General features: G+C 44.6%; 7 protein-coding genes across 7 annotated transcripts; 6 read left to right on the top strand and 1 right to left on the bottom strand.

The window, feature by feature from the left end:
• The first annotated feature begins 17836 nt into the window (after positions 1–17836).
• On the top strand, positions 17837–28968 carry LOC128710497 (uncharacterized). Its single transcript, XM_053805552.1, has 5 exons — positions 17837–18261; positions 27140–27255; positions 27330–28344; positions 28417–28545; positions 28632–28968. Exons 1-5 carry the CDS (start codon positions 17837–17839, stop codon positions 28966–28968), a joined length of 2022 nt encoding a protein of 673 aa, XP_053661527.1.
• LOC128710496 (uncharacterized) lies at positions 24121–26238 on the top strand. The gene has a single exon (XM_053805551.1). It carries the CDS (start codon positions 24121–24123, stop codon positions 26236–26238), a length of 2118 nt encoding a protein of 705 aa, XP_053661526.1.
• Positions 28969–31683: 2715 nt separating the features above from the next.
• On the top strand, positions 31684–33693 carry LOC128707961 (orexin receptor type 2). Its single transcript, XM_053802919.1, has 3 exons — positions 31684–32064; positions 32143–32716; positions 33161–33693. Exons 1-3 carry the CDS (start codon positions 31684–31686, stop codon positions 33691–33693), a joined length of 1488 nt encoding a protein of 495 aa, XP_053658894.1.
• An 11757-nt stretch (positions 33694–45450) lies between these two features.
• On the top strand, positions 45451–48182 carry LOC128710505 (sphingomyelin phosphodiesterase). Its single transcript, XM_053805561.1, has 5 exons — positions 45451–45526; positions 45607–47240; positions 47301–47485; positions 47555–47737; positions 48065–48182. Exons 1-5 carry the CDS (start codon positions 45463–45465, stop codon positions 48180–48182), a joined length of 2184 nt encoding a protein of 727 aa, XP_053661536.1. The 5' UTR covers positions 45451–45462.
• Positions 48183–49521: 1339 nt separating this feature from the next.
• Positions 49522–51525, top strand: LOC128708128 (maltase A3-like). The gene is made up of 4 exons (XM_053803086.1): positions 49522–50040; positions 50101–50667; positions 50744–51339; positions 51408–51525. Exons 1-4 carry the CDS (start codon positions 49522–49524, stop codon positions 51523–51525), a joined length of 1800 nt encoding a protein of 599 aa, XP_053659061.1.
• An 867-nt stretch (positions 51526–52392) lies between these two features.
• On the top strand, positions 52393–58601 carry LOC128708129 (lamin Dm0). The gene is given in 5 exon segments (XM_053803087.1): positions 52393–52826; positions 56713–57700; positions 57783–58004; positions 58078–58179; positions 58563–58601. Coding segments are annotated over 5 exon segments (1785 nt in total).
• Positions 58602–60817: 2216 nt separating this feature from the next.
• LOC128717952 (chitin deacetylase 1) lies at positions 60818–68261 on the bottom strand. The gene is made up of 5 exons (XM_053811627.1): positions 68198–68261; positions 65115–65250; positions 64426–64556; positions 62062–62211; positions 60818–61971 (listed from the first exon to the last, which is right to left on the bottom strand). Exons 1-5 carry the CDS (start codon positions 68259–68261, stop codon positions 60818–60820), a joined length of 1635 nt encoding a protein of 544 aa, XP_053667602.1.
• Between the last annotated feature and the right edge of the window lie 2597 nt (positions 68262–70858).

Raw genomic sequence — 70858 nt, 5'->3', positions numbered from 1 at the left:
TGGTGGTACGGCCCCGACCCTAAAAGGGCACCACCGGCAGGCATTGGGAATTCTACGTCGAAGGACCCGTTTTTCTTCGCCATTCCCATTACCCCAAAAACCGGGTCTCATATGCCTAAGGGCCGGTTCAGGGGAACCAGCAAAACGGCCGCAGCGGTACGGAGCGACCATAAATCATCGATATTACTGCTTCGGGAGCGCGAGATCACGATCACTGCGCTGACGGGTTTGCTGATGGAGGTATTTTTTTTGTTGTCAATTGTTTGTTTTGATAAGGGCTGTGTGGTAGCTGATGCCAGGAAAAGAACCGGGAATTTCGTGGCAAATGTTTGTGCAAAACCAACTGTAACATTTTTGTATGGTTAAAGCGTTCGGTGGAAGACATTCCAAACGCCATTCAAACAAACCAATAAAACGGAAAGGTGCGAACAGCTGGATAATTGAGTAATTTAAGGGATCACATTCTGAGGGCATGGAAGCATTAATAGCCCCGCAAGACACACGTTAAGCCTGGCCATGATTTATGCGGTTGCGCACACTGATGCTCGCTCGTAAAGCATTTGTGACTGACCGATTTTGGGTGTCCATCAGTAGATCCTCCTAACCAAGCATGAGATCATTATCTGTTCATCTTTCTTACGCTGCTCAGATTTGGACCGGGGAGTTGTTCTTTTTTTCATTCCCTCAGGCTTTAGGTAAGTTTTGCACACGCTAGTTGGGACGCTTCTTGCCGGGCTCTCAACTCATCCCAATCCCAAGGTTTTGTGTGTATCGCTTTCTGCATCCAGTTATAAAGGGTGTCCCAGATCAAATTGCACCACGGTGGAAACGGTAATGTCCGGCATGTTTTTTGACAGATGCCAATTTTTCAAATGACAACGTCGCGAAAAGATTGTGTGCAAAGACTTTTAAAATTGCATCAGTGTCAGATGCTGCCGAAGCCTCAATGTGTCATAATCGATCCGAGGCTACTGCTCTATACCGCCAAGGACAAATTTGATGTCCGGAGGAATTAAGGCAACAGCATTCTACAAAGTTTGTCAAAAAATACATGATTTATCATCTGCTAATGTGCTTAAACAAAGTAGCGCGCATTCGTAAATTTGTTACTACCGGGACTGTAAATGGGGAGATCTACCTCAATTAGTGTCTACAGATGCGTCTGCTTCCTCTGTAGAAACCACACGGGGAGCTATGAGATTCTGGCCTGGTCTAGTTTCGTGGAGTTTCGTAAGGCAAATCGAAAAATCCAGGGCTATTATGAAATAAGCTCTAGGGAAACATTCCATGTAGGTAAAATTTTAAACTAACATGCAGAAAAAAATGAGTCTGCAATACTGACATGCACAGTTTGGGTGCAATTTGATGTGGGACACCCTTTATGTGAGTTTTGTTTCCTATTTTTTGCTTCGCTTTTCTAACTCTCGGTGTGTTTTCCTCCGTACTGTTTATCCGAAAGTGAATTTAATTCATCATCCGCTCGGGCTGGTGAGATCCTTCTTTTGTGCCGTTCTCACTGGCTCTTCGGCGATTGTAAGGATTGCTTAGATGCCGTCGCAAACGGTCCCGCCGGATTCAATTTCTCACACAAAGTTTGCCCGTTTCCACGTCCCTATTTTTTTGCGATCATCTAGTCAACTTCGCCGATGCAGCCCTGCCGCCCTGCAACCTTCTCCCCATCATGCTGATCAATCGAATGCGCCAACATCTTTCCCATGCTGGAACCACACACTTGCTTTGCTGTGCTGCCGGTCTTCCTTTTCCGTCCGGTTCGCTTTTCACAAAACCCAACACGGCGCACACCTGAACCAATGCGCTTCGGTCAGTCTGACCCGAGCACGGGCAGGAACCGTGTTTTGCGAGTTTTTAAATTCCCTCGTACTTTTTTTTGTAGCGCTCTGTCTGTACCGGTGCCGGCTGGACATTGGACGAAGTTTTTGCCGGTTCTGTTTTGCTTCCCGATCGAGAACGGGGAAGCTTGTGCGTGTGTGTGTGTGTGTGTGTGTGATTTTCTGTTTTTGTTTCGCGTTGTTTTTGTTTTGTTCCCATAAGATTGCCGGCGGTCGCTCCATAATGAGCTTGAAGGAAACGGTCACGTTTTCAGCGGCAAGGAAAGACGTGAGAAGAAAATCCCATCCAAGAGGCAGGATGAAGTTGTTGAATGAATTTGTGTGTTTTTTTTTAATATTGTTTTTAGTTAAAGTTTAGATGATAATTATTTATATCCAACGAATCGTGCGACTTTTCTGCACATTTGTTTTACTGTAATTTAAATTATTTTGCTAAACGCCTAAAAGTATGCAATTTGTAAACAATATTCTAGTTTTAGCGGGAAGACACAGTAATATTAAGCTTTATTATTTATTTATTTTAATTCCGGTAACAAATCTATCAGTTATAACCAGTAAACTTTAAAGATGTAATACAATGAACCGTTCGATAAGCACGCCACAACCAACCCCGGTCGGTCGAGCCTGCATAATTTTCGTAATATGTTTATTGGTTACTAATTAGATAATTGTATATATTTACCAGTGATGCCCAAGGTTCCTTTCTTTCACCTCTGATCGGTGAAGGCAGTTCAGGTCCGGGCAGGAGGCCGCACACACCAAACGTATCTGTAATAACAAACCCCGGTGGCTACGGTTATTCCTTCGGGGAATGAATCCTGCTCGATCGATCGGCTAAGAAGGAACCACCGCAGGCACCGAATATGGCAGTTGTACATGAGTGGCGTACCTTGTGGCTTCTACGTTATTACGATCGCTTTGCGAATGCGGCTGACGAGAAGGGAATTCCATTCTAGGGATGGCGATCGTACAGTGTCGATGGAATCCGATTAATGTCATAAACGGTCCATACTTTGTTGCACGTCAGTTCTCGACACATTTCAGTGGTTTCGTCCTCATGATGAGGGAAAAGAAAATAAAACACACTCATCTCACCAATCTCACTCGGTAATGACCATTTTCTACAGTGTGAACATGGTTGTGGCATTTTTTTTTGCGTGCCGTGTATCATCCCCAGCAACGCATTTTTTTATGTGTCGCTTTCACTGCTTGGTTTTCGTTTCGTTTTTGGATTTTTTAATACAATTGTGCCACAAGCTAACTTGAAAAGAACATAAAAAATTATATGGCCGTAATTTTACGATCTTGTTGGGGTCAACAAGTGAAAGTAGATAAAACAAATGCAAATTAGAGTTGATTTGCTCTAGCAGTGTACTCTTGTTGCGTGTGGTTAGTCCCTGGAAGGAGATGCTTCTCCGGAAACAAAACAGAAGGAAATGTACTGATTGCACAGGAATGGCATGGCAGGAATCGATTCGTAGTATTCGTAACAGCAGCAAGGAAGCATTGGTATAAATCATACAGTGTCACGAGGCGTTTGTCGGCGACTGTTGGTTCGAGACAACGGGGGAAGTCTCCTTTTTCAGTGTGTTACAATGTAAGCTGCCGAAGAATAATAGACAAATTTCCCGCTAAGTTTATCACTTTTCAGAATTTCTTTTGCCTCGGAGAAATGAAAAAATTTATTCATACTTGGCGAATGAATATGGTTAACTTTCATGCTTAACCAATCTCCTTTAAAAATGATCACTTGAATAAATAAGCTAAATCTAACAGTAAGTTAGTGGAAAAAAAATCATACTTCTTTTTAGAACTGAATTTCAGACACAAAGTATAGTAACATTTTGATAATAAACTGGCAGTGTGAAGTGTTTGAAGAATTGTTACTGCAGATTTTGAGCGCAAAATGGATAAATTAGCTAAAACTATGTAATAAACATCAAAGGAAATCATTGAATGAACGAAAATAATATAGCAAAATCTTATGCAGTTGTCCGAAATCAAAAATAAACTTGAAAAACAAAACAAACGAACACAAAAACGTTTTAAATAATCAAGAATTATTGAAAAATAAACGAAATGAAATAGTTATAGTTCAAAAGCATTTCGAATTACTTGAAGCGCCATCTGTCAGAAAATAGTGGACTTCGCTTTAGCCACTAAATTGTGACAGGAGAATTAAATAAGTTGATTATTCGTAATTATATCCCATTTTTCAAATTTAATCCACTTAAAATGGTTTTAAATATGTCAAAACTTAGCAACTGCCAGGAAAAAGTTTGGATAGTCTCAGCGGCTCATGGGTGATTGGAATGTCGCGTTCTTAAAGCATAAAGGGCAAGAGGAAGAACCTCAACCCTCTCATAAACCACAACTGCAAAGATGGAATCATACCGCATAACGGCATTTTTAGTGCAAAGTGTCATGCTGCTAGACATGGCCCCATCCGTTCCACCCTTTTCACCCCATCCTTCCCTTCAAGCCCTAGCGCCATTGGCCTCAGATGAATGTGCCATAAATGCAGATAACAATAAAACTTTCCCTCTCTCAGACGCGCACACACACCCACACATGCACACCATACACACGACATGCCTTCAGGAGCATTTCCTGCTCCCCTTCATTCTCCTGACCCTTCCCGTTTTCCCTTTCCTCGCATCCTTCATAGAATACAGCACGGAGTAGGAAAAGGACTTTCGCCTTTTTCCGCACCGTTGGACGGGAGAAAGTTACACCCGGGAAAGCGAAACCACGGTGTTCCTCTTCCTTTTCCGAGCTTCCAAGAAAAGAAAAAAAACTCCATAGTCGCAGTAATCGTCCTTGTCGCTGTCGCAGTCGGCAGCCACATCGCATACGAGTTTCACCCTGTTCCACCATTGCCATGCCAGTTCTGTGCCACGGTTGCTGCATTTACTTTTGTCGGGTCGAGTTAATCATTGCAAATGGTGCAGATGGATAGTAATTGATCCATCTGCCTTGGTGGTGCTTGCACTGTTTGACCTTCGGTCATTCGGGTTGGGGGGGCAAGCGAACGGGGCAGATTCATCAGACGAAAGGCATAAATCGGCACAAAGAAAAGGGAATAGATGCGTAGTCCTTTATAGAAGAGCATCTGGATTAGAGTTAGGAAAATCATTCGTGTTGATGAGACTGCAGCGAGCTGATTCGTTCGTTGTGAAGAACTGAACGAAAAGGGCCATTATTTCGTTCAAATAGTTCGCTCAACCTACCGTTCGCTTACCAACTATTCCTACATTCGACGGGCAGTTCGCTCAACTTGCCGTCTAAGTTCGCTCCGCCTACGTTACATTCCGTTCAATCTGGCCGTTACCAGTCGTTCCACCTGCGTTACAAAAAAATCAATATGCGTTACATTCCTTTCAACCTGCGTTACGGGCAGTTCAGTCTACAGTCGTTCAACGTGCATCATTCTGCCAGTACAGTTCGCTTGATTGCTTTTACATTGACAGCATGATTCAACCGTTTCACCTATAGACATAGTTCATCCTGGGAACTTTTTTGTGAACATTATTGGACGGCCGAAGTTCATTCGTTCACTTCAAAGAACTGATCGAACTGCACGCAACCAAACTCTAATCAGGATCACCAGGCAGATACATTTCCTCATTGCCTCAATCACTTGTGATTCGACGAAGATGGAGAGGCAGTGATGCAATTTCATTCAATATTGGATCAACTAATGAACGCAACTGTGCTCATAGCTTTAAACCGAAAGCTCCATTCACAATCCTACGAGTCGAATCTACTCTCTAATTTGCTTTTGAAACCATTTTAACGATTTTTTTGCTCAAGCAAACTCAAGCGTAGTTTTGATCTGTTTGCTTCCTCAATCCATTCATTCCACGATGCGCGAGCGATATCCTGACACGGAACGAACGGACGCAAGCGATCGAGAATTAGATCGATTCTCACGATGAAGATCGTCTGTGGTCTTGCCGCCCAGCAGTCGTCCTTCTCGCTCTTGTTAGTGTGTTTATTTGTTTGCTGTGCGTGTGTGTGTGCTTTGTTTTTGTGCGTGCTTTCCATCGATGCGTTCGGTGGTGGGAAACTGAGTTGAATTTCAAAATGAGCTGCATAATGATTTTGTAATGAATCCATGGTTTTTTGACCGAATGTGTTTGTTGCTGTTGTGTCTCAACAACTCCCGACGCTACACATGGCTGAGAACTGATCGCGGTACGATTGACGGATTGACTGACGAACTTCTTCCTGCCTGGTGAAACAAATAAAAAAAATCCCATCCCAAAACGGTACGTCTGTAATGTTGTTTGCCGAGTGTTTCTGATTGCTTTCCGTTTGGTGCAGCCAAAAGCGAACGGTGTGTTGGGAACGGTTTGTATTTCGTACTTGAAGATATTCAATACAACAAAATAAAACGAAGACACAATAAACCGCACACTGCAGCGTTGTTGCAAAGTATTGCATCTTAAAGTTTTGGCCTTCGTAAAGCTTACGATCCTGTTTGCAGGTTCATTGCCCCCGTGGTACCCCTTTTCGGTACGGAAGGAAGTGATCGCAAAGGAAGGAAGTCGGACCGGTATGGCATTGATCACACACTGTCACTGCGAAGCCGATCGGTAGCCCAAGTAATGCCACCGAGGGATAGGGCAGGAACCGTATGCATCGGCACCATTAATCATCTTCCATCACCTTTTACCGCCTATCGGATCCTGGCAGGTCGGTTTCAACCCTCTGTTTCCAGGGACTCGGGCCGATCCCCACGTACCCTGGTTGGAGAAATAAAAACCAAACCAACCCCATCGGAACACATTGAGGCGTTGCAAACAGAAGCAACTTCATTGCCTTGCCATGCATGATTCGATAAACGGTGTAATTTCGCATGCAAATTGTCACCACAAACGACAGCAACGGTGACACGCAGCACAGGGGCGATGGTGAGAGCGACGGAATCTATGCTGCACTAGAGAGAAAGAGGGCCTTGTTTTATGCGCGCCCAACAAACATAGACAAACGGCGCCCCGTAACATTGCAACAGGCCGCACGGGAGAGGCAATCAATTTACAATTTTATTGGATTATGAGAGCAGCACACCCCTTTGCGCGCGGCCCTTCGTAGCCCGGCTCCCGTTACGGTGTTGTTTGCAACCAATCGAGCTCCTTGCGAAGAAGCCCTTTTTCGCATGTTCAGCATGCTATCGGAATGGCTTCGGAAGGTTTTAAATAGTTCTGCAGAAAAAGAAGGATTTGTGTTTTTGTGTGTGTATGTGTGTGAACCTACACGACTGATTACTGCGTTAATTTAGCCCTTTAGTTACGGTGATATAACCTTTCCCCCGCTTGGGCGCGGTGAAGGTCATTGGCCACCGATTGTGCGTGTGTGCGCGGCATCGAGTGTTTCGATCGATCGTACGGAGCAGCTATCGGTTCGGTGGCAAGTGACTTATCGCTCCCGGCCACCGGACCGGTGGGTGAGAAAACTACATCCCAACAGCAGATAAATAAACATTGGTCGAGAGTTTTTCCCGCGAATCGTCAAATTTTATGGCGCGCTGGCGGTGCCCTTTAATGGCTGGCAGTTTCCTTCTTTTGTTATGTCCATAATGGTTCCGTAGCATTGTGGATGAGTACGATACTTCAAGAGCAGGATAATGTGTTGGAATAGATGATGTTTTTTGTGTTAAAAAGGATGATAACGCTGTGATATTAGCTTTTACAATTCGATTACATATGAATCGAGTGCAAAAAAAAATATGTTATTTTACACATTTGTTTGTAGGATTTATAAATGCTAGGAGGAGATTTCGTAAAATTAAATTAAATTAAAAATCTTAAATTAAAATTATAACCTCTAAACAACTCAACAGTCGGGCCCAAGCATCGACCATATACTGTAGAATAATAAATAAATACAACGGCTGAACTAATATCCCGGCCTTTCAAGGATCCCTTTCCATCCACGCCTGCTGTTCGTGAGTTCGTCGTACAGCTCATAGAGCTTTCATTTTACTGAAGCCTCAATTGTCCTTCCACACCTGTAGACCAAGAATCCTTCGGAGTATCTTCCTCTCGAACGCGACTATGAGAGTTTCGTCAGATTTGGACAAAAGTCATGTCTCGGAAGCGAATGGAAGTACCGGAATTATAAAATTTCTACTTAGTCTCAGCTCGTCGCGACGGGTGGTTTAAAGTTGAACTCGAACTCTCAGGCTGCAGAAAGTTAGATTTATTTTTGAAGAAAAAACAATTAAAAAAAATAATTTTAAATCATTAATAACCGGGTGGATTCGGCCATAACCCGTAAAATATTTGGTAGAGTCCGGTCTCACACCACAGGACCAAGACAAAATCCCATCCCAACGAACCGTTTCTCGGTAGCAAGGATTCACTATCCGGTTTGGGGGTAAGTGATCGATACGATACGAACAACTATAAATAATGAAGAATCATCTTCGTTAAAATAATTTTTAAAATTTTAGAAAGCAATAATATTGACGTTTTTTCGTAATTTATAGAAGAAATAAAAAAAAGTGTGACCATTTTGTTTCTCATCAGCATATGATTGAATGACTTTTGTTCAAAAAATCGTTTATTTAATTTAGTGTAGTAGTTTAGTAATGCAGGGTGTCATCCCAAACTTATCATTATAATCAGAAGTATTGATTATTTGATTATTGTTTTAACAAGCGACAGCAAAGCTTAATGAAGCTATTATTAACGCGCCCATCATAGTGTATTAAGCTGAACTTTAAGCTTAATATCACATGCCAACGGAAAAATCAGCTCACGAAGCGCCTGAACCTTGCGTGGGATGTGTTTATACTAAACACGTCTTGCAAACCACGAAATGAACCGCGGTAAGCACGGTAAAGATCGGCAAAACTTTACGAGAATTCACGGTTCCATAGTCCCAGTCCCGACCGTCCCATCAACCCACCCCCGTCAAACATTTATGATGGGAAAAATTGAATTTTATGCTCCCATTAAAACTGTCTCCCGCTTGTTGTGTTTTTGGTTCCCCTTTTCATTCGACCATATCTAGCGCCCAAAGGCACCATTATGGTTTTGCGCACAGCACGACTAGCGAGCGCGTACCGCACGGAATGGGAAAGACTAAAAAGACGCACATTATTGAACTTTATTTTCGTCGCTTTCCTTTTCCCCGGGGGGGGGGGGGGGGGGGGGGGGGGGGGGGAGTTTTTGTTGGTACGGGGAAATGGTCCCCTCCGGTTGGGGTTGTGCCGTATACTGTCACCGATCTGACCTCGTTCATTCTAGTGTGCAAATGTGCGGAAACGAATCTGTCTGTCTCATTATGCACAACACTGTCGAACACTGGAAGCGAAGCGATTGGATCCCCCTGACGGCGGTGAAATTTGACCATGGACTTCTAATTTGAATGTGTTCCCCCGCAGGAGCCACATTGCACTAATAAAGGAAAGAAGCAGAAACGGTCTGAGGCAAAAATAATTGAAAATTAAAGTAAAAGAAGCCCACACGTTGGGATATACATAGAACCCGCTTTCAGCGCCCAACACGCTCAATTGTCAAACGATGTCAAATTGGCGTACGCGATCGCGGCCCGTTTAATCTGCATCGACGGAAACGGATTCCGGGAAATTGATTTAAAGTTGCGCGCCTTTAATCACCCCCCCCCCCCCCCCCCCTATCCGCCTACTTACCTTCCTTTCGCCCCGTCCGCAATCGATCAAATGAGCAACCGTCGGGTGGAGTGGTTCCGCCCGCACACGGCCCGAGTTCCCGGTCGTTCAACTGAATTCTGTGGAAATTCAATCCACGGAAGGGTTGATTTTTTCCCCCCCGCCCCGTTACCCCTTCGCGGAGGTTGGCCCGGGAATGGAAGCAGCTTAGCTCGTTGGAAGTTTAGGGCCATCGCCACTAAGATCAACATCGGCGGTTTGTTAAATGTCGCAGTATGATCTCTTTCACACACGAAAACAAAAAATAAATAAAATAAATTCATCAGCAACTTTCTCTGCCAAAGTTGGAGGTGCGCGCGCGCGCTTCCGCGCTGGTGTGATGGTGCCGTCATATTTTGGCGACCTTTTTTTGTCAGCTTTAGATGCCATTCGCTGAGTTTGACCGGTTGCAATTTGATAGCCGGAAAGCGGCTCAAAAACTACCCTCGGTCACACGCATAGGACTCATCATACGATGTCCTTTTTGTCTTTCTTTTCCAAACAGTTTAGAGTTTGCAGTCTTTTGCAGAGCAATGTTAGGACGCTGAATGTTGGCATATCCGAGGCTGGCATGATTTTGGCGTTGTTTGCTCATTTTGGATGTCCTCATTGCGGTAGCGCTTAGATGAATTTTTTGTGCCAGTCTAAACTTTCCATCCGCAAACCGTTGCTGTTTGATGAAAAGTGGAATAATTGAAATAGGCTATGATTGCGGTTTGTCTTTTATTGCTCTGCCGAAAGAAAAAAAAAACAGATTTGGATTTAGATTTAGATAGAGAAAGAATTGATTTAGAGCCTGAATTTAATAGAAATACGCAATTTGAATTCACATCCATACAAAGCGGCAAGCAAATAAAGTGCTCACCTCCTGTTTTGTTCAAACGACTCTCAATTATGTGGATCAAATTGAAGTAAAGAACAAGAACCTATTATATTATGTCTTATTTCTTCTTTTTCTTTTTTGTATTGTTTTAGAAAAAACATTTCTAGCTTCTTAAATTCCAAACCTAATTCTTCCCAGAAGTTCTCGAGGGAAGCAAATAATTGTTTATATAGTCTAAATCATTGTTGTCAACTCTAGTATCAAGGTGGCTCACAAATTCTCGATTGGAATAGATTCAATCACGGCTGTTAGATGTAATACGATCAGAAGAAATCTTTGATCTGCCGGAAAGTATCCTGAGGATCGTTGTTCTGCTGAAATAGGAACTAGTCTTTAAGATCGGTCTAAATAAGCAAAACCTCCAGAGTTTCTGACAGAATATTGATACAGGAACTTACCATTATTATTCTGTCGAATTTTCATAAGGTTTAAAACTCCTCTCTAGAATAACAATAACTAAACTTTAAAGTTTGCTTCTCTATGTTCCAACGTACCTAGCATAGTGCTGCTCCTGAAACTCAACACTCGATTTGTACCAAACACCTTCTCTCCATTTCCATTTACATTACTAAATTTGGATTCAAACGTCCAGACAACCGTTTTCCAACACTCCAGACGCTTATCAGCATGCACCTGAGTAAAGGCCTTTGCTACGAGACGGCGGCCAATATTTAGATCGAAAACAATAGAGTTCTCCCTGGCTTTGGGCATAATCTTCCGTACTCATCCTTTCCGTTATGTTAAAATGTCACAACATAAATAATAAATTTGGTGAATACGTTTAGTTTAGTGTAGTGTTTAGTTTAGCCATCATTTTTTTATTTATTTATTTATTTTTTTTTTTTTTATTTTATATCATCATTTTTAATTGGGCACGGTTATATTTTCGATGGAATTTATTTTCGATTTTATTTTCTATGAGCAACAGGTTTTAGTTATTGTAACTTTGAGAGAATATGATTAAACTAGATATGATACAATATAGCAGAACGGACACTAAAATGAGATCCTCACGAATGACAGGAGTTTGAAAAAAAATAGAGTGGGCGCTTTATTTCGGCTATGACTGTGCGAAAGATATTCAAAATGAGGATTTCAAAGTGTGTTTTGTGAGAATAATTAAAACTTATCGTTTTAACTTCACTGGGCATGTTCACGACTCTCTATTTAACCAGCACACCGCCGTAAACAACTGTAATGATCGGTACAACAAAGTTTCCTTAAATCGAACGAAACATTGTGCTAAAAACCGTATCCGTACCATGCTACCGGTAAACAATTCTACCGAGTAAAATGAGCAATAAATACGATCCGAAACATTATCCCGTGCCACGGTTGACGATTGGAGATGACGGCTCGTACGCCGACCACCCATTACCGGTGCATTTTTAATGAATTTTCGTACCGTAAGCGTAGAAATGCAATTTTCACATTCATTGCCGTTTTGCATATACGACGGGGGAAAAGGTCGGCACAGTCCTCCCGAGGGAAACTGTGTTTATCGGTTCGGCGTGACATCAACCAAGCAAGCAATCGATTCGTCACAAATTTCTGCCGCTTGTCGATAGCAACCATCTTCAAACGGAACCCCGTGTTCTACTGGGAGTTTTTTTTCTGCTGTACACAGCATCTACGAGAGAGAGAGAGAGAGAGAGAAAGAGAGAGAGAGAGAGATGTTGAAATTTCAGCCATACTTGAGATAAAGTATGGTCGCCAATTTGTTCCTCCTTTCTATATTCCAATGTGCGTGACGTACTATTATCTAGCGTGCAATAATAGTTTCAATGTGCTTCTCTCTTTTATTCAGACGAAACTGTATATTTATAGCAAATTGTTATCGTAGTTTCTTTTACTTTTTCATTTATAAAGGATGCCGTATAGATCAAGTAGTATTTAAAATATTAAAGGTAACTGTACTAATAGAGTTTTTTTTAAATCATTACTTTACATACTTCATTACAAAAAATAAGTCAAAGAAAATCTAAAATGGCAACCCTAGGCATCTTGAGCTTATTGTGCCGATAAAGAAGAAACATATTAATAAACAAATACATACAATAATTATAAAATATGATAACACAGCATTACAGGATAGTCTTTCTTTAAAGAAATAAACAAAATGATTGACATAAAAACTTATAATAGACAAAAACACAACTAAATAATATTAAAAAATACGTTAATGAATTATAATTTGACAATGAATAGTAAGTAAACAAAAAGTAATGTAACAGTCAAGCAAAACAATCTACATTATATAAAAAGGATAATAAGCACATAACATGAGATTGTAAATATATAAAAAGAATAGTGCTTTTAATATCAAACTATTATTGGCTTCCTCGAATATATTATTGGGCAATTTATTATTTGAAAATTTATTATATTTTACTTCAAAACGGTGATCTCAAAAATTTTATAATTAACTGAGTATAAAAATATTCATTTATCCGTTGAAAAGAAGATCTAAAATCAACCCGCTTTCCGACACGGATCCTGCCAACAGCCACCACCATCCGGCACGTTCGACGCTCTTGCGCGTAGCATAAGCGATGTTGCGCTCTTCCTTTCGTGCTGCTGAGCACGCGGCGCCCAGCATAACTCGGCCGTCGGCGGCACGGTCCGTACCAGTGCATCGTCAGTCTCCGAGAGCAAAGGACGTACCACAGAGCGGACGTGTCGCGCCCAGGCGAAAAACGGCAGCAACACGAATCGCCGCGTACGGCGGTCGCATCGAAGTGCAAGTGCATCCTTCGGCAAATACGTGTGCGGCACGCGTAACCGGCACGTTTGTCACACCAGCCATCGTCGCCGTCGTCGCGGTCCGTGAAGGACAGTTTGATCGTAAATCACGCGAAAATACATCGGAACTCAGTTGGATTGAAGCAAAGCAAAAAGAAATGGGTGGCATTTAGCAAAAGTGTGATTGCGGGCAGTGTTGTTTTGTTTGGTTTTTCGCTGTTGAAATTTTCCACCGTTTTCGGTGGCTTTGACTTTTCCATTGACGCGTGAATCAGCTGTTTTGGTACATACCGTGCCGCGTTCTTTTATTGTGTTGGAGAATAAATTAGGGGCTCGTTGTAGAGAAGCAAAAACATAATTGTCGAAAAAGAAAAAAAACCCCAATAGAATCACCACAAAACAACAGACAACAATCCTTTTTGCCAGTGGTGTCGTGGAAACACGGGAAAAAGGTTTCGCTCCGTGTGACATCGGGCGAAGGTGCATAATGTCCGATTCATGCGTGTGCAATCGGCCGTCAGCTGTGATCGTGCGTGCGCGTGATTCATCGCGATTCGGTCGTGCGTTCGTGATTCAAAGGCAATTAAAATAGATCGCCCCAAAAGCGGGAGTGCGGCGCGTTGTTCTCGGGGGCTCGGTTCGGGACACATGTAAGTGTAAGATTTTCCCGCCCGGTTTTCCCTCCCCCCTCATCCACCTTCTCCCCTCGGGTCTGGGGTGTTTGTTTTTTTTTTGTTTGGTGAAAAATGCTAAAACGACCATACGGCGATCGGTGACTTCTAGGCAGTTGTTGGGTTCACCGGTTTCGGAACGTTGCGTGATTTATCGCACGGCAGACAATATATTAGCCAAATACGATCGGTCGTCGGTACGTGCGCTGTTTTCCGCAACAACCGGTACGGTCCGAAGATGGTGCACACCGTGCAGACGGTAGTATGGTCACATTCGTACACGGACGATACGGGTTGGGCTGGGCGGTACTGATCACTCAACACACGCCACCGCCCTCTTAACACCACCGTGGCGTGTCCCTCGCCGTGCAGCAGCGTGTAGCTGCAGTGTGGATTAGTGCGTGCGGTAGACGATCGATCGGCTTGCGATTAGCGCGCCCGCGTGTCCGCGACCGAGCGGTGAAGAAACTCGTGTCCTTTTGGACATTTGGATTAGAAAACCGATCCAAAAGTGGTGGCCCTTCGCTGATCACCTGCTAATCGACTGCGGTGTCAAATTAATCGTCCCTCGATTGGCGTTCGAAACGTCACACGGGGCGACAAGGCGGGCGGCCCGCATACCGGGCCAGTGGATCTGTTTTTGGGGTGGCTACATCTTTTCACTCCAACCTCGCACCGGATTATCGCGCCCGCTTGTCGTGTGCTTTTTTTTCTATTTGGTCGCGTACGCCACGGAATGATGACGATGATTTATCGGTGCTGAGGCGTAAAGGTTGTCTTTCACCCCGATTACGGGGCCGGCTTGCTCCTGCCCGCAAAGCACCGCTGCTTGCCTTCTGTTCGGGCGGTTGGTAAGGCAGACGGCCCGAAGGCAAAAACCCTCAACCGGTCCGGTTGAACATCGTTGGACATCTTGGTCAACACGCGGATCGTTTGGAATCGGTTCGCTTCACGAGCAATTAGCCTGTACGTGGTGTTTGCCACCCTCCCCCAACACCAAGGCAGGAGCTTAGAGAAACTGAAGTGTGGGAGTGTGTACCGGTGTGTGTGTGTGTGTGAGTTTACGTGTGTACATTTGTTTATGCTTCTAAGAAATTGCGAGAGTGAGATCGATTTTGATTTGAAGGCCGTGTGGAAACAGACCGATTGGATCGTTGGCACGCGGTACGCCGCTCGGTTGGCGATTTTCCGAGTGACAAACAACGGCGACAACAACGCCCTGCCCAATCAAACCCCCCTGGCTGTATTACAAAAGGGTGGCCGATCGCACGAAACGGTAGGTACGGGCAGGAGGGAAACGCTGGTTATGCGATTATGTACACCGAACCTGTTCGGATACACCCGACGCAATACATATCACCCTGCTCCAATTACGGCAGGGGTCGATGAGGCGATTTTCGCCATTGAACCCTGGGAAGGGATGGGGAAGGGAGTTGGAAAGTTTTTCGAGGCCAAAGGTGGGACGGGATGTTTGTTGATACGCTTTCCCGGAATTGTTTTTATGCCGCATAAGGGTTCAATTGTGAAATCGTCGCACAATCCATTCGCTGAACCGTGCTTCCTCCTTGCCGTGGAGCAGTTCTTTCGAATGTATCCTTTTCCGAGGAAAACGCTATGAAACTAAGGCAGCGTAATGTTAGGGGTGGAATTTTCCAGGAAAAAAAACTTATTCTCTAATCGTAGCGGATTCAATCTGCCACCGAAGCGCCATAATTGTTGCAATTTGTCACACATTGATATGGAAAGTTCAAGATTGTGAGGAAAATGACACTTCAGGGAGCTCTATATATTGCTCACAATGTATCGAACGGAATCATTGACCAGGAAATTTCCCTTGGCCAAATTTTGACAAAAAAGAGCAAAAGCATGTTATCCATGTGGGAATGTTCTTAAATGGCGGGTTAATGCACTGTTTTAAATTGGCCTTATTCGGATGCCGAGATCTCGAAGGAATAAAATTTGATTTTGCCTTTTTTTTACTTTGTCGTTACTTTCGTACAATTTTGTGCAATAACCGACTCTTACGGCTGTCTTTAATCTTTTTAATGTTAATTAGAGCTGTAAATAATTCCTTAAAACTCTAGTTTTTTTCAAATAATTGTTTCTTTTTTAATCATCTCTATTTTACCCGATCTCTTTACATTAAAACACAACAAAAACGACCAAAATTGATCAATTAAATGTTGCTGGTACTAAAGGTACTCTTACAATTCTCTAGCTAGACCCTTTAGTTGTAGAAGTGAGACAGGCTAATTGAATTGGGCTAGAGAATTGGCAAAGAATCTTGTATGCGCCGTACATTAGGCAACCCGTATTACATGAGCATAGTATTACTGCTAGATTCGTGGAAAAATGTAGTTTTACAGCAATAATTGCAATAATTGAATCTCGAGCAAACAGAACAGAAGTATTATACATACAGAAATATTCGAGCTTGAATCTCCAATTTTGCATTAAACATTATTTCGCACTTGAATTTTTACTTGTTTTGCTAAAAAAATAAATAGTCCTTAATGATCACCCTTATTTAGTCCTCTTTCGTTGTCCCTTATTTATCTTTTTTTTGTTCAAATACACTCCCAATGACTGTACTTCGAGCGTCAATCCAAGTGGAAACAAAAAAAGATAACTTTCAGCTACAAATATGCCCCGACAAGCGCATTCTGATTTGCTTCCGATAATAGAACCGTTTGCCGTTTTGTTTGTGGCCTCGAATGCACTTTTCGCAGCATTCGTCACTCGGTGTACTCGGGGCGAAAAATAATGCACATACGAAATTACTTTTTGCGTTACGGTCCCATGAGTCACGCACCCGGTCTAAGCGTACGGTCGCGTATCACTAACGGGTGCGAACATATAATGTGGTGGAAAATATAATGGCAGCTAACATATGTACCCACGGCACCCACAGCGCGATCTTAATAAACAAAACAGCAACGAAACAAAACAAATAAAAAAGCCCTCCTCTCGATAGAGCCGCTTGCGTCGACCTCGAATTCTAAGCGCAAATGTTTAACCAATTCTAGAAAGCAATGCACCCGAAAAGGAACCACTACCGTCTAATCGCCGTTCGCGCTCATTCATAAATAATTTTGTCGCTAATTCATGCTCACCAGCACAAAACGGCACGTCCGCAAACGACACGTACCGTATGTGTTTTCCCATAAAGAAACAAAAAAAAAAACGTTTAAATAATACAACTCCCGTCGGTCAATCCAGTGTCACGATCGGGACCGGGGCTGGAGAAGTCATTCGCGGGGTACGCGTACTGCTTCCTAGGCAACTAACACCCATTAAGCGTTTCAAAATATGAGCTTCTTGTCCGTGAGCGTGTGAGACTGTCTGTGAGACATTTTTCTCGGTAAATGTAAGCGTCGTAGAATCCGCCTCCGTACGCACTTCATGGTTTCGACGTGACTGGTGAGAAGGTCGGCATAGATCGGGACACAGTAAACTAATCTGGAAGAAAACCCCAAACACGGAAATTGTCGCGCTTCCAGGCGCACGGTGTAGAGTTCTTGTTTAGGCGATGGCCCATACACATAAACCAAACGTCAAACGCACGGCGTTGCTGTTCTAGCGCTTAAACCCGTCTACTTGGCCTACTTGTTGTCGTGTCAAAAGATGTTAGCAAATGGCGTTAAGCGAAGATGCGAACTAGATCTTCCCAGGGTCGTATTTCAAAGCGTGTCTTGGTGGGGCGGAGAAATCGGCAAGCAAGCAGACCGAGGGGGTTCCGTCCGGGGACGTTGTTCTAGCATCGAACGCATCGACACGTTACCGGGTTTCGTGATTTCGCTGCCAGACCACTGTCTTTGGGCGTCGTCTATTGCTGCGAGATTCATATTTCACTTCTTGCTTCCATTTTCAGCACAACGGCCGTACGGCGTACCTCCCAGCTTACCAGCTTTTTTTCGGCCATAGTCCGACCAGTCTAGCATTCAGCCAGCCATCAACCAGGAAATAGTCGCAACTAGCGACGAAAAGGCCTAGAGAGCAAACCGGCACGAATATGTCAACCGGTGTCGTCTCGTTGGCCGTCGCCATCGCCGTCAGCATCGTGGTGCACGTGCTTCTGCTGACAGGTGCACTGGTGGGACCGGCGTACGGTGCGGTACGGGGTGCCGATCGGCACAGCTATCCTTCCGCCAGCAAGTCCACCATCGATCGGCAGGGGTTCGCACCGCCGGCATATAACGCTGCCGGCCATCGACGAGGTGCGAAGAATTATGCCTGTCTGCAGGATTTGACGCAGGCCATGGTTCCACCCGGTCCGGAACGGGCCCCGGTACGATCGGGCGACGAAACGGTGGTGCTGATGGAGGACCGCACCGTGGTACTTGGCGAGGATGAGGCCGACGTTGATATTGACGATGACATTGATACTGGGAGCGGTACAAATGTTTCCACTATCGGGTCTAGGTTCAACTTCCGAAGGTTAGTACTGAAGTGTGTTTTAGTTGGAATATGCATTTTAATGCTTTAAATTTCTTTAATTAGAAGTATTTATTTATAATGCTAATAGTGCAATTATGTTTTAAATTACTTCTGATTAAAAATCGCTTCTTAAATATATAATTATTATATTGTTGAATAGATAGTTTATTGGCTTTTATATCGATTACTGTTAGCAGTTGAAGATATATTTTTTCCTTTCCTATTTTACTAATGTGCGAAAATATTTTTTTACTTCTTTTAATATTTTTGATAGTCTTATTTCTAAATCCGATTTAAAATATAACAATTTAATTTATTACTATTTGAAAAAAAAACAAATATTATTAATTAGTGTTGAAAGTCATGATTCTTTTGAGAAGGGTAATTCATATGAACCGCGAGGAGTCATTAAAATCAGAAATCGATTCTCAAAAAAATCATGCACCTCCAGGTGAATTGGTAAAATAACCCTTTGAGGGGAATGGGGAGAATTTTAGGAATAAAGATTCAGATTCATTCATTCAGTGCAAAGATTTATTCTGATTTATGAATCTGAATCACCTTTTTCCTTGTATTTGTGTGTTATAGTAAGTTTACTGTATGTGAATGTCCTTTTTTGTAAAGTTTTCTTGTGTGAACGTTTTACGTAATATTGTGCTTGTTTCGGTGAATAATCTATAATCCCTTCATTTTAACGACCTCGCAACGAGGGTCATGTTTTTCACTTTCATTGAAATTGTTCATACAGACCAATTATATGAAGGCAGTTCGCGGTCATCATTTTCGACCCGTATACCCACCCAACCATCTGAGGGCTTTATTTCACTTCAGCGTGTTGTTTTTGTGAGTTGTCTGCCCCGCGCCAAGTCAAAGGGCACGAACAAGAAATTCGTGTTTGACATGCTAATCGTCCATTAATGCCGAAGGCTCCCGCAAGTCCCGTTGGATGGAGTAAGCGTGGTGGGGGTGGAATGTGGTGCGATGGGGTTTGGATTTAGTTACTTCACATTAAGTTGAAAAAAAAACTCCACCAAACGTACGGTTGGTGCGACGCCGTTAAAGATGGTGGTATCCAATTATAATGCTTCCGGTATTGGGGAGCGTTTCTGTTTTTTTTTTTTTTGCACACTGCCTCCACAGTCAACAGACCGAGCGCCAGTAGTAACACGAGTGAGTGTTATGGTATACATGAAGGGTTCTTGCTTTTTTTGGGATGGGTAACACAAGCCTTCCAGAAATAGAGGTTGGGGTTGCTTTTAGTGCCATACTGTTATTGTGGATATACTGTATGGAGCCACCGACACTAATGATAGGGTCTATAGCGGAAGAAAACGACATTTAAACCTGGCGCTTTCATCGCATTCATACGTGGAGTATCAGGAAAGGATAAAATTTCTTGTGACCAGATATACAAATTTGGAAGAAATGCTATCTTAAAATAAATGTGGAAAGAAAAAAAACATCAAATCAGACACATCAAAAGTGTAACCTTCGCTTGCATGAACGGAGTATTGGGTCGACGCATCTTTTTTTTCGATCTTTGCGATTGATCGTGACCTATTGACGTGATTTCTGGCCGTATGATGTTTGCGATCAAAGAGATTCCGCCCCGAAAGAGGTTCCGTGTTATTACATTTGAATCGGCCTGCAAAACCGCAATAAACAATTCGATCACTGCCAGCACTCCCAATCGATCGTGGTTTTGTGTCTCTTTACCATAACGTTCAATGCGACTGAATGAAGCATCAATTGGAAAATGGATTGCAGTCATTGAAACAATAATTTGTTTTCGTGCAAATCCCCAACCGGTCTCCGTATGAAGTTTAAAATTTAATTCAATACTTTTTAGAACATTTCTGTTTCTTTCCTTGGGCAAATTGATACATTCATTATTTTTTATCATTATTATCTCTTATTTATTTCGTACGTTTGTCTGCAAATAAGCGTTACAAACGAATCCAATACTTAATAAAACTTAACTGAAGATATGAAACAAAGGCTTATAAATTAATTTAATCATAGGCGGCTTTGAAACAGAAAGGAAAATAGGAGAAAGACTTACAGAGAGAAACGATTGCGATAATACGACAAAAAAAAAACAGATGAAAATGGCACGAACCTTGCGAAGAACCTCTGAACATGTTCGATACGATCGATGGTTATTCTTACTCAGCGAGAAAAAATGCGCAAGGGGTCATAAAAACTCGAATGAGGCTTCAACGTCATAAAAGTAAAATCAAAAGGACTTGCTTTTTTAGATAATTCATAAGGATAATGAAGCTGAATTAGACGATTTCGTCAGGATTTTTATCAAATAACTCTGTAATAATAACTCTCTCAAATAATAAATAATTTTTATCAAATAACTATCAAATCAAATAAACTAACATAAAAGCATATAAGGCAGTTTAGGAACGTGGACGGTTATTTAAAAAAAATAAAACAAAAAAAAATTCTATCTTGTTATATTTGTACTTTTTTAATATGTTATAATATTATGTACTCAAAATTCTGCTATTCTATAACTAGAATATTCTAATAATATTTTATAAATAGAAACTCTGCTGAAATTCTATAAATAGAAGAATAATACTAAAGCCAAATGTTTAATTTATATATTTTATTGTTCTAGACCACATAAAAGACATAAGAAATTCTATTGAAGATGTCAAATTCTTAATTACTTTTAATAATAAGTAATAAGCATAGTTAACTTTTTATTTTTTGTAATGAATTTTGATTCTCAGTTCTCACGTATTATGGCGACAGGCTTCTCGCCGGCTGAGACGCATTTTTCCTAAATCAATCTTCTACTCGACCGAAACAAAATTCCACTGCAACGAATCGTCCCACAGACAGCAACATTGCACGGTCTTATTAAAACCAATGTGTCACCTGTGTCTAGTGGTCAACCAAATCGAGCTAGCGTCGTCCACGTCCAGGCGGTCTTTATAAAGTGTCCCGTTTTCCGTAGGTAAACAGACAGTCACAACTGGCAGCAACAGTGTCCTGTAACATAATGCTGGCTGGCGTCAACATGCGAACTTCGGGTAGTGAGCGATGAAAGGGAGCAAAATAAATTATCTCCCTATGATTCTCGGCCCCATGCCTTTGAGCGCCTGTGCGGATGGTGAGGGGAAGCGAGAGTTTTGTTGCAAGGCGACCAGCGTCAAGTTCCGGACAGTAATGATGGACTCCACCTCGAACCGGACCTTTTCGTCGGCCCCTGTCTGAAATAAACAAACATTCCACTGCAAAGTGGCGAAGGCGCCTGGAATCGTCGACAACAAGGTTCGCACGGAAACGACGATGATGCAAGCAAAGTAAGGATTGAAGTGGGACTTCCTCACTATCGCTGTCTTTGCACCAGCTCCATCCCACCGCTAAACAGAGGAAGACGCACCAGCGAAAGTAATCTGATACCTTCCCCTTGTTTACCCCTTCTTCCGTCTCGTGGGTGACGGGAGTGACCCGAATCCGGGCGTTGAAGCGTATCGCCCAAATCGACAAACTGACATACCGCTTACTTGAAAGTAGTTCATTTATCTCCCGGTTTGAAGCATCCTACGCCCTGTACGCCCTTACCCACGTGCCCACAGCACCTTCGCCCCTTCGGGACAGTAATGCAATGTCCACACATCAATGCCCACACAGTTACTTAGAAGCCGGCACCGAGACCGACGACGAAGTTGACATTCTTTTCTGCTGCTGTTCGGAGAGCGGTCATTTTTGCAGAATGAATCGCCATCCGAACGGAGGACACTTCCATCGTTTCCATTAAACGATCATTGTTCAACGGGTGAAAGCAACCGCTGTGACGCATCGGTCATGCCAGCCGGGCGCCATCCAGTGGCAGGATGCGCTTCCTTACTGCACCAGTGAACGGTGGGATAGGAGGCGGTATGGCCGGGGAATGATAAAATACACATCACCCAACACGGGTGCAGAAAGATCCCCCTCCGCTGGTAGGTTGAGTCGAGATGAAATGATGCTTCACTTGACAGCAACGTCAACAGAGACACAAAGTAAATGCACACACAAGTTGCAGTCGGAACGCATCAGAGATCTCTCTGGGGAGGGGGTCGGTAACACCCGGTTGGAGGTACCGGATGGAGGTAGCTGACGCATCTTTAGAATATGCCAAGTAATGTTCCCTGTTCCGTCCGGAAGAGCTGTTCATGGAAAGGACTCGTTCACCCGACCCAATCGATCAACCGACACGAACTGGTTGAATTTAGTTATCCTAGCCTAAAGATAAGTTTTTGTTGAGACATTTGTCGAAGCATTGTAAAGAATGTATGCATAATAATATAAATATTTGATTAGTTAATCTTATTACAGAAAAAAATACACACTACCCGTTTCGAAAACGGTTTGTTTAATTTAAGTTTTATTTTAATTTTGGTGCCGTGACCAGGATCACGATGGTAAACAAACTTTGCCAGCGTATTGTAATTGATTGCAATCAATCCCATCACCCTTCCAACTGTTTTTTTAATTGAAAATAAAATGTTCATTTCATTGTTAATTAACTCAACTGTCAACACAATCCGCATACTGCACCGCCGATGGCTTTATCCGATAGGAGCCGATTGGCATTATTCAACCGTGTTACCGCCTCGGCAGAATCGGACACTTTGACATCTATTAGCGTACCGGGGAGACGAGAAATTATCCGACTTCATTTGCACCGTGGCATGACAGAAATTAATTGCAATTACAATTACACGCCAACTGCTTATACGGTTTTGGGATACGGGATTGGTTTACCTTTTCCGTGGTGCTACAACCCGTCCGTCTGGCCTTCTGGGTACCATCTAAGGGTGGCCAGAGTGGAAAAAAAGTGGCGGCAGCTCGCAGTGCGCCGTCACCAGAAGGGCGACAGCAGGTCTGCCCGGTTCGCGATCCTGCTTTGGAGCAATAATTAATGATCGGAGGATATCGGTACATGATGAAAGCGCATACGCGAAGATGCCATTTGCATCAAAATTTATGATTTGTCAGCGAGTGCGCCGAGATGAATTGCTAGTGGCCGAGTGATTTTAAAAAGTACAGCACGTATACATAGTGGCGCAAAGGCACCTTTTCTTGTATACTTTCAAATTCCCAAACACAGTTCGCAGGGGCTAAAGGGGAAAATCGAAACGACCCTTGTTTAGCTCTCATCGGTACCGTACCGCACAAGCGTTTGCGCAAACGGGTGAGGCATTCCAATTTTGCGTATTATCTGCACCATTTGTGGCCACACTGAACCGATTTGGTGTGATTGGTGAGATGGCTGACGAGGGTATTGGTATCACGACCAACCACGTCTAACATTCCCCTGGGGACACAATGTTTGATCGATTTTGATTGCGGGCTACCATTGGTTCTGATAATGATGACCAAACAGATTTAACATACCTGCGGTAGATTAAACATATTCCCATCAGAAGTTTCCATAACCCGTCTTTAAACCACCGTGGAGGCATTTCAAGCCGATATAATCGTGGATGGACTTAAATTGCACTGCGCGTGATTATAGACATTTTTGTATAATGAAGCTTATTATTTGAAAGCCATACAGCGCGTTGGTTACTATCCTAATTAACTGGGTGCACGAGTGCACTACCCCGACTGCACCATTTCCTTAATAGGGGGGGAGGCTTTTTTTTATCTTCCACGGACCACACCACATTGCCCTAATGCGGCATAATTATCCGAGGATGTGGATCCACCTGCATTCACGCAATCGTATGACGGTGACGTGTCGGGGCGGGTTTTAAGACCGCATCAAACGCGAAGTGCCGCATCGGAACTGCGTTTCGAGCGCGCTCAATCGAGAACGAATAGTTCACCGCGAGTTGCCGTGGATTAAGGATGTTTGTGAAGTTATGTGGTCCACTTTTGGGGATACTGCTGCTTCTCCCCAGCGTCACCGCCATCGTGTACGTGAGGATGAGGAACGAGCGCGGTCCGATGGCGGCACGGGCCGGTGTGCAGTGTATTGAGCTGCTGAGCCATACCTTCTTTCATATGCGCGAATCAACGCAGATTGAAAACATTGTCATATTCTACCTGCGGAACTTGAGCTCCCCAGCAAGGGAGATCCTGCTCGGATACCTTCAGCAGCATCATACCGGGTACGACTCCCATGATGGTGATGAGGAAGTTAATGACACGATGGGTGGCAACGGTTCCGTCGACACGTCCCAATTTCAGCTGAAGCTTATGTCGGACACCGCATCGCCCGAGGACATTCGAAGGACGCAGTTCATGGACCACAAACAGTTCGACTACTACGTCATTGTGGTCGATAGCTTTGATGGACTGCGGCAGGCGCTGGCCCGGATCAGCGCAACAGCCGCCTTCAATCCGCGCGGCAAGTTTGTCGTGCTGTACAACAACCCGAACGATCGTGACTCCGACCGGCGGATGGCGAACCAGGCCCTCATGCTGCTGTTCGTCGGTCATCATTCGGTAAACGTGCTGTTTGCGTTTGCGATCGACGCTGTGAGCTACCACGTGTATACCGGTGACCCATATCACGGTACCACCGACTGTGGACAGATGAAGGCACTCAAGGTGGCAACGATCGTGAACGGTACCTTCGCGAACCGCGTACTCTCGACGGCTATGATCAACATCCCGAAGGTGCCGCCGCAGCTGGAAACGTGTACGTTTCTGCTCTGCACACGTGTCGCACCACCCTTCATCGATCTGGACTGTCGACGGGGTCTCGAGCTGCAGATAATCGATTTGTTGCGCGAGTCGATGAAGTTCAAGGTGAACGTCTCGTGCAGCGAAATGGACCGGGGGGAACTAATGCCCGACGGCAACTGGAGCGACCTGCTCGGGCTGATGCGGGCGGACGAGTGCGACATCATTGCCGGTGGTTTCAATCCGGACTTTGACGTGCACGATGAGTTCGGGTCGACGACGCTTTACCTGCAGGACTATCACACCTGGTTCGTGCCGGTGGCCGGTCCGGACGCCCGCTGGAAGCTGCTGCTGTACATCTTCGAAGTGCGCACCTGGGAGCTGTTCGCGTGCGTGCTGTTCATCTCGGGGCTGGTGTGGCGTACGGTGGCCCACTTCCTGCCGGAGTGCGCCGCCCACCGGGAACTGTCCATGTGTTTCCTCAACACCTGGTGCGTGTTTCTCTGCATCTCGGCACACAATCGACCGGCCTGCAATGCACTGCGGCTGTTTTTCATGGGACTAACGCTGTACGCGCTCAATGTGACCACCATATACACCAGCATCTTGATAACGGTGCTTACCAATCCACCGCTCGCCTATCAGGTGGACACCATCGAGGAGATCCTGGCCGGCGGCGTCCCTATCGGCGGACGACTCGACAGTGAGGACTGGTTCATAAACGACTTCGAAGACGATCAACTTGTGTCCGAGCGCTACAACGCCACGTCCGAGTTTCAGCCATCGCTCGCCAATCTGCAGGCCGTGGTGGATGGCAGGCGGTCCCTGCTGATGAGTCGGCTGTACGTGCGCAACACCAAGTACTACGGGCTGGTTCACGGGCTGTCAAAGGACGTGTTTGTGACGCAGATCGAGATGATCATGGAGAAAGGTTTCCCGCTGTTGCCCAAGTTCAATCGCATCCTCTCCAATCTCATCGATATGGGCATCATGCAGAAGCTGTGGAAAGACTTCCTCTACAACGTCACCATACTGGATCGCATCAGGCGTAATCGGGAACTCAGCGAGGAGGATATTATAGCCGCGTCTCCGGAGGTTGTGCTGACCTTGGATCATCTGCAAAGTGCCTTTGCGCTGTACGGCATAGGGTTGTGTTTGTGTGGGGTGGTGTTTTTGCTGGAGCTGCTCTCAACAACGCGCTGGGTGCGTCAGTTAAGAGACATTGTGGAGAAGAAATGGGACGAGCTATTAGTGCGTTTACAACTGAAAGAACGAACTGCAAGTGAAATGGTTATAAAATCGCGAAAGATGAAAAAATTCAGGAAGACGCTTAAGTAGAAAAATATTAACAGGCGATCTTATAAGGCAAAGTTACCATCAAGTTGAAGTGGATTAGAATATCTTTTGATGACTAATCGGAAGATTTAAAAAGATAAAATTCGATAAAGGTTTTTTACCGAGTAAAGATTCGAGTAAGGTTATTCTATATTAAATACTTGGCAATTTACTGAAGTGTTATACAAAGCTATTGCTGTCGTTGCTGCTATAGTAATTTAATAAGAATTTTTACTGCAATTTTTACATCACTATTATACAAGGCTAGATGGCCCGGCCATTTTGATAGCTAAACAATCATGCTGTAGTTGATGCGTAACTTTTACATATAAATAAAAAATATAAAAAATAAATATATTACAAATCTTGAATTTAAATTTGAGTTTTATATAGTTCTTCTAGAACCTAAAAACAATGACAAGACACCAAAGTAACGTTCATTTACCACCTAGAAAAGGGATAAACAATAACAAGTCGCAAACGGTGGTTGAAACATCTTCACCACAAGAGGAATTGGCGCCAAGCCGGAAACAGGAACCGACGTAAATTTGCTTGTAAATTTACTACCGTTCCTGCGGTTCAAGTGGATCCGTGCGATGGGAAGTAAAAAATAACGGAGCAACGCTAGCTCGTAATCGGAAAGTTTGGAACCGTCAGCTATATAGACAAATAAAGTTGTCTATACGGGCGATTATGGTATGATAAATCGTCTACCGCACGGGTCGTTTCGGTGGCGCACTCAGCCACGCCGCAGAAGGGCGTCCGAAAAGTGCACCATAAAAGTGACAAATCACTGTAATTAAATCTGTATAAATTAAATAAACTACTTCCTTGACATCCGTGCCAGAGTTCACGCGTCTGACGTTCGTCGCTGACCGTTTTTTTTTCGCTACTGCTTTTACAGATACTCGTTTCGTTTGCTGGAGACGAGTCCACTTTCCATCACTGTAACGGCCAGTTGCTCCAGTAAAGAAGATGCATCCCCGGCTGCTAGATGGTGGGTGCAGTACGAAGGACGCTGTAAGTAAAGGCTTTAAATAGGGAACTGACGTTGAACCTCATCTCGGTATGTTTAATGCTGCTTCTTCATGTAGATATTGCAGCCCTAGCCAACGGGACCCAGTTCTTTCGATCGTGCGTCCAGCGCGGTGTGTATCAGGTGATCGTTGAGCTAGCAGACAGTCCTGTTCTCGATGGCTGTACCTATCGTCTCGGCTACAATCGTAAAGGGGCCGAAGATTTTCGCAGCTGGCCCTTTCGTAATCTGAGCGCACCGTCCCGTATAAAAGTGCAGCAGCAGCGTCGTCGGTACGTCGTCATGATCAAGTGGGAAAAGAGCAAGCTGGACATCCATGTGATGAACTATTGTCTCGCGGTTAGCACCGGCAGGCGACAGCGAACCCTGTGCCAGGCATTGGGTAACTCCGTCCATCGGCCATCGTGCGACACAATCATCGTGAACGATTTCCTGCACCGATTGGGACCGCGCGATGAGCGCAAGCTGGATGCGGACGCAGAGACTACGATCGTGTGTACCGGCACCCGTACCAAGCAGCTTATCCGGGGCATGAAACCGAACGTGACGTACTACGTGGACGTGTTTGCGATACACTCCCAGCACAATAACCTATCGTTCCTGTTGGGTTCTGCGCAGGTGCAGCTCAACCGTACCCGCCCGACGCAACTGCTCGAGGGCAAGGTTGCGGTCGGGAAGCTGTCCACGTTGGGTGGGATTTCGCTGTTCAATTTTAAGGTTCCGAAGCGTTCGCCAAACAATTTCTTCAAGCTTCACCTCACGCCGTGCGGCGGTACGGTGAGCTTGGAGGTGTTGAAGAAAAAGCGTCGCATCATAGAGCCGGTACGGGACGTGTATTATCCGCGTACGATTAAGGTGGAAAATGTTCGGCCGGGCGAACGCTATCTGATACGGGTGCATGATGCCGACGATTCGGCACGCCTCAATCGGATACAGGTGGTCGTCAGCTCGAGGGATGACTTCCTCGATCTGCCACGGATGCCACACAACACCACCATACTCGAGGTGTCAGCGCTACGCAAGTGTCACTCTAGTACGATCGCATGGTTCCGATCACCCGACAAAGATGTAAGGTGAGTGTTGGGTGGTGATGATTTGTTATTGTATTGGACTTTGCTAACACTTGGCATGCGTTTACTTTGCAGTTACTGTGTTTACGTCTTCAAGCTTTCAAAAACACAGTACTACATCAATAACGTGAAGATCCCGACGTACTGTGAGTTGGAAAACCGAGACGTCTGCAATCATCCCCAGTTCCACCACAGGCATTGTTTGTGAGTATTCGTTCCGTAGTCTTCGTTCCCTTAATCTTTTGGTTGCTATAAAATTTCCTTCCGGTTTCTATACACACGCGCAGAAGCTACACCAAGGAGTACAATCTACTCTCGCTGGACATTCCCAACCTACTGCCAGAGCATTACTACACCGTGTTTGTGACGGCTAACTCCACACCTAGTCGCAGTCTACCGTACAAATCGGTACGCATCAAGACGGCTAAAAACTGTTTCGACAGCAATCAGATCCTGCCGACGGGACACATCGGCAATGGGAAGGAAGCCATGAAGGCAGCCGGGTACCGGAAGATTGGTGGACAAAAGCGACGCAATACGGCGACCGCCACCAAGAACAGTCTGTCGGAGAGGGGCGCTTTAAAGCGATCCCGCAAGCAGCAGGAACCATCCAGCCGGAATGTCTGAATCTGTGGGAACGGACGATTCCGATGTGTGCTGGAAGTTTGTAAATATATCTTCAATAACAGCGTTTGTCTTACTCAACTCTGTTCGTACCAAACACGAAGCGAGTACAGGGGAGATGAGCAACAGCAACAATACCTTACCGCGCACCGCGTCATATTCGCAACCTAAAATCCTTTATAAGGGTTTACTTCTTTAGGGTAGAGTGATAGGAGACAGACGGATCATACAGCTGAGCTGTGGCACGTTTTACATTCACGTTCTAAGATAGCTTGCAAATTGCATACAGGGAAAGAGAAAGGCAGAACATTTGAAGCTTGCCAACAGCTTGCCCATTAAGGTTAAGAATTTTCTAGTATGGTGAGACATAAGTGCTGCAGTAGTGCGCTCAATGATTAACTTATAAGGTTTTGAAGCTGTATGTAAGGCACCATAAAACAGAACACACTAAAAAACCATAGCTTGATAGTGCATGTCAATCCAATTTGTATTTAAATATTAGCGTTAGCGTTAGTCTAGCAGCAAACATTTTAGCTTTAACCGTCAGCATTAGAGGTTAAGACACGTTGGTTCTGCTGCTACTATTCCACGTGTGTGCTTTGCAAGCCATATTGATCCACACCGTGTCCGTCCGAGGAGGAAAAAAATATACAGTACTGCAAAGCAAAACCATCAATCCAACCGGATATGTTCTGGAAGGAGATGTTTCCTTTTATTTGTGTCTGCGACTGGTGTGCACGACGGACAAACAAAGCTATCCCCACCACAGCAAATCCGCACAGCGCACTAATTGATTACTGATAAGGGCTGCGAGTGTTTGCCGGATTTGTATGCGAAGTGATTTTGCAAATCGGCATGGAAATAGGCAGCGTGGATTTAACCCCACTTTAATAGAGCCACCAAGCGTCTCCATGTACCTTTCGAGTGCATTCGGCGTACGATGCTCTGCTTTGTGCCGATGCAAACGGTGTCGTTGACATGGGGAAAATTATTAATTTACGCCACCTTTACGGTTGGCCCATTCAGGCACGGTGCTGTAACGGTGCTTGTTTTTCTCTCTTGAGCAGCTTTTCCCACGAGTTTCCTTCACCGGCGTGCGACGTGACGATGTGTTATCGCATTTCGTTGTTTGATTACGGAGGAGGAACACGGTCGTTGTACAATAGGATGATGCTAAATTCTTGGTTGTTGTGTGATTGATACCATCGACCCGAGCCGTCTGATAGCAAAGGGCACAGTGATTAAACGTTCAATATGCAAGTGGACACAATAAAACTAATTAAATTAACATTACAATATTTGGATAGCGTTACGTTAATGAAAGAAATAAAGATTTCTACAAAATCAAAAGTAGTGAAATTTGAGATGCAAATTCATATGCTGTTTAGTTGTTGTTTATTGTTTTTCTAGAGACTTTGAGCTGAAAAATGCTGTTTAGTATTGAACGGCTTTATTCCTTCTTGTTGTATAAAGGCATACTGGAGTCCCTGTTACATCGCGGACGAATAGATTCTCCCGCAATTCACGACTCAACAACACGTTCGTTCCAGGTTCAAATCTCGACTTGCCATAGAGTTGCAGGATTAATTTAAGATGCAAATAGGTAGACACAGCTTTTCCATCATTTCAGGTAATTCTTGTACTCCATGTTCTTTTAATATTTCCTTCTTATTCGTGATCCACTTCCCAAGTGTATTTGCCACTTGGAGTTTTGGCTCTTTACACTGATTCAGTAACTTTTATTTTTGATATATCTTTAATCATTCTAAGTACGTCCAATGTCTTATTTGTCTAATCGAGGGTTTTAAAGTTCTAATGCAATGTCCGGGAGCAATATCTCGAATATCAAGATTTTAAAAATGGTTCTTGACATGTAGTTATTATGCTCCATTTTTAAATTTCGGTTGGATTTTGACTCCTCAAAGAAAAATAGATTTCTAGTTTTAATCTTTAAGAAGAAATCATAAATTGTATTTCCAGACTTCTTGCAATGCAAGAATTTTGAGCTTGAAAAAAAACTCTCATTTTTTTATTTATTCAAGTAACGTATTTTTAAGCTTTATGGCTACTTTCTACAATAAAAATGTCATAAAGACCTGAGTGTTCAAATGTTTGTTATGAATATGAAAACACGCGTTACTCCTACTGTTCAGCCTGAAGGTATGTAATTCATTGTTCCCCTGTTTGTTACTCCTTTAGATAGGAAAATTCATTATCAGTCAGTAGCACCACGATTACGAGGTTGTTACAGCGTTAGCATAACCGATATGATAAGCCGAAGCGATACGCATTTTCCATATAAACCGCACGATTCGCAGCACGCCTATATTTTCACACCGTGACAGTGTCTCCAGTCGGGCGCGCTTTGCTGGACCGACAGTTTCCATCTCATTTGTTTTGTGATCACTTTTTTCCCTTCAGTTTTTTGGTTTATTTATGTTTGCTGAATGTGTGAAATCCGATTCTTTGCTTTGTTTGTTTGTCACAAAAAACACGTGTTCGGTGGAAAAATCGTGGCCCAACCGTGTGTTGCAGTGCGTGTGCTTTGGTGCTTGATTTATGCGCCTGTCGTGTCGGTCGTTCCATCGTGTAGCCACCATTCCAAATTTTAATTCAATTCCTGGCGACTCGGGTGGAAGCAATTTTGTGGGACAAAAGTGTCACTGTCACCTTGCTTGTGTGTTGTGAGTTGGGGGAAAAAACCCCACCCCTAGCGATATGGCCGGTGCGGAAGTGAGTGCAACCGTGCTGCGCTGGATTACGGCCCTGAACTGGAGTGCGGAGGTTGGTGCCGATCTGTTGACAGGTGGGATGGCCACGAGTCGCGAACAGAGCGGTATGACGATGATAGGCTACTGGGAGCGATCGCTTAAGAATCTTTCGACGGAGCAACGAACTGTCTTTACCGTGTTTTCGATCATGGTGATGGTAATGGCCATATTCGGCAACATCGTCACCATCATCACGAACGTGCGGCGTGAACAGCGGCATCTGCTGCGCGTCTGCATGCTGTCGCTCGCCTTTTCCGACATTGCTTTCGTGACCGTCACCTCGATCGTGTATCTTTCGCAGTTTAACACCGACTTCAACTCACTATGGGTAGGCACTTTCACCTTTCCGGTGAAGAGTAGAACTTGGCAGGAGACAGAACTGTATTTTGCCTCTTTCTTTTCGCAGACGCTCGGTGAGCTGATGTGCACATTTTCCCCATTCGTGCAGACAATGGCGGTGCTGGTGAACAGCATCACGCTGGTAGCGATCGCACTCGATCGGTACATGGCCGTGCGCAGCCTGGTGAAGGGCGTCTGGGAACCGAACGGATGGTTCTGTATCACGTGTGGCGTTCTGATCTGGGGCCTTGCGGCTGGAATTTCCAGCCCAATGCTCACCCTGTACGAGATGTTCGACATCGTGGTACTGACGACGGATGCTCAACAATCGCACGAGATCATCAACGGCTACTATATGGCGACCATCTGCGCTACGGATAAGAGCAAGAACAGCTACTACTTTGTGATCGTATTCGTGGTAATCTTTCTTCCACTGCTCGGAGCTTTCTGTTGGTTGAACGGGGTGATTGCGAGAGCGTTCTGGGTACGCAGAAACCCCATCGGTGGAGCTCCGAAAGGAGCTCCGAAAAAGTGTTCTTCCAGCACGTCCTGCGAGAGTAGTAACGACAAGAAGACACTTACGACCAATGTAACCGCATCACATCCGGTTGTCGACCGACGTACACCGGCATCGGTGTTCAGTAAGTTTCGCAACATGGTTTTTACTCAAATCTTCTACTGGAATAGGACTATCTTTGGACACTTGTAGAAGCTCGGTTGCCTTAGTAAACAAAAATGAACTTTTCAAATATAAGAAAACATAAACGTCATGTTCGTTTATATTGGATTATGATAAACATGCCAAAGATAGCTCCATAGTATGTAAACTCCGGTAAAAAATTATTCATTGTTTGTTTGTGTGTTTTCTTAAGATTTTAGGAATTTTAGACCTCAGGAAATCTAAAATTAATTTAAAATTAGGAATCTTAAATCATCAGGAACTCCTGCAAATAATGTCCTCACTCAATATCTTGTCAATGTCAAAACCCTTTGATATCTGGGATATCGTGCCCTTATACCAAGGGCATTGGCATAACTGGCTGACATGCAATATGAACTTCAACAAACCTCTTGTTTCTTGGCAGCTTCCAACTGCACCTGTCCACACCACAACACAACGGCTATCGTTGGAGAGCAAACGACGCAGAGTGATAGCCCGGGGTCACCTTCAGCCCAGCGCCCTACCCAAGGCCATCAAACTGAAGCCATTTCGAACCGTCGCCGTCGGCAGATACACATGTTCAAAGCAATCGTCGTGCTGATGCTGGTGTTTTTCGTGTGTCGCCTTCCCATGTGGGTGTTCCTGCTGGTCAAGATGATGGGCGATGCCAACACGAGTGCCTACTGGAATCTGCACTACTCCTTCGGTATCCTCGCGATGGTAAACGCGGTACTCAATCCGCTCATGTACACATTCCTCACCGAAACGATCCGCTTCACGCTGTTCGTGAAAGCACATTGCGTGCGTGCTTGCGTGCAACCGTGCAAGAATGTGGCGCAGCGTGGGCGGACTGGTGGAGGAGACTACGATTTTCGGAAAAACCGTGACACGAAGGAACGGGATAGCAATGGTAGTGAGCATGAGGCCCGTCATGCAGGAATCTATATGGGGGACTGAATATAGTAAAATTGCCCGCATTATATATCACTTCTATCGTGGAGGATTGTACATGTGTTTGAACATTTTTAGAAGAAGAATATTAAATATTCAAGTAAAGTTTATGAAAAAGAAACTCAATTTGTTACTTAGCTACAACAAAGCAGTTATTTTTGTTACTTTTCGATCCAGCTTCCAAACAAAACGTTTTCTAACGATCGCGACAAGCTTGTAAGACCATCAAACGATCACTCTCACGCACCAAAGAGCGCAACGTTTGTTGCGAGCGTATTCTCTTTTACTCACTTTCTCACTGGCACTGTGCGTGCAAGTTTCGTGCACGCACTGCATGCTCTCATCTGGAGCAAGAGTCGCTCCAATCGAGATCCCCATTGGATCAACGCTTGATCAAAACCAGTAGTGTCAAACTTTGTCTTTTCTTCGTTCGTACAGTTTTTTTTTCGCGAGCACCACGGTTATTATCACAGTCGAAAAATATTAAATTATAAATTAATTGAAAACAAACTTGACTTGTATACTTTGGGGTTTGTACTAAGCTTGTCGCTGAGAAAACAATTAATCCATAAAGCTCCATTAGAAGGCAGAATTTGTCATTAGTATCTTAGAGCAAACCGGCTGCTATAATAAGACTTATTTTATACAACAATAGGATTTGTTCTCACCTGATAGATAGCCAAAGTTTGCGTACCACAAGTTTATGTTATTTGTAGGAAATAATAAAAAAAAGTCTTGTACTGGTTCCAGTGATAGCTGTACAGGTCTGACATATTTCTTATTTATTGAACAATGTACATAAAATATAAATGATGATATCAATACAATATTTTGTTTTATTCTTAAGTCTTTATTTTTATTCTTCCCATGGAAATATGGTTCGAAGAGTTTTTATAAATTATAAAATAGTATTTAAACAGTAGTTTTGTTTTGCTAAATGAACATCGCTGGTTATGAAATATCATTTGGCAAATTTAAACGCAATGCGTGATGAAGTATAGCCAAGATTCCGAGTTATTTGTTGAAAAAGTTATACAATAATTGTGCTTTGCTTATTTTTACACTTTTTATTCAACTCGCTTCTGTACGGTTCGTCACCAATGACGGTTGGGCTGTAACGTTAATTAAACTTTTTAACATTTTCCAAATGTTTTCTTTTATTTTTATAGCATTTGAAAAAAATAGTGATTTCATATTTAGGTGTGGCCATTAGGTTTCATTCCAATCGTAAAGGAAATTCATTTAGTATTTTTATGTATGGTTTTGTTCACGAAATGTCTACTTGTTGACAGGTACAATTGTATGGTGATTTGTGTTATATGAAGTAATATTAGTATTTTCGTTCAATTTCTTGAAATTTTCATTCTATTTATTGTACTACATCTGTCTGGTTTAACCACCGATTTGGTGTAAACAATTTTTACAGACGATCTTTCAGGCAGAGATCAAGTTTGACAACGCTGGATGGGAGTTTTCTCTCCCGCTCTTACCGACGCACCCTCAGCTCTCTCGCCTCATCTCGCAGGGACACACGGTTGGCCCCAGCCAACCAGCCAGCCAGCGGCATCGGAGTCATTTCGTTACTGGCCGCGCGTTCCGACAGACACAAACACGCGCGTTCGTCCCGGCTCCTCCCGTACCGTTCCGCCTTTCTTACCTACGCTGCTGAAGCTACCCACGACAGCTGCCGCGTTGTTTGCCGTTTGCTGGTCACCTCCGTTATCCGTTGGCGCCATTTGCCCCATCGGCGGTGGGGAAGTGGGCGCCGGGCGTGAAAGAATCGGGAGCTGCGAGGTTCAGGAGTGGTGTTCGGATTTCGGATCACGACTCGGACTGCGGGTGGCAGCAGCAGAAGGTTGGGAAAGGTAAGCACCAGGCCTGCAACACCACACCGGTGGGACCACCCAACCCGCCCGTGCCAGGGTGCAAGTGTGTCGCAGAGTGTGTACGGTGCCGCGTACCAAGCAGCGATCGTATATGCGAGTGTGTGCGATTCATCGAAAAAAGACCGCCGAGATAGCCGAGGAAACCATAATCCAATCGAAGAAAAGTAAGTGTAGAGTGCAAGCTAGTGTGGTTGTGAATCTGTGTGTGTGTGTGTACGTGTTTGTGTATGGGCTGCTGATATTTGCATATAGGGTAATCAGCGTTCGGAAACAGTTTCGACGAGTACGTTGGTTCTGGTTGGGCCGGAACACCGAATTGTGTTAAGTGAGATTGGGTTGTTGGTTGCAGGTATTGAAATTGTGGAAAAAAAAAGGAAATCGATTGGGCAGTGAGCAACCCATACGGTGCACTTCATGGTGCATCGTATCGTTGAGGATCAAACCCGTATGAACGGAAACGGAATCGAAACCCAACGGTATCAAATGAGGTGCTGAGGTGAGGAAAAAAAACAACAACAACCGTTTTGAGGTGATCCTCGACTCATCAGCACCCACTCGAGTGGAAATGGTTTATGGTTGGTGTTTCGGGGGAAAATCAGCCACTCATCAACCACCGGCACTGCGCGCGGAATGAATCGTAAAAGAAAACGTATCTTTTTGACCTACAAATTCGGTACCGATCGAAAATGGTTGGGAAATAGGTGTGGAAATTAAGAAAAAGGACTGCGCACTGATTGAAGTAACGTTGCGTGCCAGAAGAAATCTAAACAAAACCAGATGACACGGTAAACGTACAAGAGTGATAGTGAAAATCCCAGGGAACTGAAATGAGCTCTGCAGTACTGGGGTTTGGTTTGTTTGGAAATTGTTTCGAGGGAGCTAGTCGCAAAGCATAGTTTTAGTTTGTTACTAAAACTAAATCGTATTGCGTGAATGTGCGTGTATATTTGTGTGTGTGTGTGTGCGTATTGTTGGTATTGACTTCTTCTACGTTCCGTGACCTTCCACACAGTCTTACGAGCAAGAGCGTGAAAATTGTGAAAGAGAAAATACTTCTTCCAGTTCAGTCATTTGGCTGGCGGAGGCCATTTCTTACCACTGCTTATGGCCACCCTCCACACCTGGGTGTGAAGGGATGGGTCTCTTAGCGCGGGGGGTAGGGGATGGCCCGTGGGTTAGCTTTCGTTTGTTTACTTTCACTTTAGTGACGATGCAGAGCAAACCGCACCGTGTGTCCGGTGTTGTGCGGCTCTCGGCGGGTGCGCAAAACATATTTTCGTGCCAAACGATCATCACACTCGCCGTTTGCGTTCGAGTATTGTGTACGGGCACGGTGTGTGGCAGTGAGCGGTAGGGCAGTGGAAAGCATCGATATCAATAATCCAATCTCATTTCGATCAGTTTTCGTTGCGCCCTGTTAATATATTTAAATTAAGCTCCCCGCGCGCACAAAACGAAACAGTTTTCGAACGAACCGGGCGTGCAACCGACCGATCAATGCACCCGTGCGCCCCGGTGCATCGGCATCCGATGCACCCCGCGAGATATCCTAAGGGGCTTTAGGCTGTGTTGTTCGTGTTGCTAGATTATCTGCATTTTGGAGAGAATGTTCCATCCATCTGGACACGAACTGGAGCACAGATGGAATTGCTTGTGCGAGAGAGGCAAGGTGTGGGTCTGGTTTTTTCTTTATTGTTATTGTGCTGTAACGGATGGGTTGTGCATAATTCTCACCCTCTGCCCGTATCAAACACACACGCGGGGTCGGACCGACGACACAATTGCGTCTCTCTCGCGTCGAGATCGTTGCTTAACCTAAACCAAACTCATCCACCATGCAGCCGGCTTCATTCAACGCCCAAACACGCTGACATAATGGCGGAAAAGGCAAAGCAAAGCAACGAAACATATATTTGTCAGCCGAACTTGAAATGGACCTGTGGCGATTTTATTCACATAAAGGTTTTGCAAACACGATTGGCTCGCTTATATAAAGGCACGATCGCGCAAAAGAAGACTAAAATCGGTTCAACTGGGGCGGTTGGGGTGCGTAGGGCGCTGAAGAGAGCAAACGAGGTTCGTCGCCTATTGCTGCTGCATGTTACGTTAGATTTATAGACGAAATGGAGTTAGAAAAAGAAATTGAACGCTATTTTAAACTAACTCACGATGCTTTGAAAGGAAGAAGAATGATTGTATTTACACTGTACTTAAGCAAAATTAAGCGTGTAATTGTTATCTTAGTATCACCTTTTTTGTGTTTTAATGTGAAATTGGAATCATACACACAGAAGTTCGTTGGTTTTGCGATTGTTTTAAAAGAACAACTACCTCATTTATTGGACGGTTAGTGTTTTCATTTCCAAACATTCAAGAAAAATGACAAAGTTTAAAAATACCCAATATTTGTGATTTAGACTTTAGGGCTGGGCAAAAAAATAATGTTCGGAACCCATTGGTCCTTTGTAAAAAACCAGCGAATTTCTAGATCTTAATATCAATTTGAAAAAAGATACTCAAATCAAGTACTGATTTTAGCGAGTTTTAATTAATGTCAAAATGGCTAATGTTTTCTAAATTCATAAATGCAATGCGGGTTTGTTGGATGACGAGTTCGATGACTATTACTTTAGAATTCCTGGAATGAAAATCTGAACAGATTCGGCAGAATCTGAAGAATGAAATCTCATCACAATCCTGGAAACGTAAGTTGAAGTTGGAAGTTGTTGAGGGAGTTACCTTGCTATATAATCGTACTAAAAACCATTAAATCTCTTACGGAATGTAAGAAAAAGCGTAGTCTTTAACAGCCAGATTTTGACATCTCTGTTTTAAAATTCTCTCCTCGTTGCACTCCGTCACATGGTATCGGTAACCGGTGATGATGAATGGATTTGCTATTTTGCCCGAGAATTAAAGGGCTTTCTTCTGCTTCTTTATCGGCACAACAACCCAATGAGCTCTAGAGGCCTGTCATTTCTGGTATCCTTTGACTTTATTTGCCCGTTGCCGGATAGTCAGTTCGGCGTACCGGGGATTGGTCCGGATGGGATGTTGGATCGGTCCTGTCGTGTGAAGACCTGAGCCTATACCAATACACTCCTCCAATAGATTGAAAGAAGCAATAATAAAATTGTATATATAAGTGTAGGGTTGTATGGAAAATTTAGTGTCGATGTTGTCTCACGAGCTATACAGTTCAGGGGGCGAATCTTGTGTGCTTTCCGATGACTTCGTAACATTTCTCTTTGGACAGAATTTCTTGTCGCTGGTATATTTGGTAACGTGGTTAAAATAATTCTGGTGAGCCCATTTAATGGCAGGCACTGCCTTATAAGTCGTAAGGCCTAGAAAAATATGGGGTTATTATTGATTAGATTTGATCGAGATTTTCAAATTTGTTACCATATGGCAATGTAATTCGCACTTTTCAGTATCATTAAGCCATCCTCATTAGTTTATGCATTAACTGAGTTAATTTTCTATTTTGCCATAAAACAATTTCCGCAATTTATTTTATCTAACGTTTCGGTTCGAAATCGGGTTTGCAATTTAGTTTGGTGTACGATTTATCTGTCGTAAACGAGTTGTAAATTAATTGCCCCACTTATTTTCCGTTGTCCAAATGAACTTCCGCTCGCGACCATGATTCGTCAAAAATTGCGTCGCTGTTTTCAATCAAACTTTTTTTGTGTTACTCTTAATTGACCTTTGAGCCGTAGGCGATGCGTATAAAACTTTTTGATCATGATTTTTTTTATTTACCTTTTTACACAAAGTTATGACAAAAAATAGCACAAGGCCACTATAGTGAGGCGTAAATTTCGATCATGTTAGCCAACAAAAACGCCGTTACACTCCATCACACAGTACAGGTCTTGGTGGAAATGGTTTAAAACTACTGTTCAAGGCGTAATATACGACGGAAATAATAATAACTTCTCCCGACACGAGATCAACACTTACCGGAAGTGCACAATTGACGATAAGATGCATCTCCCTTGCTTACGGAGAAAATATTACGCTTCTGTCAAACCATCAACCCAAGACGCTGGGACGCGATCACTTGGCACGTTGTTTTGCGAACGTATTGTGATGCTATGCTTATCGCGGTGGGAAAAAATAAAAGTGCGCAAAAATAGCATATCGCTCATCGTTCAAGGAATGCTGTGAGCAGAGGCGCACAATGTGGCAAACAAGCCCCAACACTACAACACACTCCTCTGGTGGTAACCGACAAAGTTCCGGTCCGATTACTTCCCCGATTGGGCGTATTTGTGTTTGGGGGAGCGCGTTCAAAAATGCTGTTTGAGAGTGGTGTATAAGGATGAAAAGAAATTTTGACGCAAAATGACTCATCCTTTCACTGTGTGAAGAATGTGTCTGCTACTACCCGTCCGATCGGCGACAGCATATGAATCGTTTAGTTTCATTTAGCCCCTTTTTATGCTACGAAATTATCTCGAAGGCTCGTCTTCGCGGAAGTATTTCTACTTTGTGTGCTTTCTAGGTTGTTTATCCCCCTTTCACGTTCCCTATTGTATCGGGCGGGTAATTGGGGCCCCTGGTGAGCGGAAGCAGCTCACTAACCCGATTGTTCACGGTATGAATCCGGGCCGAATTATACTCACCTCAAGCATCGAAATGCGTCGGGGTTTTCCTACGTTCGCTGCTTCTTTTAACTCACCCATTCGCTTCTGATTTTTTTTGTTTCTGTTTTGTTTTATTCCAGATATGGCCACCACCCGATAAAACGCCACCCCGCAAGCACTGGGAGCGTGTGTGCGAGAGAAGCGATTACAGAGTGACCGTAAATTGGATTACACTTTATTTGTTTTACGTCCCGAGATTTTCATCTCCTCCGGAACGTCCAGTGCGTTAGGTAAGGTCAATGTCAGTGCTAGCGGGGGTCCGCGACGAAGGACCGGGATAGCTGGGAAACGAAGGGCGGTGAGACGTGAATTAGGCGTGGTACACGCGTCTTTGGTTTTGTCGGTATCGTGGATCCGAGATTTAGGTCATGATTAGCCGGAAACTTTCCCTTTTAATCGGTTCAATGGGTTTGTTGTTGTTGCCGCCGGGGCGTATCGTTCGAGATCGAAGGGCATGGCCTTTGGAACCAGTACCGGTTCTAAAATAAAGCCCGTCACTGCTAGGACAGAAGGTCAAGGAACTTTAGTGTGTCAACTATGGGGTTTGTCCACGATGTGGCAGAGAAATTATGACCGCCTGATAGGAGAATGTGAATAGAGTTTCTTTTTTACTGAAGTTGATCGTTGTGCGCTGCCGACATTTTCAACGGTAATTGCATCTTGGAAAAATGATGAAGTATAAAAAATGTGGTTAATCGAAAAATTGAAGTAAAAAAAAAACCGTTCCTAAACAATCGGCTATTTCACTTTCACGTTCCGGAACCAACCGTCAAACGGTTGGGAATAAACGGTTTTCGAAAGGAAGAGTGACCTCTTAACGCCAACTCTGACAGGGGAAGAACGTTAACAATTGCCTAACTGCATGCGCCAATAGACAGGTAAAACGAGAGCCCCACTAGTGAAAGTGGATCTGGACAACAATTCCAAACACCACGCTGCAATACCCCCTCGGGGCATGTCTGCTGACGGTTCGTCGAATTTGGATTGCGTCAATCAAGTCGAGCGTCTAGGATCTCTCAAGTGCCCAAACAAGGCAAGGTCGTTAATTTGGGGAACCCGCTAATCGGTTTACCTTCAGCCGGATGCCGGTTACTTTCCAATCTGCAGGATCAGTTGTCGTTTCGCATCTCATCATCGCGGGTGCTAACGATCGATCGGCTGTGATAAGCAGGATAATTCAAAATTCTTCTACTGATGATTTCACTTTTAATACCATTTGGTTGTGGATTTTGGGAGAAAAGCGCAACATTCAAAGAGGTGTGAAAACGTTTACTGCTGGTGAGAAAGATGAGTAATAGCCTGCATACCAAACGGAGGAATGCGACTGTTCAATGTATGATTGATTTCGGGATAAACATGCAGTAGGCGATGAAAGTCTGAATTGTCGGTAAAGCAGTACATGCGGAATAACTAAAGTCGTTCGAATTGCAGGAATTAAACACGATCTACAATCTAGATTTTATGTTACAAAAGTAGAGCGAGATGCTCACGCCCTCTGCAGTCAAACGCTCGAAGCTAACTATTGCAATCGAATCGACCGTTGAATAATATTCAACACATGTCATCTGAGCAATGTTCGTGACAAAACTAGTCAAGAGTTAAATACAGAAGGACTATAGCACATGATAATACAAATAAAATCTGTATTAGATACGGGAGTCTTCGCCCAGAGTCTCCAGAGTCTTCTGCAATTCAGAGTCAAACAAGTAATCGATCAAGTCGTTCGACCCTAACCCGCAAGAAAGATTATTCCTGCTTACTGGTCCGCAAACCCAAATGAGTTTGACTTTACTGATCTAGAGATTCCTTCCAACTGTTATTTAATATTGAATTTTCTTCTCCGTATGGGGTGAATTCTCCTATGCCAGGCGAGGTACCACTAGCTCTCGAATTCCAGAAGATACAATGGCGTACTACTCACGCAACTTTAAAACCTTGTTGATGGCTCAGGAGGCCAAGGAAACAGCTTCAAGGATGTTGAACTTATCCCTTGTTCACGGTTAGAGTAGTTGTCAATTTCCACATGATTGTCTGTAATTTGAACGTTTGCCCACATGCTGGAGATGCCATTCTGACACTCCTAGTGAAAAGAATAATGGTACCGATGGTAGCTCGTCCAACTCATAATTCGTCTTACTACCAATTCACTACCACCTTGGACCAGTACCCTGCGTGTGTGTGTGTGCGTTCGCTAATCAGTTCCGCACGCTTGTCAACGTACGTCGCGTAATCGTATGTGGCGAACCTTGTACGAACCATGTAGTGGTAGTAATCCTCGCCCCATAAAGGAAAAGAGGCATAGGTTCCATTGTGCTGGTTAAAAACAACATAATGTTTCCATTCGTCTCCTTCTTCGATGGCTGAACTGTTGGGAATGCAGCGCACATCGTTTGTAATCACCCCGGCACCCAACCAAGCTAAAAACCAGCCCACACAGACGAGTGCAGGGACTGCAGCCGAACTACGGCTAATCGGTGTACCGTTTTTGTTTCGTTCGCCGGGCAAAACGCAGACGTTAAAACCATCTACCGATATGATAATGGGGCCCGCTTGTGCAATCTTTCAATTCACGCGTGCCCGGCGGCGACTCGCGCACTCCCAAAACGCACGAACGTCTCTCTCGGGTCGGTGCGATCCGTAGTAGCGATCCGTGACAGAAATATTATTGTTTTGCTGCTCGTACTTAAGGTTGATTAAAATAATTGCAGCACTCTCGGCAGGTCCAAGGAAAGCTACCCGACACGTATCGGTGTGCTTATGGCGAGCGGACGAGCAGGGTGAATATGAAATATATGTTTATGCGGCTCCATCACCCTTTCAACGCGACGCCTTTCCCCGTGCGAGTGGTGTGATAAAATTGTAAATTGAAAACAAAACAGCAGAAGTGTGTTTCTCCAACGATTTATGCATGGCATTAAACTTGACATCTCATGTTTGAAGATCGTTCGCTGTTTGTGCTTAATAAACGAGGGAGTGTATCGAATTTTTAAGACGTCATTTTCACCAGACCATGCCGGCTGATGTCCGACTGGCGACTAGGTCAATAATGTCGGAGCAGTACACATGGGTGCTAGTTGGTTCACCATAGTGTGTCACCGTCATCCAGCATGGGGGTCCGTGGAAGTTTCGGGCGATGGCAGGCAAATTTCACCCTCTACGAAACGGTCCATGGTGGAGGGAAGCAAAAAAGTAAAACCACTCTTACCGCATCCATTATTCATGCATTTCTCTTTTTGCATGCGCGCTAAACCGGGCCGAAAGGCGCGAGAAATATGCCTACGAGAAAGTACACGCTCGGTTGAGTCGACCCCACCACGCCGGGGTGAGCTTACGTGAGGCCAACGCTGGGGTTGGTGTGGTTGATGATGATCCATCGCTTTGATGGCGTTTCGCCGGAACGTAACTGCTTCATTCTTCCATCATTTTTTTTTTTGACAACCATCCCGGTACCGGTGGCCAGGGAATGGTAAGCTAAAGATGCAAACATTAAAATCGCATCATTAAACTGCCTGGGTAGCAGTGGCGAAAGCACTGAGGGGAAGCCCCGTGAGCCCGAGTGTGACCCACATTTTGGCAATCGAAACTGATCGGACGGACAGACAGATTCGCCGAGACCGAGTGTGTGTGTTCCGAAAAAAAACGGGTTTCTTTCATCACACACCGTTGCGTGGAGAAGGCGAAGAAAATGGCAAGTTCGCTAAAGGCTTGGTACCAACGGATAGGCTCTACAAGGCTGTTTTCGGATGCATCACACCGTAGATTCTTGCGCAGAAACAATGGTATGATATGGTTTAGTGATTGTTACTAACGGCGATGCTTACTTTATATCGACTTACTAGCATTTGAACATTGTTTGTCCAGCTCTGGAATGGCGTTCGTCCTCTGGCCAGATTCTGAGGTAGACGATCATCCATTGTTCCACCGCGGAACGGATATCATTTCTTTGTTGTTGCCACCATCGTCAACATGAGAAAATCATTGCAGCGTCCGCTACATGAGTCAGACAATAGTAAACAATGTGCTTAAAGTTCTCATGGAGACTTCCCCTTTATGTTGCTTTGTTCGTACGCGTATTGGGAAGAGCAGATCGGGGACAGACCTAATAACAACCGAGCGAAATACCACACACTGAGCGTATGACATATTTCGCCTGCCATTGCTCCCGCAATGCAACTTTACGTTACGCAAGATGGACGTGTGGACGGGCATCACACGAGCAGAAGAAACCAGTGCTACCGGTCCGGCAAGTGCTGTACTATTTTGCTATCTTCCCACCTAGAATAGAGATCAACTAGCAACTAGGTTACAACCGGTGGAAAAACTTTCGCGAAGCCTATATAACGCATTAACGGTAGTGCAGCGATAGGCTGATGCATCGATCTTTCCATGCACATAGAAAGTAACCGTAGCAAACAGGAAACGAAAGGCCTCGCAACAGCGTTGACATGAATATTTATCAAACATAACGTCCATTTTTCATCTTGCCCAAGCTTACCGGATGTTGGATTATCAAACCTGTCCACTAACACGCACGTGTTACGTCAAACGGGATGAGATTGTAAATGGCTCTGTAGTAGATTACAGCTGTTTGCCCTTGGAATGCGTTGGTGAAGTGTAATGTGTTATGATTCACCTGACAGTGTTGTGTATAAAAGTATACCAACGACTGGCATCTTTCCTTGCTTTCCGCGAAGCGCGCAGTGTTGCGAACGGAGGTTTAGCTAACGATCTTTCCTTATTGCAACTGGATGGAAACACAAACTCATAAGAAATCGTGTGATGTTGCTTGTACGAGAGAGACGTACAATGCACTGATAAGGTCGGATGTTTATTTAGATATTGATTTGTCACAACGCGTACTAAGCACGAGATTATTTAAATGCCTACCATATCTCATCACAGTGTGGCATTCCGCGTACAAAGACTCGGGCTATTCCTGCAGTTCGCAATTCGCCTTTGTGCTGGCAGCGTGTGAAGAAAGCAACTCTCGAGAACGCGTGTTGCCGCTCTCAGCAGTAACGGACTGGTGTTCGGTTCTGGTAACAAGTCTATAACTGCACGAAACCCACTCATTATATTGCCAAACTGCCCTTGAAGTCGACCGGTCGACGACTTGCAGCAGCGCTAACTCGATTGCAAACCGTCGTTTGGGAAGGAAACAGAAAGTGAAACTGATAGCGTCGGTAATGATTACGCCTCTTTTGCAGATCCCAACGAAGAACCAAGCCAGCGTCAAGATGAGCCAATACTACTTCCCGATAGTGTTCGTTGTTCTGCTGGAGATACTGCGTCTGGCACAATGTAAGCCATCCTACAGCCATCTAAAGCGATCGTCACGGCAGTACATTTCTATTTCCTTATGTTTCATTCGTTCTTATTAGCACATCCATTCCTGTTCAACGCTGGAAACCAACAGCGTGCGCAGGTGGAATGGAAAACACCGGAGGACAACTGGACGGCCGAGGCAGCACCAAGAAGCATTTATCCGTTGTTGCAAAATCAGTACAACAAACATCAACTTCCACCGACAAACCGGTACGAGATGATCGAAGGTGACGAGGACGAGCAGCTGCTGAGGCGGATGAACGAGGCGCGACAAAATGCAACCGCCCGCACGCTGTTCTACTCCACCAAGGAGGAATCCCATCTGCCGCCGCTGCTGACGAAGACGATCAAGTATTTCAACTTGCAGCAAGTCGCATTCGAGCTGGAAACGAGCGTCATGTCGCAGGTATCCTGCACTGCTTGTAAGGCTGGTGCGGGTTTGCTGCAGCACTACATTCGCACCGGCAAGAGCAAGGAGGAGATCATCAAGATGATCTACCAGTACTGTGTGAATCTGAAGATTCAGTCGGCGCGCGTTTGCGAAGGTGTTAGCCAACTGTTCGGGGTGGAGGTTATTTACGTGCTGAAGCGTATCACGATCGGGCCGGACGAGATATGTAGCTTCATCATTGGGGATGCCTGTGGCGACATTTATAATCCGTACCACGAGTGGGAGGTCGAGTTCCCTCCAGTTCCGAAACCGGATCCGCGTGAATTGGGCCTGCCCAAGGAGGCCGCTCCAGTGTTCAAAGTGCTGCACCTGTCAGACACGCATTTCGATCCGTACTATGCCGAAGGTTCTAACGCGGACTGTAACGAACCGTTGTGCTGTCGGTTGACGAACGGACGTCCGACGACTCCGAACGGTGCCGCTGGTAAGTGGGGTGATTATCGGAAGTGTGACACACCTCAGCGGACGGTGGATCATATGCTGAACCACATCGCGGACACGCACTCCGATATCGATTTCATCATCTGGACAGGGGATCTTCCACCGCACGATGTTTGGAATCAAACGAAGGAGGAGAACTTGAAGGTGCTGAAGGAGACCGTCAAGCAGATGACGGAGAAGTTCCCTGGTATTCCGATCTTTCCGGCACTGGGCAACCATGAGAGTGCACCGGTCAACAGCTTTCCGCCACCGTACGTTCAGCAGGTGGACAGTTCGATTGCCTGGCTGTACGACGAGCTAGATGTGCAGTGGAGACGCTGGCTTCCGGCGAGTGTGTCGCATACGGTTCGACGTGGAGCGTTCTACTCGGTGCTGGTACGTCCTGGTTATCGGATCATCTCGCTCAACATGAACTACTGCAACAACAAGAACTGGTGGTTGTTGCTCAACTCCACAGACCCTGCTACCGAGCTGCAGTGGTTTATCTACGAGCTACAGAGCGCCGAGTTCGCGGGTGAAAAGGTGCACGTGATCGGACACATTCCACCAGGTCACTCGGACTGTTTGAAGGTGTGGAGTCGTAACTACTACAAGATTGTGTCGCGCTTCGAGAGTACCATCACGGCGCAGTTCTTCGGCCACACGCACTTTGATGAGTTTGAAGTGTTCTACGATCCGCACGATCTGAGCCGTGCGACCAGCATCGCGTACATCGGACCATCAGTGACGCCGTACAATGACCTGAATCCGGGTTATCGGATTTACTACATCGACGGTGATCATGATGAAACTACGCGGGTAAGAAAAACAGGCTATTTGCGTGGTACGTTTGTTGATTGATCTTAACCGATCTTGCAGCTAGTCGTAGATCATGAATCGTGGATTATGAATCTGAAGGAAGCAAACCTCTACGATTATCCGATCTGGTATAAGCTGTACTCGACCCGGGCAGCCTACGGCATGAAGGGACTGAGGCCCGCAGACTGGGATCAGCTGATCAACAACATGACCGACAGTAAAGAGCTGTTCGATCTGTACTACAAGTAAGTGGTTGTAAGTGGTGTAAGAGGTTCCTTACAATATTGACCGACCCATGTTCTTTACGTACACAGGCACTACTGGAAAAACTCACCGGTCAAACCGGAGTGCGATTATGAATGCCGCAAGCGCATTCTGTGCGATGCCAAGAGCGGGCGATCACACGATCGCAAGTACTTCTGCGAGGTCGTGGAAGCGAAAATCGACGAGAGCAACAAGGGCTGGAAAGATTGGATCTTCAGCTCGATTAGCTCTTCGTACGTACTCTACAAAAAATTGTTCTAGCCACTTGGCTTGTGCTATCTGCCGTTCCCAAGCGTGCTTATCGACATACCCGAAACGCATGCAGCTTAAACAAATCCGCACACACACACTGCCATCTCACACTGTACAGTTATTAGGTAGTGATGGTGGTGGTTTTATTGTGATGTCGCCCGCTTCCATGCTAACTGCTCTCCACACGCTAATCTAACTCATTTGCCTACTTTTTACAAGCACTAGTCTTTGGGAGGAAAGTTTGGGTCATAGTTCATTCCAAGTGTTATCTCTGTCGCTTTCCCTGTCTTCACACTTCCATTTCGCAGCAGCTCCGTATCTGAAGGTGCCCATGCCTCGGTAGCGCACGCACATCATGACCAAGAGGTGGTGGAAGCGTACGAACGGAACAGACGGCTGCCCAGTGTAGAGCGGGCCGCCGGGTGATCGGGTACTGACGCTTTTGGGTTTTGTATGTCGACATTAATACAACTGCGGTGAATTTTAATCACTGTATTTTAGCGTATAACTTACCCGAACCAATGCCACCGCTGGTTGTTGGTTCGTACAGATGTATGTTTAAGTGTGTTTCCCTGAGGGATGTAAATAAAATAAACTTTCACACAGCATTTCAAAAGCAATGAGGTATTTAAATGTTTAACAAAAGGCCATTTACAACACCAGGTGGTAGAATATGTTGAAGAAAGAGTAACATAAATGATACAACACAATATGTTACACGTGTAATTCAGTACTGACGTCAGTTAATGAATCGTTGACTGCACTGCTGGTCGGTGATTTTGTACGCTTTTTCTGCTCAACAGCATATCCTACGCTATTCACGGTATAACGAGAATTTTCTGGCGAAAACGATGACCATCTGCAGGCAGCGATGGTGATAGATGAAAATGCTGATCCACATCCCCTTGGATAGATGTTTCCTCCCGGGAGCGCACTTCTGTGGAGCTTAAACCCTATGAGATATCCCCATGGTTCAACCAACGTAAACATGATCGGATCAGTGATCGTGAGGTATTTCGTGATACACGATTTCTTGGAGAGGGGCCTCGCAAGGCCTTCAATGTAGAGTGAAACACATCAAGTGTACGGTAGGTTTGTGATAAAGGCGAATTATTGCTGCAGCGGTACAATCCAATTGTACACCAAACGAACGTGTTAGATGGTCTATCGTGACCAGTGAAGCCGACAGCGATTGAATCGAACTGAACCGGAAACTGTTAAAAAAAACCGGCCGTCGCCGGTTGATGGAACAACAGACTTTTTCATTTAGGAAAACACAGGTACTCGACTATTAGGTAGACGCAGTGCGTACGCGAGCGGTAACTTAAATAGAACATATTAAAACAAAAATCCTGCAGTAGCGTCATTAATTAGCATTAGAAGAAATTCCTTCTGTAAATAAGATTAATGCAGTCTCACCAAAATAAATTATTTCCAATAGTAGCCTTTCCTTTCTATGCGTTATTTAATAATTGCTCATCGTCTCAACGGCTCAGGAAAATAGCACATAGAGTGCATCTTTATCTGCGCGTCTCCAGTACGCTTATCTAGTGCATGTTCAAGGTACTTTCGTTGGTGTGTAGTTTTTGTGCACTCCATTGCAGTTCAAGCTCTTTCATGCGATAGAACCAGCTATCAATATTATCTTATCGGGTGTCGCTTGATTTGATCAATTAATCCTACTCTCTTCCCGGATAGAACTGGCCCGGTAGCGAAACTATATAAAAAGGCAGCAATTGGAACTTCGCCGTAACAGTAAGTGAATATGGGCACTTTACAGCTCTTTTCAATTGTGTGTACTATTGTGCTGATCTCGTCTACGGTGCAATGTTTGAATCTAACCGCACCGACCACCCGCGATTGGTGGCAAAAGGCGGGTTTCTATCAAATATATCCCCGATCTTTTATGGACAGTGATGGCGATGGTGTGGGCGATTTGAATGGTATTGCATCGAAGTTGCCATACCTGAAGTCCATAGGCGTAAAGGCATTTTGGCTCTCGCCGATCTACAAATCACCGATGGTAGACTTTGGCTACGATATATCCGATTTTCGGGACATTCACGAGGAGTTCGGTACGATGGCCGATTTTGAGCGGCTAGTGGTGCAAGCGCATGATCTCGGCTTGAAGGTGATTATGGACTTTGTGCCGAATCATTCGAGCAATCTGCACGATTGGTTCAACAAATCGGAAAACCAAGTAGCAGGCTACGAGGATTACTACGTTTGGCATGATGGCAAAACAAATCCGGCAGGTGGTAAGAACTTGCCGCCAAATAACTGGGTAAGTAGAGCGTAGTAAATGAAATCGTAACTGATAGCTTTCTAATACTATACTTGATAGATTCAAGCATTCCGTGGCAGTGCATGGGAGTGGAGTGATAAGCGACAGCAGTACTATCTTCATCAGTTCACCGTCGAACAACCCGATCTCAATTACCGCAATCCCAAGGTGGTGGAAGAAATGAAGGAGGTGTTACTTTTCTGGCTAGGCAAGGGAGTGGATGGATTTCGTATCGATGCCGTTCCGACACTTTACGAAGATACGCAGCTGCGCGATGAACCACCAAGCGGTTTGATAGATGATCCGGAGGATACCAACTATCTGCTGCACATCTACACTCAGGATCTACCTGAAACGGTGGAGATGGTGTACGAGTGGAGAGAACTGATTGATAATTACCATGAACAGCACGGCGGGGAGACTAGGGTCATTATGACGGAGGCATACTCATCGTTGGATGTGATAAAAACCTACTATGAGAGCAGCACCGGACGAATAGGATCACATATGCCGTTTAATTTTAGGCTGATCACTGAAGTGGACAAGGATTCGACCGCTGCCGATTACGTGAAGGTGGTGCAGGATTGGATGAGCATATTACCTGCAGGTCAGGTACCGAACTGGGTGGTAAGTCGATGTTCTGTTGTGTTGAATTGAATATTTTTTTTAAATTTGGCTGCTATTCGTTAACGACACACTTCAGATGGGAAACCATGACCGACCGCGAGTTGGTACACGGCTTGGGGAGGAACGTATTGACGCACTGAACATGATCCTGCTCAGTCTTCCGGGTGCGAGTGTTACGTATCAGGGTGAAGAAATTGGCATGACCGATGGGTACGTCTCCTGGGAAGATACTGTTGATCCGGCTGCTTGCAATGCGGGAAAGGACCTGTACGAGGAAAAGTCACGCGATCCATGCCGCACACCGTTCCAGTGGGATAATACGACGATGGCAGGGTTTACCACTGGTACCAAGACATGGTTACCCGTCGGTGCTCGGTACAAGGAGGTGAACGTGTACGTCGAAGAGCAGGCCGAAAAGAGTCACCTCAAGGTGTATCGATCAATGATGGGTCTAAGAAAGTCGCGAACCTATCAGTTTGGTACGGTGAAAGCGATCGCACTGAACGATTTGGTGTTGGCAATTGTACGGGAACTGCCGAACTTTAGCACTTACATTACGCTGGCCAATCTTGGCAGTCAGCTTGAGGTGATCAATGCCGTAGCACTAGCCGATTCACTCCCGGACAAGCTGTATTTTGACGTAGTTAGTGTCGCTTCGCATAACATTCGAGGGTAAGTTTGGAACTGTGCGCGATCCGGTGGTCTAGAAGCACTTGGTGATCATACTTTTCTTTTCGCAGAGGATCGGTAGCGACAAAGGATATTGTTTTGCTACCGAACGAGGCGTTTGTGCTGAGAGCACACGTAGGACCGGTAGAAAGAGTGTATTCGTCGATTTGCGATAGTTGGTTCGAATAAATGGATGAATTAATACGGAAAACAATGACGAGTGCATTTTCTTTTCAAGTTGTCGAAAATATGTAATTTACCTTAATGCTCTTGTTGGTTTTTGACACTATGAAACAAAAGGTGAAAATATATTTGACTTATGTTTTGAATAGCAATTCTTTTTTTTCTATTTAATGCATCAACCGATTTGGAGGAAAATGGAGTTCTGACGGTTAAATTTGAAATCGCTATAACAGATGCTATAATTAAATTTCAAATTTATAGCAGGGCCATCACGGCTTGAACCGGAACGATAGCTCCGATACAGATTATTGCTATTTGTGTAGGTAAACTAAATCATCCTGTTTTACACTTTGTTTACTCGGCATAAATATTTAAAAATTATTCCCTGTTTGTTTCGTTACTTTCCACAGGCCAGAAAGGTTTGATCGTCGAAAATTATGAACAGGAATTCTTGCAACGCTTCGATCGCTTATGTCAAACTGTCAAATGACATTCCATTATGGTCGCCGTTGTTCGCGATGGTATAGCCTGTGAGCGGTAAAAGTGACGCCATCTTCCTGGCAATTCTTTTCGTGTTTCGGTGGAGTGAAAGAGCGTTCGCGGATTTGTGGCCGGCCGTATTATAAAGAATTAATTGAAAAATCAACATAAAAATATCGAACCCTACACCGTTTGATGCGTGTGCGTGTGTTTGTGTGAATGCCGATTTGTTGCCTGTTATATTCGGTGTAGAATTTCCGTACGAGCCGTGAGTGTTTGTGGGGAGTGTGGAAAGTGTAGAAGAAAAGCTTAAGCAGCGAGCGCGTGTTTGTTGCTAGAAGGTTTGGAAGTTTAACACACAATCGTTCGGTGCTATTGTACTTGAAAGTGAAAATGTCGCAGAGAACAAAGCGTTCCGGTGCCTCGACGCCGGTCCCGGTGACGGCTAGCACCCCGGTACAGCAGAGCGGAAGCGCTGCGATGGGTGCGTCAGGGACGCAGCATCACAGCGGCTCCCGTCCGTCGAGCCCGCTCAGCCCTACGCGCCATTCCCGCCTGCAGGAAAAGGCCACCCTGCAATATCTCAATGACCGGCTGGCCGCATACATGGACCGGATGCGTATGCTGGAGCAGGAAAACTCGCGCCTCACAATGGAGGTGCGCACTTCGCAGGACACATCCACCCGCGAAGTTTCCAACATTAAATCGATGTACGAACACGAATTGTCCGACGCTCGCAAGCTGTTGGACGAAACGTCACGCGAGAAGGCCAGGATGGAGATCGACGGAAAGCGGATTCTCGAAGAAAATGAGGAACTGAAAAAGCGGTAAGGAAGGTGGAAACATTGACGGGAAATTGCTCAACGGGTTGGGCTTGCCTTTCTCACCGTTTTCCGTTGCACCCACAGCGCTAGCAGCTCGAATTGTTGCCAACCGCAGGCATGCAGTTGTCTCCCGCCGAGCGTGGATGTGCTCGAAAAAGAAGCAAAAAAAAAACCTTGGGCGTGTGTGTGGGATTATTTAGCTATTTCATATGGATGACGTCATCGATTTATGTGAAGCTAAAACCAGAGAAAACACAAATAATTTCCTCGGGATGTCGTTTTTTGTTCTGCTTTTGCGAACTTTCGCTTCGAAAATTCTAGTTTCGTGTTGTTAACGATACAACAAAAGACGTCGTTTCAAGGGTCTACCTTTTCGCCGTTTTGAAATTTATTTTAGATGGACAAATCGTATCAGTTGGTAAGCACCCAAGATTATCGCGTTCTGCGAAATGTCGATGACGACCAGCGAATTATAAACACATTACGTCATTGTGTATGAAGTCATACATCATTGAACCACAAATGTGACGTCGTTCAAGGTTTTTTTTCGGACCTGGAAACAGTTTGGATCTGTAAATGGCGCCTTCTCACACGCAACTCGTTCTTTACCGTCCAGTAGTGACGTAATTTTTTGGAGTGAATGGATATCTAAAATTTAAGATGACATCAGTCCAAATTCTTCCCCGCTACTGCAATTTTTTTTGTTCTTCACAGTTGACATACAATCGAGCCGGAGTGGAAAAAGCCGGTTGTTTGACAAGCGAGAAACATTACCAACACATAACACGCATCCTTTACCAATACAGCCGATCGGCAATGGTTGTGTCGAAAAGCACCTCACCCAACGGCTGGAAGTAAACGTTTCAAACATATTTGTCGTTTCGCTTGCGGGTGGCATTGGCATTCAACAATTAAAGTTCTCCGTCGCTTATAATCTGACGAGGCGTGTTGTAAACAAGCACGTTCGCTTTTAGTAAACAATGGGATAAAGGACAGATAAAATTGTGTCGCTTACTAGTTTGATAATGTTTACTTTTTACGCAACAAGTTATGTTTTATGTGACAGATAACATAACAGCGAACTCAACAGTGTGTTCCTTTTGTTTTTAAAAATTATTTGTAATACGTTTATGGTACGGTAGTAGTTGTTGCGTACTGTTCTCTAGAAAGCAGTTTACGATTTTATGATTTCCGTTTTGTTTATTCACTCTCATTCCTCTAGTGAGAGGTTTGATTATTGTTTCAAGAGGAGGAAAGAAGGCGATGCTGGGTTTTGTATGGCTTACCGTTAGGCTGCGTCCAACCGTCCAAGATGACGCTTAATTCCCACATCTTTCAATTTAAATTCGTTGCCATGGTCTTCTCCACCGCCAGCACGTTGAATAGTGCGACAGGAGAAAAGAAAAAAAAGGATGGAAAATAAACCATCGACACGCATACGGAGCCGCCGCAGTAGGCTTTGGTTTCATAGCGTCACGAGTGTAGGTTAACCTTGTCTCGCGGCTATGCTCGAAAGTTATTCAAGCATTTTTGGGTATGTTTCATCGCTCGGGATGGAAAATCAAATATTGACTCTCTAAATGTAAATCTCCAGTTACTCCTGCGCGCATTCCGCGCCCATGTTGCGCCTGTGATGCGCAGCGACGATCCAACTCGTCGCTAGTTTGATAGCTTCAGGTCTCGCTAACGAATAACAGAATATGCGGTGAAAAAAATAACCCGATAGGGGAAAGCGTGCGTCCCCTAGCCGCGAGTGCGTGTGTATAGGTGCGCGGGCGCGAAACGCATGGCATGACATCACCCTCTCTGCGTACGATCAAAGCTTACGCTCATCCACGGGATGAAACGCGAGTCTCGTGAAAGTGGGGGTGAAGCGAATGAACGGGAAAGACAATAAACGATTGGAAGCGAGCAAACAAACCGTGTAGGGTCAGAGGGCCCAACCCGTGGAAAACGTTTAGGGAAATGCATTTTTCACATGTATAGGGGGAGGAAGCAACGATGCACCACGGCACACGTGTGAGTGTGTTGGTGAGGGCTGTTTGTAGCGTCCAAGTCAACGAGCGAGGGCATAGCGTAGGAGTTCCATCCTGTTTCCGAGACCACGCGGAAACTTGTTCTTGTAGTTGGTGAAAGAGGAATAAATTAGAAGCATTCTCGCTCTTGCTGCATTTCTCGCTTGTAAATAACGACAAGCATGAATTACAAGTAGAATCGATTTTCACCACTAGCCACCACTTGGGTCAAGCCCGTGATGAGTCCCCCTTCACCATTGCATTGTCTGCAATTTTCTTCTGCTAATGGAGCATTTCCTGATGTACTTAAAATATACCACCAATGGAATGAAAGTCGGGCTTCCAGTCACTGGCCCTGGTCAGACGGTGGATGAAAGTGCATCGTTTGTAGTTTGATTGTTATCGATGGGACAGCCTTCTCCAAAGGATTTTAATTTGCCACTCTTCAGTTCAGGGGGTCATCATTACCCCACCAGGCGCATCTTGATCAAACCCTCTGTGGTTTGAAGAGAATCCGGGAGGTTCCCAATAATATGCACATGTTTAATTTATGTGCAAAGGAGATAGGGGAAACATAGTTGGAAAATGGAAATGCCCACCCAAACTCATCATCACGCACGCACACTGTTACCACCGTCCGAGTGCGCGGTATGTGATTCTGGTGAGAACTAACTGCTATATTTAGTCATAGATTTGCTCGCGTCTGTCTGTGCGTTAAGCTAAAACTATGATCATCACGCTTATCTTGCCACATGTCCCGCGTGAGTCAAACGCGCAAAGTGTAAAAGGCACACGATCGTTTAATGATACAAACCACGTGTGTGTATGTTGGTTGAATCAACGCATTCCCTTATTTTCTCTCTCCGTCTCTTTTTTTGTCATATAAACTATAAGAATATGCGTAAAGAATGTGCCTTGGCAGTAGGCGAGGTTTCTTTTTGAACGCGAATTCTCACTAGACATCTTTTAATGATCTTTCTACAGCATTAGTAATGGCATTTCCATGACATAGCACTACGAACGCAGCAAAGGGAATGTAAAAGAGAGAGCGTGCACGTGCTTGGAATATGGAAAATGGCTCTATCGGACGAAGGGATCGCTAAAGAAGGAATAATTGGTTCATTGATGAATCAGTTGTATTTTATTATGGTACATTCCACGCTTTTATGGGTAGGATTGAAAACATTGTACCATACAATTTCTTGAAAAGCGATGAAATGTACGAATGTTTGTCTTCTTACGTATGCAACGTATTACATTCGATTTGTATTGTTATTTAAGTTAACAATATCGCATCCATCAAATATTTATGTAAAGACGAAAGAGTGCAGGAACGATCAAATAACCAACAAAGGCAATTCATAATAAACTGCTTCTTTGGGTGTACGATCGTAGTGGATCTTGACTATGTATGGTTTGAATTAGCGATGCGCACAATGATTCAGAATGAATTAATGATTCAAGATTCAATCTTACTAGAGAGTGAGTTAATCAAATATTCGAGAGTAGTATTTATAACTCTTTTACGATATAACTCATACACAGCGAATTAAATCATTCAAAACATTTGAAATAAAACAAAACAAAACGACTTAACTCATGAGCGAGCGACTGAGGATTTAATTCTTCGAGGTGATGATTCATTCCATGAGTTTTCCCTAGTGTGAATGCTCAGTAATAGTACAGTTAAATTACATGTTTGAACATATTATTTAATGTTTATAGTAATGGTGGTTTAAAGTAGCAAATTTATTGCAAAGGAATTCGGTTCTTCAATTTAGTAAAATTGATGTAAAGAAAATTGCTCAAGTAATTCACAATTAATGTTGTGCTAATTAATTTGCGTGTATGTTTATTTTTTCACACGAATAAAGCTTGGACCGAAAAATGAAGGAAGCCGCTGATGCCGAACGCAACTTACGTGCACAGGAAGCACGCGCAAACGAATTGGCGAATAAATACCACACGCTCGTCACGGATCATAAGAAGGCAAAGGATGACCAGAAGGAGCTGGAAAAGGAGCTGGCCAAGCTTAAAAAGCAGCTCGAAGCACTGCGCAAGAATCTTGAGGATGAAACCCTGACCCGGGTCGAGCTGGAGAATACCGTCCAAACACTGCGCGAGGAGCTGACCTTCAAAGACCAGGTTCACTTGCAGGAAATATCCGAGACGAAGACCCGTCGCCAGGTGGAGATTAGCGAAATTGATGGCGTGCTGTCGGAGCAGTACGAGGCGAAGCTGCAGCAAGCGCTGCAGGATCTGCGCAGTCAATACGACGATCAGCTACGCATGAACCGTGAGGAAATATCCGATCTTTATGAGGTAAGCGGTGGATCGCTAACGAATTGATAGTGAATGAAGGTTTTCTAAAATTTTCGATGAAATCTGACATGTTTTTTTTTGTAGGCTCGTTTGCGCGATTTGGAGCAACAGATGAACCACGAGCGATTGCGCCACGCCGACGAAAAGGCCAAGATGATGGAGGAGGTAGAGCGCCTCCGGAAGGAAATGTCGATGCAGCTCCAAGAGTATCAAGATCTTATGGATATTAAGGTCTCGCTGGACATGGAGCTTGCTGCATACGATAAACTGCTCAGCTCGGAGGAGGACCGTCTGAAGATCACCCCGGGCAATGCATCCTTCTTCTCGCAATCAGGCCTGTCGAGCAGCATGTCCCGGGCCGGTATGCTTCGCCGCACACCAAACCGTGCTGCCGCTAAGCGCAAGCGTACGGTGTTGGAAGAATCAGATGAACGCAGTGTGTCGGACTTCTCCGTCACGTCGTCCGCCAAAGGTGACATGGAGATTGTCGAGGTTGATCCGGAGGGAAAATACGTAAAACTACGTAACAAATCCTCCAAGGTAAATGATCAGCGTGGTGATTTTGTGGTGCAAAATATAATTCGTGTTGTTTAATGTTATTTAATAATCTATCAATCGACAGGAAGTACAAATCGGTGGATGGTCTCTCGTTCGGAAGGTGGGCAGTAATGAGACCGTGTTCAAATTCCATCGTTCACTCAAGGTAGACGGTGGCGCATTTGTGACCGTTTGGTCGTCCGATTTGGGCAAGGATCACGAACCGCCGTCGACGATCGTAATGAAGGGTCAGAAATGGTTCGCTGGAGACAACATGACGACCCATCTGATGAACGGTGATGGAGAGGTAGGAATACAAAGAGCGCCATTAGAGTAGAATTGGAAATTAAACTGTTTCGCACATATTGTTGTCCTTGCAGGAGGTTGCTGCTTCTGAGCGTGTAAAGCGGATGATTTCGACTGCTGCCTCGCGTCACCGCGAATACCTCGGTGGTTATGGAGAGGAACTCCACCACCAGCAGGTGAGTTTTACAGTAAATGTTTTCATTATGTCAAAATTTATTATCGCTTTAAACAGGCTTTTTTGAAGTTTTTGGTACACTTCTAAAATTCTCGAGCATGCCCTACGGGATACGGGACCAATAAGCGAGAAAAATATTTTATTTAAACATTTATCTAGCACTATCTAGATCAAAAATTTTGTTCAGAAAAAAATCTAATCTTAAATTAATAGCCTTATTTAGCTTGTCAGTTTGTATGAAGCAGCGGGTTTGCTTTCATATGTCGGGAAAATACTTACAAAAATACTATTTCAAGCTATCATAGTTACCAATAGTGACATACATTTTTCAAATTTTAACGAAATGACAATGATAGTAATTTGAATTATTATTTTCTCTTCCAGGGTGAACCCCGAGGTGACGAAAAGTGTCGGATCATGTAATTTGTTTGTAAGCGATTAAGTTAAATGTCGCCACCTGCGACGTCGATTTGGAGATGGCAACATATTAATAATTATTGACACACGCAACAAAACTATATAGATAGGTATTCGTTTTGTTTACGTCCTATACAAATCGAACGCAGGAAGTCCGCAGCACACAAACCACAACACCAGCGTAAGGGGTGAAGAAATTCTTGCCTATCACGCTCGTTTAATGGTTTTCTTTTATTTTTATTTCTTTGAATCGAAATTTTCCACGAACTCAAAAACATACACAAACACATTCACGGCGTACCCTGTACGCAAAGCGCGTGTTACGAGATGGTTTACTATAACGTTTAGTAAACATCCACAGGACAACGACACAGCAGGAAACATTGCGCGGACTACGGGAAATCATATGTAAAATATTACCAAGCATGGAATTACTTATCGTGCGTGTGGAAAATATATCATGTCATCTTTTTTTTTTTATTATTTCTATAATTGAATATAACAAAAAATATGAATAAAATTAACCGATTAACTGTCGCGTTAAAAAAAAGTAATGTTGGTTGGCAACGATCAAACAAAACAAACAGTGGAAAATAATGTGGAGCAAGTAATACAAAAAAAAACTGAAAAGCAAAGCACACACAGTAAATGAGAGGCCTTTTGTTGCGAAAATCTTGATCACAAAAAAAAAATCCACTAACCTAGTAACATTTAGAGGACAAGGAACGATAAAGCAACGAGGTGTGTACTATAAGCGGTGTAAGAGAAATGAGCGAAGAACGAAATCAAGAAGGTTTATACATGTTAGAGATTCTTGTAACATTCGTGAACAACGATTACTTTCTTATCCTTTTTTTCTTCTAACATTAACAATCAATTACGGTTTTTAGCTTAGTTCGGTTCGTCTGCATGTATCGATGTCAATTTATATACCCTCCTGTAGGCTAGCCATGCAATGCTGAGTTAAATTTCTTTCCTCGAATCAAGGCAAAGCCATACTGTATTAATTTTTTACTTTGATTTGATTTAATTTATTTGTTTTTTTTTGTCTCCATCTTTTGTGCTGCTAGAACTGCCTTAGATTTTGCCATGAATGTTTTTTTTTAATTAATAGAAACAAAAGAAAACGAATGTGTAATGGAGGGAATGGAAGGTTTGAAGCGAATTTTGCATTCACGTTAACCAATCAATCAATCTGTATTTCGCTTGGTTTGTCCAGAGTCGATTCGAGGAAATGTTTATGAGTGCTATTACGGCAGGGCATCTTCCAGCAAACAGTACATTAATTAAGCGCCGAAAAGGAATACAAAAACCGAATATGAACCCGATCGCGTGTCATTGTGGAGAGGATTTATAATAAATGCAATTCAGATAGTCCGTAGCATCTGAAACGTGGTAAGGAGTCAATTTACGTCTCGTATCATATCGTTTACAGCTCACAACCGCAGGAAAGAACGCGAAAGACAAACCGTTTATGTTGTATTCATTTTATTGTTTTTTTTTTTCGAATATTTTTAAATACATAATTCTCGTTACGAGGCTGTAGTTTTTTTTTTGGTGTTGACAATTTTGTGCGTGTCTACACACAATCACCACCACCAATTCAAAAGAGGGAACGCGTTCCCCGAACAGCTCGCGCGAAGAATAGATTATTTTTTGTTTTGTAATATTTTATTATAAAACAGTTTACCGTAAAATTACTCTTTACTCTTCTGTGCGTGCGAAATGCAAACGCTTCCAAGCCGAACTTGCACTAGCGCACCTCCGAAGTACGTACAACATGCTAACCGTTTTTTTTTCTCTCCTGACGAAGTGAAGAGAAGATAGATCATACCGGTGAAACGGGGATGACCTACCGTGGAACCACTCTTTGCTCGCCCGTACGCGATGTGGCGAGAACAAACGAAATATCACGATGTGTTTAGGGACGAAAAATGGTGTAGTTGAAGGAAAGTGGCCGAAGTAGGTGCCGGAAAATGACAGTAGTGGATAGTATTAGCCAAGTGGGTCGTGAGAAATTTGTCCTTCAAGAGGGGAAAAATGGCGCCAACCGCACCAACTAGAGATGAGGAAACTTTGTGCGGCAATGAGATACAAGGGATCATTATTTACAACAGTTTGGTTCCCTGTGGGGGAAAAAAGCGCGATCTTCTCCCAGCGGGCAATGGAAAATAACTAGCGGGTTTGTAGGACCTCTACTCCCTCCATCGCTTTCGGGCATTTTACTTCTTGGAGAAACCGTCACCGGTGGGGTCAAGAATCCATGGGTAGTTGTTCGGGCACTCCATGCACGTGAAGAGTCGCAGCGTCTCGCCGGGCAGCTCGCGGGTGGTCAGCGGACAGGCGTTGGGCAGCGAGCAGTAAGGTTGACCCTTAACGTCGCACTTTTCCTTCCACTCCTGGAAGTCACGGAGCGCGTTCAGTTCGGTCGGGTTCTGCATCCACTGGATGACCTGCAGCATGGTGACGAAGAACACATCGTTACGGCCAAGCATCTCCTCGATGAACTTGATCAGCTCCTCGCGGTACTCCTTCTTCGACTTGAGCCAGGACGCGTGGAAATGGAGACCGAGCGGCGCACGGTTGCTATTGTAGTGGCGGTTGAAGTTGTGACGCAGCAGCCGTCCGAACTGTTCGCCGGACTGAATGTTCGAGCAAGAGTCAACCATGTGACAACCGGGCAGCGATTCATCGAACGTCGGATCGTCACGCCGGTCCAGCTCGTTCATTACCATCTCCCACACCGGATGCGAACGGGACGGGCAGTTGTGTGCGTTACCGTTGCACTTGTGCGGCATGCGGAAGTACAGCGTGTACGGCCAGATCGGCACACGGCCCAGCGAAGCGGTGATCGACGCATCGTACACGAAGAACTGATCGGCCATCATCTCGAACTGCTTGTTGCCGCCGACGCGCAGATAGGGCGCCCGCACGCCAATGATCGAACCGTCGGTAATGTTTGCGAAACGTTCCACGATCAAACGGGCACCGGCCATCTCCGCCAGCCAGTCGTCGTACGTGCCCTGCGTCCAGTAGTTCGGGTCGTCCTTGTGCGTGAGCGAGAAGACGGAAATTTCGTGCCCCTTGCGGTGGAGATCCTGCACGGCCGAGTAGTTCGTGTACTTGTGCGACACGAAGTACGTACCGCGGATCTGGCAGCCGTTCGGGTTCTGGCGCTGCCCGTTAAAGATGTCCTCGTACAGATCGATATTGTCCACGTTGACCGCACCGTTGAACGTGATCGTGATCATCTGCGGTACCTGCTGCGGTTCAATGTTGCCGGGTATGCGGGTACCGTCGGCCGAGCAGAAACAATCCGGCAGCACACACTGCGTCGGGTCACAGTCCGGGGCACGGTTCGGGTCAAGTTCAACGGCTGTGCGAAGGAGTGGGACAAGAAACATTCCACACTTTGTTAATATGGTCTCTGAGAGGGTTGGATGTGCATCTCTGGACCGATACTTACTACACGCATTCTCGTCCGATTCATCCTTGCAGTCGGGCTTGCCGTTACAGAACAGCTCCTTGTCGATACATTCACCATTACCGCAAGACAGCTTACCCTCCGGACAGATCGGTTCGTCCGTCTTTAGGATTGGTAGAACCTTACGTGGCTCTGGTAAGGGAATGAACAGTAGAAAACAGTTGTAGTGCAACGGTGAAACTCGCGCAATGTGTGTTTCCACGTTAGTTAGAGATTAGTTCACAATGTCACAATTGCCACAACCGTTTTGAATGTTTTAGAGAACAATAATGGAGGATTGTTAGTTTGAAGTGTACTTTAACAGGTTGTGAAAAGAGTTGTGTGAAGAGCTGAGAGTTGAATAGTGATTGATATCGTATAAAGGCTCAGGTGTGTAGCATCATACGGTGTGTGATTCTATTGTGTGCTGGTTTGTGTGCATTCTGTACACTACGATCACACACGATGCCTTAAATCGCATCGTTTTGTAGCTGTGCAAGTAGGTGCTCGTTCCGTAACAAGCTCGTGAAAAGTTGTATTTGTACAGAAAAAAAACCACAAAGAGAGTATCGGTGAAACTTACACTTGTACTAGATAGGTTCTTTGCCTGATTTTTACATTGCCTTTGCTGGTCGTGTGTCGTGTCTCGTTTGTTAAATCAAATGATGCATGAGTTCAGGAAAAAAAAAAACGTGCAATGAAAGTTATTTTCACACTTTTTCAATTAGACACACAGTTAGATGGAATGATTTCAATAAGTCACAGTAAGAAAATTATAGCAAAATGAAATGAATAGTTTTTCTACTGAACAATTTTGTTTATGCGATAAAAAGGTAAACAAACTTTGACTTTAATGCTTATATGTAACAATTTTTGAGAGAAAAAACAGAAAAAAAACCAAAAAAAGAGTAAGCCCCTCTGCGGTAGAATAAAAAGATGCCATAATTTTTAGCCATAAAAATCAGATATGCATGCGGATGAGTATACCTTCAGGGGGTTTTGCTTGATTGTGTGTTGTTTGTGCTGAGTTGATGTGATTTTGTTTTAAATTATGGATTGATGAAGTGAAGCTGTATAAAGTGCCCATCACCATTTTCAAACAGCAGTATCTTCCACCCACGAAATGATTTTGTTAGTAGCTGCAAGTGTGCGTGTGTCTTATCGTCTGTATCTAGCGTGTGTTTCGGTTTATTGGTCGGAGTGTACTGAAGAGATGATTCAGCGTCATTCAGCAACTTTACGACAGCATCTACATTTCTTCTCTGTGCACTGCGGACTATAAAATAGGCTCTGCCCTGTCTGATCCTATCTGTATCCAAAACCAAAAATGTATGTCTCCCTCTCTTTATCTCTGGTAGTGTCGTGTGTATGCCGATGCTACGAACCCTTATCGCTAATGTGCGCTCGTCTAACTTGGTGTGCCGCCTCTTTACGTGACTAGCCCTTAGTGCATCTAGCAGTATGTACAAGCGGAACGCTACGCTCCACTCTGTGCACGGTGTGCCTACCCTAGCTGTTGCATCCCTGCCCACCTCTCCAGGTGTAAGGTATGTCCCGTAAACAAGCAAGCAACACCTTGCCGCTTTCTGTACAACCCAAAAGCGCCCCGGGGAGTTGTGACCGCGCAGGGCCTGGGTGTGATTTCAACGACACTTACTCTCTTTCTTATCACACGTGGTGACCTTTGCTTTCCAATCGCAAGTCTGTTTTTCAATGTCGAACGCCAATCCGGACGGGCAAGTGATTTGCTTCAGTCCAGACCGTGTACACCTGATGCGCATGCATTTTGTTGGACGGGAGGGGAGGGAAGGGGGGGTCATCGGGGTTTTTTTTTTAAGGGTATGACGGTTGGACCGGAGTGTTGGGGATGGGTCCAACGGGTTTGGCGGCAGGATGCAGGGATACATTCGGTTATTGACATTCAGGTTGCATTTCGCGGTGCGTTACACGTTGGCGAATTCGGGGGTGTCCGTCAGGATGAGATGATAGTAGGGTTGGAGGGGGGGGGGGGGGAGATGGTTGGTAACAGGAAGCCACACACACACACACACACGGGTGAGAAAACACAATGGGGAGAGGCGTGGAAAAATCATGGGTTGAATGAGAAATGGGGGGGTCATTGGGCGGGGGGGGGCGAGGAAGTAGGTTCAGTTCGTGCAGCGGGAAGAGAAAATCATAAGAAAGACAAAAGAAGAAAGAAAGAACACAGTTTAGTCGTGATGGTAACACAAATAACCGGGGGTTCCGAACCGAACCGGGGGTATGTGTGCGGGTTCTGAAGGCGAATCCCCATGTTCAGGCGCCACCATGATCATCCACACGCACACATACACACACACATGTTGGCCGGTGTCCCCGGGGACTTACTTCCTATCAGGTCGCACGTTTTCACGTTCGTTTTCCAATCGCACGTTTGGCGCAGCACGTCAAAGTACAGCCCGGTCGGGCAACGAACTTTGGCGAGCCGCGTGATGCCATTTTCGCCCGCATCGTCGCACCTATGCTTCGTCGGAAAGATGGTGGGAAAGGGGGTAAAATCACAACGGGAAAATGCGATAAGTACCGATTTGGCCAGCGGTGAGGTGGACGGAACGGTTAGTTTTTTTCTTTTTAAACCCAACATAATACGCACACCCGGAACCAGGGGATGCCAGAGTTCCAGCACGGAATGGGAATGGTACGCGCGGAACACACGCGGAAGAAGTTCACGAAGCACACCGGTGCCGCCTGTAAAGTCATCCACGAAAGGGGCCATGCTTTCTCTAATGGCGGGTGATACGATTGCGCGTGACAGCTGTCACGCGCGTGACAGCTGGGTTAAGTCATTTCCGCCATGTTTGTTTTTCTTTTCCTTCACTTGGTGTTTTATAGAGCAAACAATGCACAAAACTAGAAAGAAGCTTGTGAGAATAGTGACTTTTACAGGCACAAACCGTCGCGAATACTCGCTGCGGCTTTGGCGAACAAGAGCCTGTGACGGCGGGGGTTTGCTGCATTCGAATGCGACATCTTCTGTTTGTTTTTCTGCTCTTTGGCGAGCTTGTCGAGAGCCTTACCTCACTACTTCGCGGCAGTCACCGTCCGTGCTCAGGCGGAAGTATTCATCACCCGGCCGGTCCTTGCACAGTTCCTCCACATTGATCGAGTCCGGATCGAGGTCCTCGTCTTGGCGCTTTACGCGAACATCGGCCGCTGTAGGAATGTTGGAAAAGAAAGAGGTGTGAAAAAACTACGTCCAAAGAGAAAGGTACGGTGAAAGATAAAGAGCAATGGCGGAAAATACAACCAAACAAGCAGGCAACGACCAAGCAAATAAGGAGTGACGGCGATGAGGATGGTTAGGCAATCGCTATAAAGACACAGCCACAGAGCGGCCCGGGCAATTGGCCGTGTGGCGTAACATCTGTGGACATATAAAGGCGGCACACTACCGGTGTGAAAGTTTCCGCCGACAGGTGGACCGATGACCAAGATGGCCTCCGGCGTATTATCACATCCGATCGGATTCATCGCCAGAGCCGGAGGGTGTTGATGAAAGTGAAATTTATTGTTATTATCGCTGCTGTCGTAATTTGTGACCGTAAAAACGTACACCGAGATCAGAAAGTTTGAATACAAACGATTCAAAATACGATAAAAAAATTAGACAATATTTTTTTGTATCTGATTTTTACTATTGGACGCTATGTTTATATAGAACTTATACATCATTTCTTAAGAAAAAACTAGAAATTCGTATTACTTTACGAGGTTCACATATAACTCGAGCCAGTATCAAGCGGCACGCACGACTTGCATGAGAATTTCGTCTAAGATCAAAGAATTACTTGAACTTGTCCAAATCGATGTCTTTGTATCAGTTGAGACTCGAAATCATACAACACCAAGCAAAAAGTCGATAGGATTCAAATCTCCCAGGCAACTGGGAATCCTCAAAGTGTTGTCTAAGGAGTCGCTTACATCGTTCAGAAACCATGTTTGTATCAAATTCCCGCAAATTCTACGCTACGGTTACGTGGTAAAATTAAGTTGAATGAGCCAGAAATGACAGACATTGCCTATAAGGTCGTATCGCCAAGAAAAGAGGCAACAAACTGCACCAAAAACTAAATGACAAAGCAAGCCGCATTTAATTTGACAGTTGTTATTCAAAGAATACCAAGGAAAGTGTCCGCATTTGGAGATTTCGGACCAAATCATCATGGACAATGGCATTTGAGAAGCGTGGGATGTTCAGGAATGATGTTCCATATTGGAATATAGCCCAGGTCACACTGGAAATCATGATTTCTCGACCTAAAAAATTAATTCTTGATCCTCATAAAAAACGAGCAAAATCTAAACTCCACTCAACGACTTTTCATGCTGATAATACCTCCGGCAACTGACAGAAAGTCAACACGATGTACAACAGGGCAAAAATAATGCCGCATACTTGATGATGCAAGTGTATATTCAACCCTATCGAACACGGTGTAAATCTTGCATTTGTCAACGGCAAAACGACTGTGGAAGAAGGCAGCGCAATCACATTGAGTCGTGGCAATCTTGAGCCGAACTCTCAAAGCTGCTTCTATCTCGAAAGCTGGGTTTTTAGAACATGCTTTCGGGTCATGAACAGGACATGTCAAGGTAGATCACAATCTGTGTGCATGGAAACCCACTGCTACTACAAAAAAAGCCTATCTCAACGTCCATCAGACGCTACCCGGGTACGTCTGGTGCGGTTTTGTGCCATCTATTTGTGCGATCTTTCGGGCAATTAATGAGGTGTAAGCAACGGTAAGCTTCTTGCGTGTTTGCCGGCTAAGAACCGGCTAAGATTCTCGCCCGATTGTCTCTCAGTTGCATCATTAATCACCGGCGCGCGTCTCTCGTGGATGTGGAAGTTTGCCCGACAGACCTCCATTTTTAGAACCTAACGTTTTTTGGGGGGACGCGATATGCAAAGACGCGCGCCTGTTCAAGGTCAAGGTCAACCGCCTTAGAACAACTTCGGGATGTTCGGTTCATACTTTTCGGGCTCGAACCGTTATTTCCAGCCCAGCTTAGACGCAATGGAATGGAAGAAACAAACGCGCAACCTGCTAGTGGCGGTTTTATCGAACTCGACCGTACCGCGGATTGCGTAATGGGCATCCATTTTGTGGTTTAATCTTACCGAGACGCACACAGCGAAACACGTGTGCGATGGTCGGTGCACGCATCCCGCCAGTAGGTTATGTAAATGTGTTCGCTTTCCCGTCCCCGGCACGGGCAGATTGATTGCGCGCCGGAGTGCCGGGGTAGGCGCGAAAGCGAACCAAAACCACCGACGTACGGGCGGTCGACGAAGAACCAGTTCTTCTTGCCAATACCATTACCAGCGCGGCCCGGCTTTATGGGTGCTGCGCCTGGTGCTTGTATGCAATTGATGAATGTTTGCGCCGAAGGGGGCGGGGGGGGGGACACCGATGAAATGCACATTGAACAATATGTGAGATGGCGTTTGGCTGGAGGTGGTTTTCTTTTTTTTTTCTCTCTTTTTGCACTGCAGCTAGAAAGGAGCTGCAAGTTACCTGTGCTGCACCGATCGTGCGGTGACGGTGGAAGGTACCGGTGTCGGCAGTAAAAAAAAAGGAAATGCGGCGGCAAGGGTGGCGAAGTAAATTGGTCTCCCGTGTACCCGTGTAAGGTATGGCAGAGACGAATAAAAAAAGTGCAAATAAACTGCCCCTGGTGGTAGGCAATTTGCAAACCGTGGTGCAATTCCCAATCAACTACTGGCATAATAAGAGTGCGTCTGTTGGAAGGAAGGTTAAGCTGTGGCGGTTTGAGCTTAACACTTCTCCATTTATTCAAACAAAAAACCTCGAGCAGTTTTTTTTGGACACTTTAGTACTCGGAAATGTTCACAAATCGACGCGGAAGAAAGGCGGCGATCGGATATCGTATAGTGTGACCGTCTGAATGTTACGCGACCCTTCCATCATTTGTAATTCACCGTTCACCAAAGTTGCCATTTCCGGTTCCGTTCTTCATGCTGGTCACCATTTTTGCTTTGCCTTGACGATATTAATACTTTATTTTATTCGTTGTGCTTGAACCGCAGTTTTGCTCTTAGATTGTTGTGTGTGTAAATTGATGTTTTAGTTCTTACCGATCGTCACCACTAAACACAGCAAACCGAACAGTTTGAACACTCTGGCCATGCTGGTAGCCATTCAGTACACCACGCTTTTTGTTTTCTTTTTTACCGCCTCCGGAGTACGGACACACCGGGCACGCACTCTGCAAACACCACAAAGCCTCCTGCGCGTCAATGAGATTTTGCTCTTGATTTAAAAGGCTCCGATTCACCGGAATCCGGACACCCGGGTGTGGCTTCTACTGGGCAGCCTGGTACTGCTGCTGCTGCTGCTGCTGCGTCTGCGCGTACTGCTACGCACACGTCGGTTCGTGGACAGGGCGCGCGCACTAAAACCGTCCTTTCCCGCACCGGCTACTACTTATATAGAGGCTCTCGCTCGTCACGCCGAACCCTCGCCGAACTGTTACGCGACACCCGCCGGGGCCGAGGTGCACACCGAACCGGAGGGTGTGGAGGGATCGCACGAGGCAGTTTCCCGCGGGGTTGTGGCTCGCGCTTCTTTGGGCAGAAATCTCTGTTCTCGCCGGTCGCTCAGTCACTCAGACGCCTGGTCAACAAGGGTGGGGGTTGCACGGTGCGGGAGTTTTGCGTACTGTGAGGGTGTAAAACCGTTCCACTTCCACGGTCTGCCGGCGAGCCGAACGGTACCGATCGGTGTGGAAGGGATGAACGGTGGATTCTGGGAGAGTTGATGCCACTCGGGAAGCTTTGAGTGACCGGGTGAGTGTACGTGCGATGCGAATCGGCAAGCTTACCGCTAGTGCGGACAGTTGTTTGCTTTGTTTTCACGCTTTTAATTTTGTTAGTTTAGTTTTGTTTACATTACTGAACATTCGACTTGGGATTAATCGCAGTATTGGCGTAACAAAAAGCTGCTAAATAAATTCATGGATTCATTTTTTTAAACTTGATTCTACTGATCAACTTAAATACTCTTTTTCGAAAGAGTTGTATTTATCACACTAAGGTCATCATTAGTTGACGATTTGAAACAATACATTTTTTTCAATAATTTTTTTGTGAAAACAACGAAAAAGTACAAATTTTAGTTCGGAATAATTTAATATCTGTTCTGACTATGGCCGCTAATTTCTTGGCTAATTTCTTAGCCCCTCAATTTTGAATCATTTCTAGATGGACTTCAAAGTTTATAGCCATTCAGATTAAGAATTCGTGTTGCGTTTCGATGCAATTGGTAATTAACCCTGGTTTTGTAGTTATGCTAGCGATACACATTTTTTGATTGAAATTGGAAATTTGCTTGAAGAAAAACTTGAAATTCGTTTGTTTAACTTATTTTTTATTTGCACAAAAAACAAATGATGCAATTTTGCTACTAATTTTTGCATTATAAATCTTATTCGTGTATTATGTTTTGTTGTGGTACTTTATAGTACTGAAATACTACTCAAACTAATATAAACAATTTATAGCGATTCATAAGAAAACTGCTCAAATGTTTACTTTTTTTAATTTATAACTTACCATTGTTTAAATTGCTTGTGTATTATATTTGTAAATATTGTAACTTATAACTGTTTGAATCGTTCGTTCTTCTATACGAAGAACGAAGACGTTCATAAAGAATGGTCAGAAAACGTGTTTACTTTATTGCAAGTATTTTATTGGTCGATAATATTATTTAATTACTAAAATTTTAGTTCTATTGTTTAACAAACCACAGATTAACAACAATTGATACATCTATTTTTTCAACAAATATTTCATTGCAATAATATAGGCCTAGCCATATTACTTAACAATTTAATTCATACCCTCTAATGGTAATGGATTTATTCGTCTATTGAAATATTATACCATTGAGTATGGGTTGAATTGATAGTTTAAACATTTGTAAACACCTATGCCTGTTTTACGAACTTTCTTTTACGTTCTTCGCTGAAACAAAGCTTCACCGGTACAGCGGAACGTACTGGTGTACAGCAGTTCAAGTTGAGTTGCGTGAGAGTAATCGGTACATAACTCCTTCAGCATAACTCGGAGTTGAGTGACGCATGGTTTTGTGCAAAAGGTAGGGGCAAAAAAAAGCTTTGCCGACAGGGTGAGTGCACTCGCACGAAACGCAATTTGATCATCGAAATTCTGTCCGATCCCACACTGGACACAGAAAGGAAGTTTAAAAGAACATTTGCTTAGGATGAAGTTTGCAAAATCAACCATTGCTTGTAGGATAAATGTTTTAACGAGGGTACAGTTTAGCCAATTTATACGGGAAAATCCAACGGAAATTGAAAGTTTAATAAACTGCAACAAATTGGAGTGTGAGTAGAATGGTAATCGGCGAAAGATACTCGCGCACAATAAAAAATAACGCTCGTGTTTGTGTGGAATGTAGCACCACACCGCAAAGGTGACGAAGATTGCATAATCACCATCAGCTTCTTGCTTTGTGTATTTGTTTTCGGACGAGTTTTCTGGCTTCTGCAAAATCATTACAGACATCCGGGAGGATGTGTGTGTGTGTTTTATAAAGAGAATAAATTGATTGAGGAAGAGCAAATCACTCACGCGACAGGATGCTTTCCAGGTGGGGGGGAGATGTTTTTGACTGCCACGTATCAAAACTTGTTTCCCGTCCATGCTGGTTGTGTTGGAACGTAAATAAACGCACCCTTTCGTAGATTATTTTACAAAAAAACAACAGCGGAC

The sequence above is a fragment of the Anopheles marshallii genome, chromosome 2 (assembly GCF_943734725.1).
Source record: "Anopheles marshallii chromosome 2, idAnoMarsDA_429_01, whole genome shotgun sequence".
Lineage (NCBI taxonomy): Eukaryota > Metazoa > Arthropoda > Insecta > Diptera > Culicidae > Anopheles > Anopheles marshallii.
Note: the sequence above shows the minus strand (reverse complement) of the source record. Positions and strands in the feature narration are given on the sequence as shown.

Bases quoted from the DNA above. Each gene is read 5' to 3' on its own strand.
- LOC128707961 (XM_053802919.1), top strand. From the start codon at position 31,684: ATGGCCGGTGCGGAAGTGAGTGCAACCGTGCTGCGCTGGATTACGGCC. The intron at 32,065-32,142 runs GTAGGCACTTTC...TTCTTTTCGCAG, and splicing joins CCGACTTCAACTCACTATGG to ACGCTCGGTGAGCTGATGTG. The intron at 32,717-33,160 runs GTAAGTTTCGCA...GTTTCTTGGCAG, and splicing joins TACACCGGCATCGGTGTTCA to CTTCCAACTGCACCTGTCCA.
- LOC128710497 (XM_053805552.1), top strand. From the start codon at position 17,837: ATGTCAACCGGTGTCGTCTCGTTGGCCGTCGCCATCGCCGTCAGCATC. The intron at 18,262-27,139 runs GTTAGTACTGAA...CTGCTTTTACAG, and splicing joins TCTAGGTTCAACTTCCGAAG to ATACTCGTTTCGTTTGCTGG. The intron at 28,546-28,631 runs GTGAGTATTCGT...CACGCGCAGAAG, and splicing joins TTCCACCACAGGCATTGTTT to CTACACCAAGGAGTACAATC.
- LOC128708128 (XM_053803086.1), top strand. From the start codon at position 49,522: ATGGGCACTTTACAGCTCTTTTCAATTGTGTGTACTATTGTGCTGATC. The intron at 50,041-50,100 runs GTAAGTAGAGCG...TATACTTGATAG, and splicing joins ACTTGCCGCCAAATAACTGG to ATTCAAGCATTCCGTGGCAG. The intron at 50,668-50,743 runs GTAAGTCGATGT...GACACACTTCAG, and splicing joins GTCAGGTACCGAACTGGGTG to ATGGGAAACCATGACCGACC.
- LOC128710505 (XM_053805561.1), top strand. From the start codon at position 45,463: ATGAGCCAATACTACTTCCCGATAGTGTTCGTTGTTCTGCTGGAGATA. The intron at 45,527-45,606 runs GTAAGCCATCCT...CGTTCTTATTAG, and splicing joins GATACTGCGTCTGGCACAAT to CACATCCATTCCTGTTCAAC. The intron at 47,738-48,064 runs GTACGTACTCTA...TCCATTTCGCAG, and splicing joins TTCAGCTCGATTAGCTCTTC to CAGCTCCGTATCTGAAGGTG.
- LOC128710496 (XM_053805551.1), top strand. From the start codon at position 24,121: ATGTTTGTGAAGTTATGTGGTCCACTTTTGGGGATACTGCTGCTTCTC.
- LOC128717952 (XM_053811627.1), bottom strand. From the start codon at position 68,261: ATGGCTACCAGCATGGCCAGAGTGTTCAAACTGTTCGGTTTGCTGTGT. The intron at 62,212-64,425 runs GTAAGTCCCCGG...TTCCCTTACCAG, and splicing joins AACGTGCGACCTGATAGGAA to AGCCACGTAAGGTTCTACCA. The intron at 61,972-62,061 runs GTAAGTATCGGT...TCCTTCGCACAG, and splicing joins ATCGGACGAGAATGCGTGTA to CCGTTGAACTTGACCCGAAC.